Source organism: Medicago sativa, chromosome 5 (assembly GCF_051527215.1).
Source record: "Medicago sativa cultivar Bolivia chromosome 5, Bolivia_mono, whole genome shotgun sequence".
Lineage (NCBI taxonomy): Eukaryota > Viridiplantae > Streptophyta > Magnoliopsida > Fabales > Fabaceae > Medicago > Medicago sativa.
Genome location: NC_140753.1, coordinates 34,340,850 through 34,408,508, shown reverse-complemented (window position 1 = coordinate 34,408,508; position 67,659 = coordinate 34,340,850). Strand labels below are relative to the sequence as shown.

The window sequence follows — 67,659 nt, the reverse complement described above, 5'->3', positions numbered from 1 at the left end:
GATCTTGATTAAATCATTAATCACAAATCAACGAGAACACATTCTTAAACACTTTAAGGATTATGTGTTTACCTCTTGAAGAGCAGAACCTTTGTAGTAGAATTGTTTCTGATCACGAGCAAAGCAAAGTAGCGATGCCTCTAGTTAGTCCACACGAACAGTGCTCCTCCAAAACTCGGTGCTAGCCAAGGAATCAGAAGTGCAGAGAAAAGGGTTGCTCCAAAAACCTGTAACCAAAAACTTCAGCACTAGAGTTCTATATATAGAACTTCTAGTGTGCTCTGCAAGTCAGAAGTCACTATTGGGCTTCAGTAAGCCCAACAACGAGTTTAGTAATTTTGCTAACTAATTAGCGTTATTTACTAAACGCACCCCTTATATAAGTCATACTTATATATTTCTCTTTTGACTATTCTCTGTGTGTGACCCTATAGGTTCTAGTCACGTTGGCAATAATATTAAATCTAATATTTAATATTATAAACAATGAGCGGTATCTAGCAACACATCATTGCTACCCAAGTGACAAGAATGTCAAGTGATTTGACAAAACCTTTCCATGATAATACTCATGTGTACAATTACTCCTTTGTCTCGATATCTTTATTGATCCCAAGGCATAGATATTGTCGCCCTTGTATAGATCAATATTTATATTTCTTGATTCCGAAATACACTGAATAACGAATAAGTCTAATATCTTATATTGACTTAGTTCGGCATGGCCATGCAGTTTTACAGTCATATTTCATCAAGAGGCCTAAAGATATATCTCCCGTTTATGAGGAGGGACAAATCCCATCTAGGACACTCATGTCCCTCAGCATGCTTCATCAAGTACCCATCAACCAACGTTATGGTTATCCTTTTACAGACAACGTTAGAATGGCAACAAAGCACTTGAGTCCACATCTAGGGATCATAGTGGTTTCAGGTCTAAGAGCGATATACACTATTATCATTGTGAGAATATCTTATGACAATTGCATAACTTACTATGTAGTATTCTCACGGCGGGTCAATCCAATATAAATATTACTCCTAATATTTATATCTATGTGAAGACTTGATAACTCTTTATCCATGATCTGTGAGATGTGATCATCAGTCTACCCACATAATAGTCTCTATGCTTTAATGATATCCCACTTCTCAATAAAGCTTGACTACGGATACTTTTAGAACAGTTTCCTTATGTTTAACGGGGTCCCACAATTAAGTTATACTTAATGTTCCATTAAACGGACTAACTATTCTAGGGACTTTATTATTTTGAAACAAAACAAAATCAATAAAGAAATGCCTTATTATTATATATTCACAATATATACTTATATTAATATCATGATACAAAGTCAAACCCAATCAATATAGATTGGCTATTAGGGCTTACTCCAACAATCTCCCACTAGCACTAAAAGCCAATCAAATATTAACTCAATATGCATTGGTCAAGTGTTAGCATCAAGCACACTATGGGCAAGATACTCTACTAGCAGATAAGGAACTCTTTCCTATGTTGGTAGGTCATACTTCTTTCAATTTCCACTTTCGATTTTCTATCGAAAAGAAATTGAAGTGTCAAAGTATACATTTGGATCATTGGTGAGATCAAGTTTTCATTGCTCGCAAGATTTAAACCAATGTTACCTCAGACGAGATCAATGGAACCCGCAACGCAAGAAACACATGTTTTCACTCAATTATGAGCTAAACAATCCAAATCATATATATTTGACATCTGTAATAGAAACAACAACTATCTGAAGCTTGTACTTTTACAAATTTCATAGGTTATATCCTAGCATTTACTGTACATTGATATGAAAGTCAACATCATTGTAACTGATTTACAAAGTTTCTTTCATCCATTTTCAAGAAACAATTCATAGTCCTTTAAGACATCCAAGGATATTCTTGAAGGTACTCTAGTGTCGAACACTATAATCAATTTTGGTACATATTGAAAATAATTTTCTAACCATGTCTTACATGTGTAGATAAATTATTTTGGTGACTAATATGTCATCCACATACCACCAAACTAATATCAATGCTCCCACTAATTTCCTTATGTGCACAAGATTTATTTATTAATAAAAGTTTTCATAAAACTTCATTAATAAAATAAAATTCAACTTCGAGAAGTTTTCTCTAATTCATAAATGAATTTGATAATACATCTACCTTTCTAGTATCCTTTGGATTAAAGAAATCCTATATATCAAATACATATATAAGGTTATTCCAATTTAAGGAATACAACCTCGTTATCCATCTTCTAGAACATGTATTATACAACAATGACAATTGGGATCGTTAGATTTAAGCATTACGATGATGTAATAGTTTCGTCATGATTTGCATCACGAGTTGCAAGAAACCTTCTACAATCAATCACATCTTAAAGGTATTCATAATACCATATGTGTTAGTTTTCTAAAAGAAAACTCACATTCCAATATCCATATATGGTCTGTGTACATAGATTCTTTATAAGATCCCATGGCATATAGCCACTTCTCAAAGTTCAAGTCATTTAGATCTTGTGCTACTCAAACTGATGATTTAACAACAACCCTTTGTTGAATCAACTCGTGCTCCATTCTTAGAGAGATGTGTATTTTGTGTTACTTGACTTAATTCAAGTTCTACATCACTCCCACTGACTTTTGTAGGGACATACTCATTAAAAGGAATACTCCAGTTATAATGACAAACAAATTTTGTCAAAGAAGATGTAGAAATAATATCCTTTAGTTTCCTAAGGATAGTTACACAATTATACATTCATTAAATATGAAGTTTAGTTTATCTAATAAACCATATAACCTCAAATTATCATAAAGTCAAAACTAGGTACTCTTACCTCCATATCTAATATGGTGTCTTTATGATTACTTAATTGGAACTTCGTTGTGGGTGAAGAATAACTGTAATTTAATTAATTTCAAGAGTCATTGAGTTATAATCAAACTATTTTAGATCGAGTCATGTCAAACGATATAAATAATCATTATACTCTTTAATCAAGCATTTACCATCATGACTTACTCGTATAGTCTTTATACTTTTCAAACTTATTCCTTTTACTTCATTGTTAAAATCTTTGAACAATTTCAAAGTTTTCTTGAATCGTGTCAAATACACTTTGCTTATCTACTAAATGATTTAGTAATGTTAGATGAAGTAATAGAAACAATATCTAGCAAATATGTTTAGTTCTCCATATACATCTCATATGTATATAAACTCAAATAAATTACGTGCCCTTTCACCTTTGTTGGTGACTGGTATACTAATCTATTTTGAAAGGTGGGACTCACATCCTTCAAATGATATAAAATCAAATGAGTCCAATAGTCCATATCCATGGATTTTGGAAATGTGAATCACACTTGTTTGTACTAAACGTTGATGCCAATAATATACAAAAGGTTCAAATCTCATTTGTTCCTCTTTTCACATATGTTATAGATCAGCTTATCAAGATCATGGAACTCAAATCCATTACTTGATTAGCACACTTTTATAGAAAACATTATTGGAATAATAGGACTACATTTGTCTATTATTCAACTACACAATCATTCTCTTGACAATACAAGATTTAGGATTTCATGCTTCTATTTTACATGGAACTTAATAACAATTATTTGGTTCCATATCAAGTTAAGTTCAAGTCCAAGCATTAGCCCCTACGTCAATGAAACAATTTGTTTCATTCTAGACGTAAGTGAACTTCATTTATAGTTAATGTCCCACTTCTTTAAAACTCTCTATATTTCAACTATGAGATTAATCATCAAGTATCATATACTTATGATGCAGAAGTAGAAATTTAACTTTCTATAACTATATGGGTAAATAAGAAGTCATACTTCTTTCTTTTATTTTGACTCTTTCAAAACTACGAGCAATTTTGTTTTCAACTTTTGAAATAATTTCTTCCGTTTTTAACAACCGTGTTTAAACTTTCAAGGTAGAGAAACAAAGTTTGAATTTTATTCTTATCCGTGTCCATCTACTTGATAGGCTTAAACTTTTATCTTATCTTTTAGTTATAACATTGAGGTTAATGATCATATCATTATCTATCATTGTTACCACTATGAGATATCTTATATCTACTCATTCGACCTGATGCTTCTAACAAGCATTCTTTTCGAATTTAGATATAGAAATTTGCTAGGAAATGGTTGCTCGAAATTCTACAGTTTTTCTTATTCTTAAGAACAATTCTTAATTTTGTACCAATTCAGAAACTCCTTTCTGAAGATTTTGTTCTTCATAAGAACATTTAACAGTATAATAAAAATGTATATGCCGAAGAAATTCTAAATACAGAAAATAAATAAAATAAATGTATCATGATTGTAAAACATGTTTAATTAGGTCTTTAATTAAATATGCTCCCACTATTTTACTCAAAACAAATGACCTTCAACATTTGAATCGGAAAATCTCATTGGAAGATTTTCTAGTGGGTTGAAATTCATATTTCACCTTGCTTTAAGTCAACGGGGGCTGTACTCAAAACTCAGTTATTTAGGTAGGAACTCCTTCCAATTGTATCTCATACAACTTTCAAATCATTTGAGTGAATAACTCTTTACTCTAATCTATCATATAGATGTTCTCAAACATTGCTTCTAAATTTATTTTAATCTCATTAAAATTAATTTAGTTAAGTTAAACCCAAAAGAATAACACTTGGGTAAATTGGATTACCGCACCGCAACTTACTAGTATAAAATATGCGCTTCACGGAGGCAAAACCCACATATTCGATATTAGTCTTGAAGGGTGTTAAACTTTTGGAAAGCATTAAACTTAATATTTCATTTGAAGTAAATATATATATATATATATATATATATATATATATATATTAATCTTATTAAAATAATCTAGTTAAGTTAGATTCAAAAATAACAATCGGTAAACAGAATTACCGCACCACAACTTACTAGTATAGAAAGTGCACTTCGCGGAGGCGAAACCTACACATTTCGATATTAGTCTTGAAGTGTGTTATATTTTTGAAAACAATTTACTTCATATTCGAAGGATTTTTATTTAGTTTAATCTCATTGACATGTGTATCTCATACACGCATCTTTAAAGATGCATGACATTCATGCTCATAGAAAGCAAGTATATAAAACATTTAAAACATACATGCTAACATACATCTAAAACATGTTAAGCATACATCCCATACATGCGCTAACTAAACATACATTTCATGCATCGCATACATAAAATAATAAATTAGGTAGTATGGTTATGACCTCCTAACACGTAAGAATTAAATAAACTATTTTATTACAATTCTTTGACCCACCAGCAAACTTCAAAAATTTCTCCATCGGAATCATCTTTTGGCGTCGTCTTCTCTCCAACTTGAGCATTTACAATATTTAACACTTAAATAAAATAATTAAAGTAAATCACGACACACAGGTCGTATTTAAATAAAAATAAATCACGACACGCAGGCCGTATTTAAATAAAATAAATCACGACACGCAGGTCATATTTAACTAAAATAAATCACGACACACAGGTCGTATTTAAGCAAAATAAATCACGACACGCAAGTCGTATTTAACTAAAATAACTAAACGCCAAAATTCTAAGGTCATAACCATGTACCACACATTTAATGACAAATAATAATAAACCCTTTTATTATTATTATTATTATTATTATTATTATTATTATTATTATTATTATTATTATTATTATTATTTTTATTATTATTATTATTATTATTATTATTATTATTATTAATTGATAACTAAAACAATTTTAATCAGTAGATCCACGATGCATGCATATCTAGTACATGTTTTTCCGCAACCAGGAAACTAACTTTCAAAGTGCGGGATTTTCGAAAAAAAATTGTTTCTTAACAAAATAATATTTCAAAATTGCATTTGGATCTAATCACTTTGAAAATAATTTGGTACGGCTGATCCAAAATTAACCTGTGCACTTTCATTGGCAATTTAAAATCCATATTTGGTATTATAACAATTATAATACCAATTAATGGCAATTGAAAACCGTTTTCAAATCAATTACCAAAACTGCACACGATATCCATTATAAAACCATTTTTTTTTTTAATTGGAAACTGAATTTCCTAATTAAATTTAAAAGATTGTGTGCTAATATGAAGCAAAAGAAATTCAATTTTGACTTTAATTCGATCCTACTATAGAATCAATATTCTCATTAAAACAGTAGACTTTAAACCAAGAATTAAAACTCAAAATTCAGAAATTCTTTTCCGGCTTTCATATCGTGATTTTCGATTTGATCAAAATTGTGGGATTTAAAACAATTTTGATAGCACTATCACATAGTACCTTTTTGATGCAGGTTTGTTCATTGCAACTATCACATAGTACATAACAAAACAAAAATTGATTCACGAAAAACGCTTTGACAAAATTTAAAATAAAATAGAATGTTTCATAAAAGTTACAAACACGAATCAATTTTCCTTTTGAATAATATTAGCGTTTTTCACTTTGATTCAATTTTAAGACCAATCAAAATCAAAACACGTACACACCAAGAACAAAAACAATTTTTATGGCTTCTTGTGGATATGCTCTTTATTCGTGACAGATTTGAATCAAATTCAAAACGTGCATAAAATAAAATACAGATTATTCCAAGATCAACAATTTTTGCCGACGTATATCGCATATACAAAATTAAAACATCATGCCATGTCATATGAATCATATTCGAAATCGAGAAAGCATGTAACAGGCAAACACAATAGATTTGAATTCAATGACTTAATCACAACCGATGCTCTGCTGAAGGGATTTTAAGAGGGGTTTTTAAAATTTTAATCCTCTTTGCGGAAAGAAATCCCATTAACACTTTAAGGATTATGTGTTTACCTCTTTAAGAGCAGGCAAAGTAGCGATGCCTCTAGTTAGTCCACACGAACAGTGCTCCTCCAAAACTCGGTGCTAGCCAAGGAATCAGAAGTGCAGAGAAAAGGGTTGCTCCAAAAACCTGTAACCAAAAACTTCAGCACTAGAGTTGTATATATAGAAACTTCTAGTGTGCTCTGCAAGTCAGAAGTCACTATTGGGCTTCAGTAAGCCCAACAACGAGTTTAGTAATTTTGCTAACTAATTAGCGTTATTTACTAAACGCACCCCTTATATAAGTCATACTTATATATTTCTCTTTTGACTATTCTTTGTGTGTGACCCTATAGGTTCTAGTCACGTTGGCAATAATATTAAATCTAATATTTAATATTATAAACAATGAGCGGTATCTAGCAACACATCATTGCTACCTAAGTGACAAGAATGTCAAGTGATCTGACGAAACCTTTCCATGATAATACTCATGTGTACAATTACTCCTTTGTCTCGATATCTTTATTGATCCCAAGGCATAGATATTGTCACCCTTGTATAGATCAATATTTATATTTCTTGATTCCGAAATATACTGAATAACGAATAAGTCTAATATCTTATATTGACTTAGTTCGGCATGGCCATGCAGTTTTACAGTCATATTTCATCAAGAGGCCTAAAGATATATATCCCGTTTATGAGGAGGGACAAATCCCATCTAGTACACTCATGTCCCTCAGCATGCTTTGTAACAGCCCGATTTTCGCTAGATTTATTTTATTATTTATTTATGTGTGTTGGATGTGCTATTATGTGATTATTTGCCTCTGTGTGTATTCTTGGTTGGGATTCGTAGAATTCGGTGTTAGAAGGGTATTTTAGTCATTTTGGACTTAGGGGTATTTTGGTCATTTTGAGAGTAGGGGTAATTTTGTAATTTTGGACGAGGATTATTTTTAATGTTTAGTAGGAGTATTATTTTACCAAGTTACTAGAGAGGGTGTAGTAATTATTTTAATTACCATTAAGTGACCGTTAGTGTTATAATTTACCATTAAGTGAGTAGTGACATTTTGGGTGTTAGAATAGAAATGGGTTAGGCCCATTAAGGTTTAAGAGATAAGCCCAATTGAGTATAGCTACTAAATAAACTCTAGTTGTTGGTGAAACTAGGTTTTACAAACATTTTATCATTTCATTTCATTTGAGAGAAGAGATAGAGATAGAGAGAAGAAAGGGTTTGAAGAGATTGAAGAGGAAGGCTAGAGCTAGAAGGGGGATTCATCATCTAGGAGCTAAATTGAAGCTTGGGTTAGAAATTCTTGGTGTTAGAGGTAAGAGGGTTAGATTTCAACCATAATTCATATCTTTTTCTCTTTACCCATTTTGTTAAATTGATGAATTGAATCTAATTGTTGTAAAATTCGTGCATAATTAATGTTGTTATGTTTGAGGACTTGATTTGTTGATAATCAAGTTGTTGTTGATGAAATTACATGCTCAATATATGTTTATATGTATACTTTGTTGATTTTGCTCAAAATGGTATAAATTAGTATTGTTGTGGTTGAATAGTGATGGATTCATGTTTGAATGAGGTTGTTGATGAATTAGATATGTTGTTGTTGTTGATTTATACCATGGGTATTCCATTTTGTGAAGTTGTTGTTTGAATTGGTGAAGTTGTGCTAAGATGTTCATGTGAAGGACCAAAATGAACTTTTGAAATATGAAGTTGTTGACTGAGTTTTTGATGTTGTTGGATGAATTTGACTTGGTATAATTTCTGTTTTCATGTTGTGGTTGCGTTAGTAGAGTCGTTTGGGAGAAAACGGGTTTTTCGTGTGAGATGCCGGTGTTTAAGTGTTTTTGCAAATAAGTGATTATGTGAGGTTTGGGAGAAATGATTTTGGGATGGTTGAAACTTGAATTTTTCTGTAGATTATGATAGAGCTAAGTGTCAGGAGCATGTAGGCGAAAACGGCATCGAAATCCGATTAACGGTTTGAATTTTATGCGCGAAATGGTGAAAACGGAAAAACGAAGAAAAAGCTGTGCTGTCAATCGAGCACGGCCGTGATGTGCATGGCACGGGCCGTGCTAACTTTCTGTACCTTTTGGCACGGCCGTGCCCGTGCGTGGCACGGGCCGTGCGTGCTGACAGAACTTCAGTTTCTGCGTTTTTTGTACTTTTTCACCCTTTTTCGTTTTGAATTAGCTTTTGGTTTAAACATGAAAGTTGTAGATAATTTTGTTAGCTTTCCAATGGCTTTGGTTTGACTTGAAAATGATTTTTGGTTTTTAAGTTATGAGGAAAACACTCTAAGGATGTCTTAGAGAAATTTTACGAAAACTCCGTATAACTATTTCTAAGTCGACCCTAACCTTATGGATTGCTTCTAAACTTCGAAACTTGAGTTTTATGACTTCAATAAAGGTGTTTAATGGTATTTAATCTATGATGTGGTGAATTTAACTTGTTTTGATTTGAAAATGGAAACTTTTGTGAAAAGTGATAAAGGGAGACGAACTTTGTGATTTTTATGAATTCGTCGTATTTGGTCGGTGAAACGCCAAGGTATCCTCTATTGCACTCATATGTGGCCTAGAGGTATGTTTAGTTGAGGCATTGGAACTTGTTTACTTGGTTTTGAATTAATTGTTCAATTAATTTTAAGTTATGACTTGGAGAGACGAACTTGACTAAAGATGACTTACGAGAATCGATTGATTGTGAATCCTTTATGGAGAATTATTATATGTTATGTGAAGATGATTGGTGTTGTAATTATGTGACAACTACATGTTGTGTGATTTTTGGATGTGGTTAGTGATTGTATATATGATATGTGATGGTGAATTGTTAATGATTGCATATGTACAAGTATTGGTGATGGTGAGGTGATTATTGTTTGTGTGAACATATGCATTTGTAGTTGAGTCATATGTTCATGCATTCATGACTGATGGTGGTGGATTTTATATCCAAGACTGATGGTGGCGGATTTTATATCCAATTGAGGTGAGTACGATGTTTTTGTTGCATCGAAGGTGACGACCTTGAGGTGATTTGGTACCACATGCATCTAGAGAAGAGTCTAGAACATTGCATGCATTTGAATAATTGATGAGTGGTGTCGTAATTGAATATATGACTTGGCGAATTTGTGTATTGGTGAAATTTGGTGAATGTTGTGATTGTGTGGATTGATGTATAAGTACATTGGTGAATTTTGTGGATGGTTGTGAATAATTGATTTATGCTCTAATTGCATGTCTTAAATGTTTGTACTTATACACTTGATGAATCTATTTGATGATAATTAATTGGATAATAATGATGAGGTGAGAATTGTATATATACATACATATGATATGGTGATTTCTTTGATAATGATGATTGCTTGCTTATAATTTGGAAATGATGAATTGTACTTGTTGAGATAAGCATGCTAGATGAGTAATGAAGTGAGTAATGTTTTCATTGATTGATGTTGATAAATGATGAGCTTTTGTTGATGACTTGATTAGAGGTTGAATATGCATGCTATGCTATGATAATAATGTGATAGCTTGAAATGTAAGTGATGGGGGATAATAATAATCATGTGATGCTAGTGTTCTAAGAGGAAGGCTTATGTATATGTGATACGTGCATGGTACACTTGTTGACATGAACTTGGAATGATGATATGGAATGGTTTTGAATGGTATGAGAATCATGAATACTTGTGAATAAATGTATGATTTGTTATTCTGTATTCTTGAATATATCTTTCATTTCCAATGTTCTTGTTTAAATCTTTGATGGATTATGATGATGTAATGCTAACCCTCAGTGGTCTGTGGTGGACCGCCTACCTTTCTGTATGGACGGGTAGACGGCGTGCAGGATGCTTAGTTGTTTGCTTGTTGATGCCGAGGAGTGGAGTTCCTCTTTTTCATGCAAGTGTCTAGATTAGGGCTCTGATCTAGGATAGTTCTTGCAAGTTGGTTTTATTTTTGGACCATGTATTTTGGAGTTGAGATATTGTTGTATTTGAGATATGGAGGATATATTTTATTATACTGAGATTGGGAGTTGTTTATGGATTATATGTATATGTTCCGCTGCTATGTGATGTGACATGATCTTTACGCATGTATGTATTGTGGTTTATTTGAAGACGTAGCATCTATTTCTAGAATATGTTTGTATATTCGCGCGTTTTACCGCTTATTAGAAATAGGGTGTTACAAGTTGGTATCAGAGCCTGGTTGGTCTTGTCCAGATCAAAACCCGTTGAATTTCCTGTTGTATGCGACATGTACGGGAGTACTGTCGATACTTGTTGTGTTGTTCTATTCTTTTAGGTGGGTTTGAGCGTAGTGGGGGAGTAGCAGGTTGTTTCAGGTTTGTTGGGTCTGGCAAGGGAAGGTATCTTTGGTTGCAGAGGCTTGGTTGGTTGTTGTTGGTGTTAAGTTTCATGTTGATTTTGAGTTGGATCTTGTGTGTCTTCCGTTGAAGCATATGGACGTAATTTTTGGTATGGATTGGATGTTGACTTTTGGTGTTAACATTAATTGTTTGACCAAGAGTATAACGTTTTCTAAACCGGTAGCTGAAGAAGGCGGAAGGTTCTTAACCGCGGAGCAAGTGAAGAAGTCTTTGGATGGCGAAGCTTGTGTGTTCATGATGTTTGCTTCCTTGAAGGAGAGTAGTGAGAAAGGAGTTGGTGATTTGCCGGTAGTGCAAGAATTTCCAGAAGTTTTTCCGGACGACATTACCGAGTTACCACCGGAGAGAGAGGTTGAGTTTGCAATTGATTTGGTGCCTGGAACGAGTCCTATTTCGATTGCGCCTTATCGGATGTCTGCATCAAAATTGGGTGAGTTGAAGAAACAGTTGGAAGAGTTGCTCGAGAAACAGTTTATCAGGCCGAGTGTTTCTCCGTGGGGAGCTCCTGTGTTGTTGGTAAAGAAGAAAGATGGAAGCATGAGGTTGTGTGTGGATTATCGGCAGTTGAACAAGGTAACAATCAAGAATCGGTATCCGCTTCCGAGGATTGATGATTTGATGGATCAGTTGGTTGGGGCGGAAGTGTTTAGCAAGATTGATTTGAGATCAGGATATCATCAGATTAGAGTGAAGGCGGAAGATATATCCAAAACTGCGTTCAGAACGAGGTATGGACACAATGAGTATTCTGTGATGCCATTTGGAGTGTCTAATGCGCCAGGTGTCTTCATGGAATACATGAATAGGATATTTCATCCTTTTCTGGATCGTTTTGTGGTGGTGTTTATAGATGATATTTTGGTGTATTCGAAGTCTGAAGAAGAGCATGCCGAGCATTTGAGGATTGTGTTGGGAGTGTTGAAGGAGAAGAGGTTGTTTGCTAAGTTGTCGAAGTGTGAGTTTTGGTTGCGGGAAGTGAGTTTCCTTGGTCATGTGATTTCTAAAGGTGGTATTGTCGTGGATCCGTTGAAGGTTGATGCAGTGTTGCAGTGGGAATCACCTAAGTCCGTATTCGAGGTTAGAAGCTTTCTTGGATTGGCATGTTACTATCGGAGGTTCATTGAGGGATTCTCTAAGTTGACGTTGCCATTGACGCAGTTGACTCGGAAAAGACAAGCTTATGTTTGGGATGCTAAGTGTGAGAATAGTTTCCAAGAGTTGAAGAAGAGGTTGATTTCAGCTCCAGTGTTGATTTTGCCGAATCCGAAGGAATCTTTTGTTGTGTATTGTGATGCTTCTAAGATGGGTCTTGGTGGTGTGCTTATGCCGAATCGTCAGGTTGTGGCTTATGCTTCACGGCAGTTGAAAGTGCATGAGAAGAATTATCCGACTCATGACTTAGAATTAGCGGCTGTCGTGTATGTGTTGAAGATTTGGAGGCATTATCTGTATGGTTCTAAGTTTGAAGTGTTCAGTGACCATAAGAGTTTGAAGTATTTGTTTGACCAGAAGGAGTTGAATATGAGGCAGAGGAGATGGTTGGAGTATCTTAAGGATTTTGACTTCCAGTTGAGCTATCATCCTGGAAAGGCCAATGTTGTTGCTGATGCTTTGAGTAGGAAGTCGTTGCATATGTCTGCTTTGATGGTGAAAGAGTTGGAGTTGATTGAGCAATTTCGAGACTTGAGTTTGGTTAGTGAGTTAACGCCGGATGGTGTGAGGTTGGGAGTGTTGAAGTTGACAAGTAATATTCTGGAGGAGATCAAGAATGGTCAGAAGGAAGATTTGGAACTGGTTGATCGTGTGGTGTTGGTTAATCAAGGCAAAGGTGGAGACTTTAGATTGGATGAGAACGGTGTTTTGATGTTTCGTGATCGTGTTTGTGTACCAAGAGTTCTTGAGCTTAAGAGAAGGATTTTGGAAGAAGGTCACATAAGTAGTTTGAGTATTCATCCCAGAGCGACTAAGATGTATCAGGATTTGAAGAAGTTGTTTTGGTGGCCTGGAATGAAGAAGGATATCGCAGAGTTTGTGTATGCTTGTTTGGTTTGTCAGAAGTCTAAGATTGAACATCAAAAGCCGTCAGGTTTGATGCAACCGTTGTTTGTGCCAGAGTGGAAGTGGGATAGTATGTCAATGGACTTTGTTGGAGCTTTGCCGAAGACTGCTAAGGGTTTTGATTCTATTTAGGTGATTGTTGATCGGTTGACGAAGTCGGCACATTTTGTTCCTATTAAGACTGGTATGTCTGTGGCGAAGTTGGCTGAGATCTACATTGAGAAGATTGTTAGATTGCATGGTGTTCCTTCTAGTATTGTGTCAGATCAGGATCCGAGGTTTACTTCTAAGTTTTGGGAGAGTTTGCAAGATGTTTTGGGAACTAAGTTGAGGTTGAGTTCTGCTTATCATCCCCAGACTGATGGTCAGACGGAGAGGACTATTCAGAGTTTGGAAGATTTGTTGAGAGCTTGTGTGTTGGAGCAAGGTGTCAGTTGGGTCGAATGTTTACCGTTGATTGAGTTCACATACAACAACATTTTTCATTCTAGTATCAGGATGGCACCGTTTGAAGCTTTGTATGGTCGGAGGTGTAGAACTCATTTGTGTTGGTATGAGTCAGGAGAGAGTGCTTTGTTAGGACCGGAAGTTGTGAAAGAGACGACCGAGAAGGTTAAGATGATTCAAGAGAAGATGAAAACGTCTCAGAGTAGGCAGAAGAGTTATCATGATAAGAGGAGGAAGGACCTTGAGTTTCAGGTTGGTGATCATGTGTTTTTGAGAGTGAATCCTGTAACCGGTGTTGGACGTGCTTTGAAGTGTCGGAAGTTAACTCCTCATTTTGTTGGACCGATTGAGATTGTTGAGAAGGTTGGGGTTGTAGCGTATCGGATTGCGTTACCGCCATCTTTATCGAATCTTCTTGATGTGTTTCATGTGTCTCAGTTGTGGAAGTATGTGTATGATGCGTCCCATGTGATTCAAGTGGATGATTTGGAAGTAAGGGATAATTTGACTGTTGAGACTTGGCCAGTTAGGATTGAGGATCGTGAAGTGAAGCGTTTGCGTGGCAAGGAGATCGTTTTGGTTAAAGTGATTTGGGTTGGACCAACCGGTGAGAGTGCCACTTGGGAATCGGAGAGTAGGATGAAGGTTTCGTATCCGGAGTTGTTTCCTTCAGGTAATTTTCGAGGGCGAAAATTCTTTTTAGTGGGGGAGAGTTGTAACAGCCCGATTTTCGCTAGATTTATTTTATTATTTATTTATGTGTGTTGGATGTGCTATTATGTGATTATTTGCCTCTGTGTGTATTTTTGGTTGGGATTCGTAGAATTCGGTGTTAGAAGGGTATTTTAGTCATTTTGGACTTAGGGGTATTTTGGTCATTTTGAGAGTAGGGGTAATTTTGGACGAGGATTATTTTTAATGTTTAGTAGGAGTATTATTTTACCAAGTTACTAGAGAGGGTGTAGTAATTATTTTAATTACCATTAAGTGACCGTTAGTGTTATAATTTACCATTAAGTGAGTAGTGACATTTTGGGTGTTAGAATAGAAATGGGTTAGGCCCATTAAGGTTTAAGAGATAAGCCCAATTGAGTATAGCTAGTATATAAACTCTAGTTGTTGGTGAAACTAGGTTTTACAAACATTTTATCATTTCATTTCATTTGAGAGAAGAGATAGAGATAGAGAGAAGAAAGGGTTTGAAGAGATTGAAGAGGAAGGCTAGAGCTAGAAGGGGGATTCATCATCTAGGAGCTAAATTGAAGCTTGGGTTAGAAATTCTTAGTGTTAGAGGTAAGAGGGTTAGATTTCAACCATAATTCATATCTTTTTCTCTTTACCCATTTTGTTAAATGGATGAATTGAATCTAATTGTTGTAAAATTCGTGCATAATTATTGTTGTTATGTTTGAGGACATGATTTGTTGATAATCAAGTTGTTGTTGATGAAATTACATGCTCAATATATGTTTATATGTATACTTTGTTGATTTTGCTCAAAATGGTATAAATTAGTATTGTTGTGGTTGAATAGTGATGGATTCATGTTTGAATGAGGTTGTTGATGAATTAGATATGTTGTTGTTGTTGATTTATACCATGGGTATTCCATTTTGTGAAGTTGTTGTTTGAATTGGTGAAGTTGTGCTAAGATGTTCATGTGAAGGACCAAAATGAACTTTTGAAATATGAAGTTGTTGACTGAGTTTTTGATGTTGTTGGATGAATTTGACTTGGTATAATTTCTGTTTTCATGTTGTGGTTGCGTTAGTAGAGTCGTTTGGGAGAAAACGGGTTTGTCGTGTGAGATGCCGGTGTTTAAGTGTTTTTGCAAATAAGTGATTATGTGAGGTTTGGGAGAAATGATTTTGGGATGGTTGAAACTTGAATTTTTCTGTAGATTATGATAGAGCTAAGTGTCAGGAGCATGTAGGCGAAAACGGCATCGAAATCCGATTAACGGTTTGAATTTTATGCGCGAAATGGTGAAAACGGAAAAACGAAGAAAAAGCTGTGCTGTCAATCGAGCACGGCCGTGCCGTGCATGGCACGGGCCGTGCTAACTTTCTGTACCTTTTGGCACGGCCGTGCCCGTGCGTGGCACGGGCCGTGCGTGCTGACAGAACTTCAGTTTCTGCGTTTTTTGTACTTTTTCACCCTTTTTCGTTTTGAATTAGCTTTTGGTGTAAACATGAAAGTTGTAGATAATTTTGTTAGCTTTCCAATGGCTTTGGTTTGACTTGAAAATGATTTTTGGTTTTTAAGTTATGAGGAAAACACTCTAAGGATGTCTTAGAGAAATTTTACGAAAACTCCGCATAACTATTTCTAAGTCGACCCTAACCTTATGGATTGCTTCTAAACTTCGAAACTTGAGTTTTATGACTTCAATAAAGGTGTTTAATGGTATTTAATCTATGATGTGGTGAATTTAACTTGTTTTGATTTGAAAATGGAAACTTTTGTGAAAAGTGATAAAGGGAGACGAACTTTGTGATTTTTATGAATTCGTCGTATTTGGTCGGTGAAACGCCAAGGTATCCTCTATTGCACTCATATGTGGCCTAGAGGTATGTTTAGTTGAGGCATTGGAACTTGTTTACTTGGTTTTGAATTAATTGTTCAATTAATTTTAAGTTATGACTTGGAGAGACGAACTTGACTAAAGATGACTTACGAGAATCGATTGATTGTGAATCCTTTATGGAGAATTATTATATGTTATGTGAAGATGATTGGTGTTGTAATTATGTGACAACTACATGTTGTGTGATTTTTGGATGTGGTTAGTGATTGTTTATATGATATGTGATGGTGAATTGTTAATGATTGCATATGTACAAGTATTGGTGATGGTGAGGTGATTATTGTTTGTGTGAACATATGCATTTGTAGTTGAGTCACATGTTCATGCATTCATGACTGATGGTGGTGGATTTTATATCCAAGACTGATGGTGGCGGATTTTATATCCAATTGAGGTGAGTACGATGTTTTTGTTGCATCGAAGGTGACGACCTTGAGGTGATTTGGTACCACATGCATCTAGAGAAGAGTCTAGAACATTGCATGCATTTGAATAATTGATGAGTGGTGTCGTAATTGAATATATGACTTGGCGAATTTGTGTATTGGTGAAATTTGGTGAATGTTGTGATTGTGTGGATTGATGTATAAGTACATTGGTGAATTTTGTGGATGGTTGTGAATAATTGATTTATGCTCTAATTGCATGTCTTAAATGTTTGTACTTATACACTTGATGAATCTATTTGATGATAATTAATTGGATAATAATGATGAGGTGAGAATTGTATATATACATACATATGATATGGTGATTTCTTTGATAATGATGATTGCTTGCTTATAATTTGGAAATGATGAATTGTACTTGTTGAGATAAGCATGCTAGATGAGTAATGAAGTGAGTAATGTTTTCATTGATTGATGTTGATAAATGATGAGCTTTTGTTGATGACTTGATTAGAGGTTGAATATGCATGTTATGCTATGATAATAATGTGATAGCTTGAAATGTAAGTGATGGGGGATAATAATAATCATGTGATGCTAGTGTTCTAGGAGGAAGGCTTATGTATATGTGATACGTGCATGGTACACTTGTTGATATGAACTTGGAATGATGATATGGAATGGTATGAGAATCATGAATACTTGTGAATAAATGTATGATTTGTTATTCTGTATTCTTGAATATATCTTTCATTTCCAATGTTCTTGTTTAAATCTTTGATGGATTATGATGATGTAATGCTAACCCTCAGTGGTCTGTGGTGGACCGCCTACCTTTCTGTATGGACGGGTAGACGGCGTGCAGGATGCTTAGTTGTTTGCTTGTTGATGTCGAGGAGTGGAGTTCCTCTTTTTCATGCAAGTGTCTAGATTAGGGCTCTAATCTAGGATAGTTCTTGCAAGTTGGTTTTATTTTTTGACCATGTATTTTGGAGTTGAGATATTGTTGTATTTGAGATATGGAGGATATATTTTATTATACTGAGATTGGGAGTTGTTTATGGATTATATGTATATGTTCCGCTGCTATGTGATGTGACATGATCTTTATGCATGTATGTATTGTGGTTTATTTGAAGACGTAGCATCTATTTCTAGAATATGTTTGTATATTCGCGCGTTTTACCGCTTATTAGAAATAGGGTGTTACATGCTTCATCAAGTACCCATCAACCAACGTTATGGTTATCCTTTTACAGACAACGTTAGAATGGCAACAAAGCACTTGAGTCCACATCTAGGGATCATAGTGGTTTCAGGTCTAAGAGCGATATACACTATTATCATTGTGAGAATATCTTATGACAATTACATAACTTACTATGTAGTATTCTCACGGCGGGTCAATCCAATATAAATATTACTCCTAATATTTATATCTATGTGAAGACTTGATAACTCTTTATCCATGATCTGTGAGATGTGATCATCAGTCTACCCACATAATAGTCTCTATGCTTTAATGATATCCCACTTCTCAATAAAGCTTGACTACGGATACTTTTAGAATAGTTTCCTTATGTTTAATGGGGTCTCACAATTAAGTTATACTTAATGTTCCATTAAACGGACTAACTATTCTAGGGACTTTATTATTTTGAAACAAAACAAAATCAATAAAGAAATGCCTTATTATTATATATTCACAATATATACTTATATCAATATCATGATACAAAGCCAAACCCAATCAATATAGATTGGCTATTAGGGCTTACTCCAACACGCAGCACCTATAAGGTTCCTCTCCAACTCCTCGAGCCTGTACACCAATGCAGGACGGGCCAACACCGTCGTATCCTCGGTCTCATCTTCACCAGGCTGGGTTGCATCACGGAGGGCATCTTCCAGAGCTCTTTTATCTGCAGCAAACTTGGCACGAACCTCGTTCAGCTCACGACGGCAGCGGGACCCTATTTCAGCTTTCTCCTCTAGAAAAGCAATCATCTTGTCTGATGAGTCATAGATTAGTATATTTTAATGCTTTATTTAGTTTAGTTTTAAATAAGATTTGATTTGATTTTATTGCATTTTATTTCCTTTTAGAAAATTTTACTTTAAATTGCTTTTTATTTTATTTTAGGAACGAATATATGGTGGAAGGTGTCTTGGAGCAAAAGAAAGAGGACTGGAGCAAATACAGTGCGAAAATACGAAGATATGGAACAAAAATATGTTCCCACCAAGTCAGAAGCTTGGCACGGCCAGTGCCAACATGTGGCACGGCCGTGCCACCTCCAGAAGTCTCTTTTCCTGCTTTTTCTTCGGGCCCAAGTTACCCTGTTGCAGCTTTACTGTTTTACCCTTTTAGTTGCTTAGTTTCTAAGTCGATTGTAAAGCTATAAATAGAGTAGCTCTCCACCATAAACATTCACCTTTTACTTTGTTTATTTCAAGTATTATTTCAATAAAAAGTATTTATTTCCTTTTTACTTTCTTTGCAATTTATTTTACTGTTTATCTCTCTTCTTCCCCCATGTCTACGATGAACATGAGTGAGTAGACTTCTTCGTCTTGGGATTGATGGGGAGTCTAATGACTCAATCCTAAACAAAACAAGCCTAAACCCTAATTTCTATGTAACCCTAATTTCTAATCTAGATTCACCGTCTTAACGTGGATTAACAATTATCAAACTGTGGAAGCGAAAGCGGAGGGTTTGATAATCGTTAATCCATCATCCCAAACATCAATTCATAAAGCGAGAGCGGAGTCTTGATGTTGGAACAAGTGAATCTAGACAATAATTGCAAAACAGTGAAATAGTCTTTGCAATTATTGAGACAAAGAGTAGTTTCAATCCTCTATGCATCTTCTAGTAATCATGTCAGCGAAATAGGCTTGGTTGCTAGAAGTAAACTCTCACCGGACTTTCATCGGAAAGGTGAGGGGCTAAGGGAAACCGGTCTTTAGAAATTAGTGTGTAAACCATGAAATTAGATGTCTAGGTCTTGTCTAGTGAAGGATTTGTCATTATGATGAACCAATGATCCCGAGGCCCTTTATCATTATTGTTATTTACTTTCAGCAATTAAACCCCCTTCTTATAAACTTTTCTCTCTTCTAATCATTCTCTAAAAGTTAATTGAATTCACAACTCCCTAGCGGAACGATACTCTTCTTACTACTATTACTTCGATAGGCCGTGCACTTGCAGTTTGGCTCTATCAAGTTTTTGGCGCCGTTGCCGGGGAGTTGTTGTAATTTGATTAACTTTTTAATAGTGATTAGAGAAAAAATATTTTTCCTTATTTTATTTCTTTTTATATTTCTTAAAAAAAAAATCTTTTGTTTTATTATATTTTATTTTATATTTATATTTCTTTCCAAAAAAAAAAAAAAATCTTTTCCTCTATTTTATCTTGTTTTATTTCTTTCTTTTTCTATTTCTTCTTTTGCCTTTAACTTCTTGGGAAGATAATAACGATATGACTAAGGAATGCACTCTCATAGAGTATGCAATCCCATCTTCAAATGAGTCATACGATGCTAATGTGTACCCAACGGTTGACGACAATTTTGAAATAGAACCTGCACTTATCGAGTTAGTGCAGCAAAATCAATTTTTCGGATCACCCACTGAGGATCCGAATTTTCATATTTCAACTTTTTTAAGACTCAGTGGAACCGTGAATGCAAACCAAGAGGTCGTAAGGCTGCACTACTTTCCTTTTTCCCTGGGGGGTAGAGCTAGTACTTGGTTTAATTCATTGGAAAATGGTTCTATAACTTCATGGCATCAAATGAAGCAAACTTTTCTCGCTCGATTCTTCCCCTATTCTAAAACAATTCAATTAAGGAATTAAATCACACAATTCACTCAAAAAGATGGAGAATCTCTTTACGATGTGTGGGAGCGTTTCAAAGAAATGCTTAGACTTTGTCCCCATCATGGTTTAAAGAACTGGCTTATTATTCACACTTTTTATAAAGGTCTTTTGTATCCCACAAAAATTCATGTTGATGCAGCTGCAGGTGGAGCTCTGATGAACAAAACATACACAGAAGCATATGCTTTGATCGAGGACATGGCACAAAACCACTTTCAGTGGACCTACGGAAGGGACACCACTAATGTTGCTCCTTCACCCTCTCAGAGAGAGGTAGGTATGTATGAAAATTCTTCCCTTGATCATCTAGCTACTAAGGTTGACACACTCACACAAAAATTTGATAAAATAAATACTAGTGCTGTCACACCTGCCCCTGTATCACCTCTTTGTGAAGTTTGTGGTGTATTTGGCCATATTGGCATTGATTGCCAACTAGGTAGTGTTGTTAGAAGTCCTGAGCAAGTAAACTATGCTCAATATAATCAAGGGTTTAAAAACAATCAAATTTTTTTTCAAACCCCTCAAAATCTTTTTGGACAACAAACAACACCACCCGGTTATGCAAACAACCAAGGAGTTCCTCAAAAATCCAGCTTGGAAATTTTACTAGAAAAATGTGTTATTGATCAATCCAAGCAGCTCCAAGAGCTTAAAAATCAAACTAAATTTTTGAAGGACTCTCTTGCCAAACATACATCGAACGTAGACTCCATAGTTACTCACAGTAAGGTGATAGAGACTCTGACTTCTCAAGTACCCCAACAGGTGGCTACTCCCTCTCAAACCTCTGAAGTCCTTCTAGGCCAAACCAAAACCAACCCCAAAGACCATATAAGTGCTATTATTTTTAGGGATGGTAACCAATTAGAGGACCCCGTTGTGAAAATTCAGAACAATGAAGGAGACATAGGAAGTGATAAGCCTCAAAGTGAGAAAGCTATAAGAGAGAATGACAAGCCATTTGTTTCACCATCTCATGAGCCTAAAATTCCTTTAACACAAGAGTTTGCTAAATCCAAGTTAGATGAGCAGTTTAGAAATTTTATTGAAATACTTCCAAAAAAATTGCCACCTAAACTTAAGGATCCAGAGAGATTTTCCATACCTTGTGTCATAGGATATAAAACATTTGAGAAAGCCATGTGTGATTTGGGAGAGAATGTTAGTTTGTTGCCATTATCCCTTAGTGAGAGATTGGGTATAGGATAGTTAAAACCACTTTCTAACCGTCAAGCTAGTGACTCTAAACAAGCGCTTCGTGGGAGGCAACCCACGCATTTAATTGCTTTTGTTTTGTTTGTTTTTGGTTGTTTTAAGTGTTTTGTAGGTAATTGTCCAAGTATGATTCAAGAAAAGTGAAAAATTTTGAAGCCCCCAGGACCAGAAGGTTGGCACGGCCCGTGCTAAGGTTGGCACGACCCGTGCTAAGGCTGGCACGGCCGTGCCAGGTTTTTAAGGTAAATTTGGAGCATGAAGTCAGTAAGTTGGCACGGCCCGTGCCAAGGGTGGCACGGCCGTGCCCGACCTCTACACACCATATAACATAAATTTTTCTTCCTTCTTCCTCATTCACAAACCACAACCCTCTTTCATCTTTCAAACTTCTCTCTAAACCTCCATAACCTTCAAACCTTCAAACCTTCATATCTCCCTCAAAACTTCACCAATTCACTCATTTCTTTCACCAATCAATCACAAACTTCATTCCAAACACAAACCACCCATCAAAAACATCTTTCATCCACTCAAACCCATAATTCACCAAACCCTTATCACCATAAACCCTAACCCAAAAACCACAAAATCTTAACCAATCTCCACATCTAAACCCATAAACCTCACTAGAACATCAACCCCAACCCTCAACCACCCTTTTCTACAAAATTCTTCACAAACCCTAACCTTCACCAAAATTCCATAATCAACCCAAGGTCAAAGGTCTAATGGCTTCAAGAAGAAGTGGCAAGGAACCGACAACATCTTCCGGAGGACCTCCATCAAAGAAAAGGGCACCGGCAAAGAATCATGGCATCACCTTCAAGGATAACAACCAAAAAGAAAGGTATAAAGTCCTTATCACTAAACCTTTGCATCCTTGTAGGTACCCTCATTTTCATACTATGAATACCTTAGGGATTAGGGACAATGCTTTTGAATTGCTGAATAGATTAGGATGGGGTGAGATGCTTAGTCCTATGAGGGGGTATGAAAATTTTACTTATGAGTTTTTAAGTTCTATCCAATTCAAGAAAGATAAGTTGAATTTAGATGACCCCGATCATAGAGTCTCCTTCCGGCTTTTGAATATTGATTACGAGATGTCCCTTGAAAACTTTTGCACTGAAATGGGCTTCGTAAATGCGGGGTTCATCCATGACTCTTGGAATCAAGCTTTAAAGCCGGAAGACTATAACCCTGCTAGCTTTTGGACACTCATAACTGGTCTAGATCAATACGTTTCACGTTCAAACAAGGCTAGTAACATCCACAACCCAGTTCTTAGGTACCTTCAAAGGGTAATGGCTTGTACCATTTGGGGTAGGAAGGAAGTAGGAACATGTAGGACGGATGAAATCTTTATGCTTTGGGCTATGCTTCATAATTACCCCGTGAATACTTGTTTTTACATGCTTGACTACCTTGCCTCAATAGGAACTAAGCCTAATCTTGTAGCCGACATAGTAGTGGGGGGTGTTATCACATTCGTTGCTAGTAAGTTTGGAGTGAGCGAGGAGGAAGGGATACATGAAATTCAGGGCAACAATAGGCTTAACATAGAGACTCTAATCTCTATGAAATTCATTACACATCATCCACCCATGCAATATGCCCTTAAACTCAATGTGCCTATTCTGTTTTTGCTTCCTAACCCATCTCGGACTAACACCGAGGTGGAGGAAAATTGGTTGTATGTTGATAATGAACAGGTACATGAGCAACATGATGAAGGAGAAGGTGCTAACTTGCACCATGAGGAGGAGCACCATGACCATAATGCCGGAGAACTCAATAATGATGAAAGATGGGCATGGATGCAAACCGAGGTCGAAAGGATAAGCACTGAGCAACAAAGGCAAGGTGTCGAACTTTTGGGGCTGAGAAATGATGTCCAAAGGGGCAACCGCTTGTCGGAAGAAAACAATGCAATGCTCCGAAGGATGATGCACCAATTCAATCTCCAAGGTCCTCCTTATAGACCTCAATGAGAACATGTGAACTTTCCTCTTCCTCTCTTCCCTTCTTCTTCTTCTTCTCTCCCTAATTCTTCTTCTTCACTCCTTCTTCTTCTTCCTTTCTTTTAACTTCTTTTTCTTTTGAATCATTGAGGACAATGCTTCCCCTAAGTGTGGGTGGGGGGGGGGGGGGGGGGGGGGCTAATAAAGTGTCTAGAGTCGTAGTGTCCAAACTCCCTTGAACTTTATTCTTTTGTTTTGTTTTTATAGTGAAAGGCATGACTAGTAGCTTGTGTTTAATGTAAAAATGGCATGAAAATTTTTGTTTTGTCTCTTCTTTAGGTTGCTTCTTGTACATGAAAGTAGCTTCTTGTGTTTCTTATGTTTTTGCTATACCCATGTCTTGTTTTATTGTGAAAATCTCCAATGAGAAAAGCACCCGGTTGCAATCCTTGAGCAAATGTATGAATAGGTATTTTAAGGAACACGTTCTATCTTTAGTGTTAACTTAGACCCTTTAAAGTCTTAAGAGTAAAAGTAGTATAAGTTTGTGTGGGAAATTAACCAATGTTCTTAATTGTTATATTCTTAAATTGTTAAAGTTAAAAGGGGCGGGAGAATGGCACCAACATGTGGGGGAAAGGACAATCCCTAACTTCCTAATTGTGGTGGTGACTCCCTAATATGAACTTAAAGTGAAACAAATTCATCAATGCTAGGGGGAAAAGGACAATTACATCCAAAAAGACTTCCTACGCGGAGATGAAACAAATAATAATTTTGCAGCACTGCTTAGGGTGATTTTGAATCTAGGGGGAAAGGACAATTACATCCGAGAAGACTTTCTACGAGGATAGATAGCCCCTAAGCATCTGCAGCCCCTTGTGCTTAATTGTTAATCTAATCTAATTTTAACTTAAATTCCCATCACTCTTATATGAAATGAAGACAGGACTTTTCTCGGTTACTTTAGCACTAAGGATATAACCTATTCCTCATAATATCTGTCTTATACAGGAGCAAGAAAAGGGTTGGACTGCACACACACACTCACTTGAGACTTGATGTTGGGTAGAATAGGTTCATGAGAAGTATTTGAAATTGTAATTAGTGTACTTGAAGCAAAACCTTTCTTTTGAGACATGTGTTCTTAATATTGCCATGAATAAATCTTTTGTTGCCTGCTATGTCTATTGCCTTTTGCTTGAGGACAAGCAAAGATTCAAGTGTGGGGCAGTTTGATGAGTCATAGATTAGTATATTTTAATGCTTTATTTAGTTTAGTTTTAAATAAGATTTGATTTGATTTTATTGCATTTTATTTCCTTTTAGAATATTTTACTTTAAATTGCTTTTTATTTTATTTTAGGAACGAATATATGGTGGAAGGTGCTTGGAGCAAAAGAAAGAGGACTGGAGCAAATACAGTGCGAAAATACGAAGATATGGAACAAAAATATGTTCCCACCAAGTCAGAAGCTTGACACGGCCAGTGCCAACATGTGGCACGGCCGTGCCACCTCCAGAAGTCTCTTTTCCTGCTTTTTCTTCGGGCCCAAGTTACCCTGTTGCAGCTTTACTGTTTTACCCTTTTAGTTGCTTAGTTTCTAAGTCGATTGTAAAGCTATAAATAGAGTAGCTCTCCACCATAAACATTCACCTTTTACTTTGTTTATTTCAAGTATTATTTCAATAAAAAGTATTTATTTCCTTTTTACTTTCTTTGCAATTTATTTTACTGTTTATCTCTCTTCTTCCCCCATGTCTACGATGAACATGAGTGAGTAGACTTCTTCGTCTTGGGATTGATGGGGAGTCTAATGACTCAATCCTAAACAAAACAAGCCTAAACCCTAATTTCTATGTAACCCTAATTTCTAATCTAGATTCACCGTCTTAACGTGGATTAACAATTATCAAACTGTGGAAGCGAAAGCGGAGGGTTTGATAATCGTTAATCCATCATCCCAAACATCAATTCATAAAGCGAGAGCGGAGTCTTGATGTTGGAACAAGTGAATCTAGACAATAATTGCAAAACAGTGAAATAGTCTTTGCAATTATTGAGACAAAGAGTAGTTTCAATCCTCTATGCATCTTCTAGTAATCATGTCAGCGAAATAGGCTTGGTTGCTAGAAGTAAACTCTCACCGGACTTTCATCGGAAAGGTGAGGGGCTAAGGGAAACCGGTCTTTAGAAATTAGTGTGTAAACCATGAAATTAGATGTCTAGGTCTTGTCTAGTGAAGGATTTGTCATTATGATGAACCAATGATCCCGAGGCCCTTTATCATTATTGTTATTTACTTTCAGCAATTAAACCCCCTTCTTATAAACTTTTCTCTCTTCTAATCATTCTCTAAAAGTTAATTGAATTCACAACTCCCTAGCGGAACGATACTCTTCTTACTACTATTACTTCGATAGGTCGTGCACTTGCGGTTTGGCTCTATCATTGTCCTTCTCAGAAGCTCTCGCTTTTACAGCGGTCACCTCCGCCTCGAGTTCGGCTATCCTCTTGGTCGTTGCCTCCCGCTCGCGAGCAAGCCTCCTCCATAGACGAGTTGTTAAGAAAGACGGCGATCTCCAAGGCCCTCATGGCGCCAACGACCCCCTCAGTTACAGCACGAGCTCGACCAGCGGTCCCCAAGTCATGGATGGCCTTCAACTCGGAGTTGCCAAGATACAAAGAAGCCTGAGGACCAAAGCGATCCGAATGAGACCACACCTTCAGAAGCTAAAACAAGCCTTCATCAATGGGAGGAACACCTCGGGAAGGAGCTACCTCCTGAACCTGGACTTGCTTGCCTTTGTTTAGAGCAGTGATCCTCTTCCTCTTCAGAGGAACTTCCTCTTCCTCCCCCTGTTCATCAGTCAAAGGAGCGGGGAACCATGCTTCCGCCGTCCTTTCCCGCTGCTCGTCTCTCTTTCTACTGCCATTACCTTGTCCAGTAACATTCTGGTTGGCCTTATTCACCAGGGAATGGATGTGAGACATCTTTCCTGCACGTGAAAAAAAAAGGCGAATCATTAAATCAGAAAACTCAAGCGAACGGAAGGGTAGAGAAAAACACAACACCAGCATACCTAGAATAGCCAAAGAGTTCTTGGAAAACACCAAAGAACGAGTATCAATCAAGCGAAGTATAGTAACCGGATTCCCTTGTGAATCCAGCACCGGTCTACCACCATCATCAACAACTTCCGACTGATAAAAAGAGTTCACAAACCCAACAAGTTTGGCAAAACTATCTTTGTTCCGATCGGTCAAGCGGTCATAATTATACCCATACATGGCGGGCTCATGTTTCAGATGGTCGCGACTCCAGTTAAATTGGAATCGAGGAACACGCGCAAACGTGACACCATCCTCTCCGCGAGGTCGCTCAACAACTTTCAAGATGCTCTGAAGCGCCACTTCCGTCTGAGGTCTCACCAGAAAGAACCTCTCATGAAACCAGGCGACACCGCTACCGAAAGCCTCAAAGAGAGCTGTACGCTGGTGGAACGACACCCAGTTACAGCCGCCATCTTTATCCAAGTTTCGCCGGACAGTGAAGATAGCGAAGAAAAGATCTTTAAATACAGGAAGCCGAAGGAAACGACACACCGATTCAAAAGCCATCATATAGGCGAAGCAATCGGGCCTCAACTGGGAAGGACACACTTCCAACCACTCTAGAACGTTGATCTGGAAAGAGGAAAAGGGAAGCCTGAAACCCACTTCCTTAAAGGTTGCTTCATACATGGGAAAACGATCTCTTGGGAAATGCGAGCATACTCGGTCTGCAGCTTTGGGGAGGAGGATCTCCCAATCTTCTCTCCTCCCTATTGGACAGCACGGGGCTATTCCAGCACCGTCTTCTGCAAATTGGGACGCCTCTCCTAAAATTCCCTCGCTTATCCAAGAATTAGTGGACATTGCTCCTTTATTCTCTCCTAAGTTTCTCACCTCGGTCAAACCTGGAAGGAGGAAAACATGGAGAAAGTCACTATCGTCTCCTCCAAAACTAAGAGTTTTAACCACAAAGAAAAATCCTAGAAGGCCTGGGAGCACTCTAATCAGTGAGAAAGCCTACGCTACGGCTAACCGTAACCTTAGAAGCCTAAGCCTGTCGCCAATGTTCTTCTAGATACTGACAGAAAACAGACATCACATTCACAGAATCTTTTGATGCACGATGGAAACTGCTTTAACCAACGGCGGAAACCACCGAGTCAAAACTACTTTTGCCCTAGAAGCATGCTTTCCTACGGTTTCTAAAAAGAACAGAAACTAAAAATGCAAAAACAAAGAGATAAGTCATCAGATCATTACCTGTGAAGAAGAAGGGGTTGAAGTTGCGAGTGGAAAGCGAAAACTTAGAAGAACTTTGCTTTTGGAAACTGTGGAAAAAATCTCTAAGTCTCTGAAAAGTTTGAAACGCAGTGACGTTCCAAACAGCACTTGAACTATTTATACTCGTTTCACAAACCACCTAAAAGTCACGAAGTCTATCCAGTGCAGCCCTTCACTTGCGACTCTTCCTCCAAAATACCGCTTCTACGGTCCAGATTCAATCAAACAAATTCATCCAAAGGCTCTGATCTTTCGCTACGGTTCTCCAAACGTCAGGATTTAATCAAAGGTGATGATGACACCTCGGGGTTGCAAACCGAGAACACACTGGAAACTATAGGTACTCAAGTACCACAAATAGCTTTCACACGTGTCACTCAGAAACCAAAGGTCATGTCTCCTCAACCTCTCCCTCGAGACGTTGGCATTAATTACGGAATGACATCCGACCAAACTTCCTGGCGAGGGAATCTTTTGGTCTGATCTTGTACAACCAGACACGCACATGTCGAACTCAGCCCCACATTCAGGCGAACTTACCTCGTTAGAGGGAGAGCAAAGCTCTGAGATAGGAGAGCCTATTCGGCCCACTCTCTCAGCACTCTCAACCGACCTCGCAAACGATTTCCCAAATCAGGGTATGTTCAAGTCCGGCGAACAAGGTCCGTCTCATCCTCGAGCATGGGGACACATACCAGCTAACCTTCCCTTTGGGTCAGCTTCAAACGATCAATAACGCCCACACTTAAGTCATCACTCTTCATCAAGAGCAACGACTTGGGGGGATACTGTTCTGGACCGGCCAAAAGGATTCTTGGCCCATTAACTTAGGCCTAATATCTTTCAAAGCCCAAACTCCACGTTTGGCATTTTTGCTTGCAACATACCCCCACTCCGCTAGGGGGTGCAGAAAGCAAACGAGACCGGTTCAAACGAACCCCAACGTCTCTTTGCACGTTCTGCATGTTCCCGCAATAAACTCTCTGGCGATTACACTTCCCACGATTTCGTAACCGCCAGAGCCAGGTGTGCCTCCTCAACGGCTCTGCAGCCCCCCACCTCTATAAATAGGGGACTCAATGCAGTCCCCAAGGTAGAACTCTTTCTTCCTCTCAAACCCTCACTCTCTGAATCTCTACTGACTTGAGCGTCGGAGTGCCTGCAGGTACACACCCCCCATCCGCTCCAACAAGCATTCCAACACATTCTACCACCGTAACAACCACCGCATTCAAAGCACCAGCATTCGCCTCTGATCAGGTACGATTAGTCTTCTTTAATAAAAGTTCTTTCTTTTTTCGGTCAAAAAAAAGTTCTTTCTTTTATTTTCTTGTTATTTTATTTATGTTCTTCTTCTTCTCTATGTCTATGATGAACATGAGTGAGTAGACTCTTCTTGTCTTGGGATTGTTGGATAAGTCTAATGACGTAATCCTAATCAAACCAAGCCTCAAACCCTAATTTTATATAAATCTATTTTCTAATCTATTTCACCTTTCTTATAATCAATAACAAATATTAATCAATGGATCGAAAGATGAAGTTTAACAATTGTTATTGATTCATCACAAATATTAAGCGATGGATCGAAAGATGAAGTTTTAATATTGGAACAAGTGATTATAGACAAGGATTGCGAAACATGAAAATAGTCTAGCAAACCTTGAGACAATAAAGTTTCGAGCTTCAAGGATTTCAATAGCAGTCAACCATGAAAATAGGTGTGGTTGCTAGAGAAACACACTCACTGAGACCGAAAGGAGATGTGATAGGCTAAAGAGAAACTTGTCTTTAGAAAGTAGGTTCAATATAAAATTCTAGGTTTAAAGTTTGGTTTGTGAAGGGTTTGTCGTTACGACGGACCAATAATTCCAAAGCGTTTCTTATTATTATTTCTAAATCGTTAAAATTCCCAACTTTTCAACTGAACTATCTTCTAATCATTCTTAAAGGTTAATTGAATTAAACAACTCCCTGTCGGAACGATACTCTTATTAATACACCGGTAAATCGTGCACTTGCGGATTTACTACATCAAGTTTTTGGCGCCGTTGCTGGGGAGTTAACCAATTTAATTAACTTTTTAGTAGTGGTTAGAATTTATTCTTTTTTGTTTTTTTCTTCTTCTTTCTTCTTTCTTCTTTTTACCGTTAACTTCTTGGGTTCTTGGTCTTTTATGCGTAGAAGCAAAAGTCTTGGTGAATTCGTTCCCGAGATCGAAAGGTTCTTACATAAAAGAAAGAGAGAAGCACGCAATAATATCGCTATGACTGCGGAACGCTCTCTTAAGGTGTATGCAACCCCTTCCATGGAAGAGCCATAGGCTATTATTGTGTACCAAACGGTTGAGGGTAACAATTTCGAAATTAAACCTGCACTACTTTACTTGGTGCAGCAAAATCAGTTTTCTGGATCACCCACTCAGGATCCAAATATGCATATTTCACCTTTTTTAAGAATCAGTGGAACCTTGAAAGCGAACCAAGAGGCCGTAAGGCTGCACCTCTTTCCTTTTTCCTTAAGGGATAGAGCTAGTGCTTGGTTCCATTCATTGGAAGTTGGTTTTATCACTTCATGGGAACAAATGAGGCAAGCATTCCTTTCCCGATTCTTTCCCCTTTTAAAACTGCTAAATTGAGGGATCAAATCACACGATTCACTCAGAAAGATGGAGAATCTCTTTATGATGCGTGGGAGCATTTCAAAGAAATGCTTAGACTTTGTCCCCACCATGGTTTAGAGAAGTGGCTTATAGTCCACACTTTTTATAATGGCTTATCATATACCACAAAAATGACTGTTGATGTAGCTGCAGGTGGAGCTTTAATGAACAAAAACTATACAGCAGCATATGCCTTGATCGAAGACATGGCCCAAAACAACTATCAGTGGACTAATGAGAGAGTCATCACTGCTTCTTTACCCTCTAAAAAAGAGGCAGGTATGTACGAAGTCTCTACCCTTGATCATCTTGCCGCTAAGGTTGACGCACTCACCCAAAAATTTGAAAAAATGAATGTTAGTGCTGTCACACCTGCTCCTGTATCCCCTCCTTGTGAAATTTGTGGTGTGTTTGGCCATATTGGTGTTGATTGCCAGCTAGGTAGTGCTATTGAAGGTGTTGAACAAATGAATTACGCTCAATACAAACAAGGAATGAGGCAAAACCAAAACTTTTATAAAAACCCTCAAAATTGCTATGGACAAATAGCACCACCTGGATATGCAAACAACCAGAGAGTCCCTCAGAAATCTAGTTTAGAAATTTTAATGGAAGGTTATGTCATGAATCAATCTAAACAGCTCCAAGAGCTTAAAAACCAAACCGGATTTCTGAATGATTCTCTTTCCAAACTTAATTCTAAAGTAGACTCTATTGCCACTCATACTAAAATTCTTGAAACTCAAATCTCCCAAGTGGCCCAACAGGTGGCTACTTCTTCTCAAACATCGGGAGTCTTTCTTGGTCAAACCGAAGCCAACCCCAAAGCCCATGTTAATGCTATTTCATTAGTGGGGTAGTAAACAATTAGGGGATACCATTGCGAAGGATAAAAACATTGAAGGAGGGAGTGTTAAGCTTCTAGGTGAGAAATCCATAAAAGAGAGTGAGAAACCTCTTGATAATTCCAAAGTTCCTTTTCCACTAAGGCTTGCTAAGCCTAACTTGGAGGCATAATTTAATAAGTTTGTTGATATGCTTAAAAAGATTTGCATTAATATCCCCTTTGCGGAAGTTTTGTCTCAGATGCCTCTATATGCTAAGTTTTTAAAAGAAATCTTTTCAAAGAAAAGGAAGATAGAGCATAATGAAACAATAGCCTTGACTAGGGAATGTAGTGCTATCATAAAGAAGCTGCCTCCAAAGCTCAGAGATCCATGTAGTTTTTCCATCCCTTGTGTGATTGGAAGTGAGGCCATTGATAAAGCCATGTACGATCTAGGAGCTAGTGTTAGCTTGTTGCCTTTGTCCCTCTTTAAGAGGATGGGTATAGGTGAGTTGAAACCTTCCGAGATGACCTTGAAGTTAGCTGATCGTTCCACTATCCACCCGGTTGGATTTGTTGAGGACATCCCCTTTAAGATAGAAGGGATATACATCCCGATTGATTTTATAGTAGTTGACATTGAAGTGGACCTTGACGTCCCTATCCTTCTAGGGAGACCTTTCCTCGCTACTGCGGGAGCTATCATTGATGATAAGAACGGTAGGATTGTTTTTCAAGTGAGTAATGAGATGGTAGGATTTGAGTTGGAAAATGTTATGAAAGGCCCCGCTCTTTATTCTTGTTGCATGATTAAAGATCATGATGTGAAAGAACGCTTTCTAGCATCATCTACACAATATGATCTCTTTGATCCTTTTTAAGGACGTTTTCTAACCGTCAAGCTAGTGACTCTAAACGAGCGCTTCGTGGGAGGCAACCCACGGATTTAATCACTTTATTTTTGTTTGTTTTGTGTTATTTTTTTGTAGGTTTTTGTCCGAATATGATGCGAAAAAGGAGAAAATTTTTGACCCCCTTGACCAGAAAGACTGGCACGACCCGTGCCTGTGGTAGCATGGCCGTGCCAACCCAAAACCACAAAAAACCAACTTTTGGCAGAGAGAAAGGCATGGCCCGTGCTTGTAGATTAAACCCTTTAAAGTTGGTTCATGCCGGTAGGGGCCCAATTTTTTTTAAGGTGGGGTATATTTAAAAATATTTGGTTTTTGGAGGTATATATAGCAAAATTCACTGAAAAGACCCTAAACATTGACATGATGAAGAGTTAGGCTGAAATCTGTTAATGTTTTTGACCCGTTTGGCGCGATTTGCTATATATACCCAATGTAGCTGATGAGTCAATAATGAGTCGATAATTATTGTCTTTTATATAATATTTAAGTTTATTCTATTTAGATTTAATATGTTTTTATTTCCTTTTAGAACTATTTTACTTCAATTGCAAATTATTTTATTTCAGATATTCAAAAGATTTAGTCTTGGAGCAAAAGAAAGGAGAATTGGAGCTGATTCGCGCCAAAAATATGAAGATCTTATACAAAAATATCTTGTGCAAAGAAATTGAAGATCTTGTACCAGAATATAGTATAGGCGCGCCCCCTTTTGCCCTTTTGCTGCTTTTGCTTCTTCGACAAGCTGCTTATTTTAGTATTTCTGACCTAGAGCCCATGGTTTCTTGTGCAACACTTTAGTGATTTAATTCATGGGGCTCAAGTCAATCTTAAACTATAAATAGAGCAACCGTCTAGTTTGTAAAACCATCTTTTGTTCTTGGAATTCGATAGTGACAATTGTCTTCTTTAATAAAAGTTCTTTCTTTTATTTTATTGTTATTTTATTTATGTTCGTCTTCTTCTTCTCTATGTCTACGATGAACATGAGTGAGTAGACTCTTCTTGTCTTGGGATTGTTGGATAAGTCTAATGACGTATTCCTAATCAAACCAAGCCTCAAACCCTAATTTTATATAAATATATTTTATGATCTATTTCACCGTTCTTATAATCAATAACAAATATTAATCGATGGATCGAAAGATGAAGTTTAATAATTGTTAATGATTCATCACAAATATTAAGCGATGGATCGAAAGATGAAGTTTTAATATTGGAACAAGTGAATATAGACACGGATTGTGAAACATGAAAATAGTCTAGCAAACCTTGAGACAATAAAGTTTCGAGCTTCAAGGATTTCAATAGCAGTCAACCATGAAAATAGGCGTGGTTGCTAGAGAAACGCACTCACTGAGACCGAAAGGAGATGTGATAGGCTAAAGAGAAACTTGTCTTTAGAAAGTAGGTCCAATATAAAGTTCTAGGTTTATGGTTTGGTTTGTGAAGGGTTTGTCACTACGACGGACCAATAATCCCAAGGCGCTTTTTATTATTATTTCTAAATCGTTAAAAATCCCAACTTTTCAATTGAACTCTCTTCTAATCATTCTTAAAGGTTAATTGAATTAAACAACTCCCTGTCGGAACGATACTCTTATTACTACACCGGTAAACCGTGCACTTGCGGATTTACTGCATCAGTAGCACAAAAATTTCTATATATACCCTTCTATAATTTTTTTATTGTTCTTAATAATATGCTAAAAAATTTATTATCAAAGTAATTGGTGATATTTTTTTGGGCCCTATGTTCCTAATAATGTGCCTCACTAATATTAAAAATATCGATGGTATTTATTATCCAAGAAATTGAGATAATTTTCAAAACAAAACAAATTATATTTTAGTTGAAAATGGACCTACTAGAGACATTAATCTTAATTTTGTCTTTCAAAGATTCCCAAAAAATAAATTATATCAATATAGTAATGTCAACTTTCTTGAATTGATTGAAAGGATTGCATAATTGAGTTTGATAATGCAAGATCATTCGAAACACATTCATCATTATGAAACCGATGTGAGATGACTACGAAAAAAACCCGATGTGAGATGCACCAACTTTTTTGTTTTGTTGTTCTTTTAATCAATAACTGCATTTGACATACGATGTTTTGGGGTGCTAAAATTTCAGTCTACTTCGCATGTGATAATATTCTCTACTTCTACGATATTTTATTTTGTTTTGGTGTGTATAGAGTATTTGATTTATTTTCATATCTTTTCTAAAAAAATATTTATTTGGTATTGAAAAGCAAAGCAAAATAATAAAAAAAATGACGAGCTAATAAAAACACAACAATGGGCTAATTTTTTTTGTTGACGTATTATGTAAGAGGCCCTTTTATCATATTATGTTTAAGGCCCGTAAAACTCTAGGAACGGCCCTGGTTTAGGTGAGGAACCTTTTAGTCGATGGAAGGTTATGAGAAGGCTACGGAAGCTGATTAAGAAGTAGTTGATTTCTTCTCAAGTCTACTGACTAAGTACGTGAGTCTTAAAGATCTCAAATTATTCCTTTGGTATAAAAATCCTAATCTATTTTGTCTCTCAATATGAATGAAAGAAATTATGTTAATGAGATATTGAAGATATCATATAACTACACAGGTATACTCATTTTCTATGATCAAATTGTTTCACATAAAAATGTCTACATTACGTTTAAGTTGTGTATCATGTCTATTGTGCTTTATTTGTAGAGTTGACTTTACCATGTTCTAACTTTTTTTTTTTTTTTACAAAAATTGCCTTTTTTGTCATGAAAGGTTGAAAATTTAATTAAAAAACAATGAACTCTAATTAGCAAGAATTGTACATTACCCCTTTATTAATAATTATGCTGAAAGGGCAAATACATATTGATAGACTTAAGAGACAATCAATCAATAATGATTCTTATTTTAGGTAGTTTTTTACAACTCATTAAACGCTAAAAATAATCAAATTTCCATTTGTTACACTAAAGAAAGAGAAGTATGGTTCATCTCAAGTTTGTGTATGCTATGATTTTATTTCTTTTCCTATTTCTTATTACAAAGAACATTGCAGGTAATCTATTTTTTCAACCTTTTCATATTTTCTTCATTACGTTTTTTTTTGTGTGTGTTGATCCTCTGGTTCCCATGGGAAGGGGACTCTAATAATTTGAAGTTTGGTCATAAGGTAAGTGAAGTCTGACCAAAAATTATTCTTCCTAGACTCAGGTTCTCCTAAATAATTCGTCATTTGTTGAAGCACATAGATAATATACAATATTTTATCTCATTTTAATAAATTTATGTTATTTTTTTTTACATTACAGCATATAAATGTAACATTGATGTTGATTGTCCAACTACTCCCTCACCGAAGTTTAAGTGGAAGTGCATTAACAAGCGGTGTCTGTATATTAGATTTGATGAGATATGGACATCAGATCCGAGAGAATAGAATATTCTTTGAGCTACATTTTGTTATTGTTCTGCCACTCAATGATTGTATTTTTTATATTTTTCTTTTCTTAATTTCTAGACATTGAAATTATGGTTTTCTATTAAAAGATGATGGTAATGAAATGAAATAAGATATTAAAGAATATTATAATTAGATTATCTTATTCTTTTTAAATATTTGGATATATCACTATATATGGTCTTCAATTTAGGCATATATCATATTTTCTTGCGATAGAAAATATGATATGCCTAAATTGGATTGATGCTATCACACTGCAGGCCAGAAAAATTGGATTGATGCTTACTTTCAATAAAAGTTACCCGAGATTTCAAACTACAGGTCATGTTAATCTCTCTATTAACAATACATGCCATGGATTTTTAATCGAAGAGGAGAAATCCGATTAACTGTATATGGATTTCGCGGTTTTGAAGCAAACGGCTGTAAAATGATAGTATAAACTTTTCATATTGTTAAAAAAATATGAAATTGTTAGGCAATGAGAGACTACCTACATTGATTATAACAATTTTTCTCCAATGTGACTACCTACATCAGAGGCAAATCAAAACAACTTGAAATAAATTATAGACTTCTCTAATCCAACTACATGCCTTTGAGGAAATCAGTCTACCACTATTGGGAGGTTTTCAAAAAAAAAATTTGTGCTAGACTAACACAAAATTTTGTCAAATGACTACTCTCTACAAGAGAGAATAAAGACTTTAGCTTGGAAGAAATACATGATTCCTCACAATAGCATAATATTAAGATGAAATCATGTGCTCTTTCTATAGTGATGCCAATATTATTTCAATGTTTCTCTATTCGTCTATATTTCTCAACTTGAACGGTAAGGGAAAAGTTTATGAAGGTGCAAGTATACATAAGAAAAGGGGGTTTAAACTGTTTTTAAGTCACAATTGACCTTTTAAAACTTTTTCTAACCTTACTTTCTTTTACTCATGTATTTATACGAGTTCACAAACCAAATTGGGTGATACATCTAGTCCTCTTATTACAACGAGACTACTCGAAGAATTTAATCCACAATAAAAATAACATTGATTAGTTTTCAAACTCTCATCTCCAAGATCTTAGTATTTGGATGTATTTTTCTAAACTCTCCCCTCTCCCACTCCACACATCACACATGCATGCTCTCTCCTTGTTGTAAATATTAGACCGTAAATAGTAATTTGTATTATTATTTTCAATATTAGTCCATTCTTTTTACATATCTCTCTATTTAAACATGTCTATTTCAGCATTGAAAAAATCAATTCAATATGTCAGAAATCTCTTTTTCTACTCAGAAATTGAGGTAGCATACTCATAAAAAAGACATTTTTATCTCTTAGATGAAATATGAGATTGATCTTTTGCGGGAAACAAGTAAATTGGGATGCCAAACTACAAGTGTTGTCATTGAACAAAAATCGCAGAATGTGCTTTTATTTTAGGTGTAAAATGTCAAAGTTAACAAGGGTCGGCATCAAAGATTAGTGAGAAAGTTGCTTTATTTTGACCACACTAGGCTGGATTCGGTACATGCATGCAGTTAGTTAGGTGAGCCAATTTATGCATGATTTAAGGGTGAGACACTTGATTAAACAAACATGAAACAGAGCCTTCATGGAAGGCATTTGCTTCACTCTAATACACTCAATATGCATGTATTTTCTGCAATTTCACAAACCCAGGGCCAAGCCAGACAAACATAAACAACGAAGAGATAAGTTTCAAAAACATGGAATAATATAAAATAATTGAGAACAACACACAAAATCATCAAGTAAACATTGTATCATATCAAATCATATTTATTCTAAACTAGTAAGCTTAACTAATATTACTAAGAACAATAACTTATGGAACAAACCTTGCAATGAGAGAGAGCGACAGAGAGACCAAGAGAGGTCATTTTTCGCGGCACCGCCACAAACAATCACACCGGCGCTCCTTTTTGCCGGAGGAGAGGACAAATAGGGGGGGAAGGGGGCCAAGCAGAGGGTGCCAGAAAAAGGGGGGAATGGGGATGATTGGACTGTGGTGAGAGTGCAGAAGAGGAAAGCGCAAGGACAGGTGGTTCGAGGACAAGATGGACAGCGGGAATTCGAGCGGCAAGGAGGTTCAGAGGTTTGGCAGCATCACAACTGTTAAGGAGGTTCAGAGGTTTGGCAGCATCAAACGAGTCTTCCTATCTTGACAATGAATATCAGGCTCTATGAGCTCCAATTTTGTGTGTAGATAGACTCAATCAAATGAGTGTCGCAGTGTCGGAATGTAAAACTGCTACTGAGGCTATCCCTTGTAACCTGTTGTTGAATTGATGTGTTAGTATCTATCTACTTTTGTTTATCGTCTTATAATTTTCGTAATATAATTTTCAAAAGCCGATTGAAATTTGCAATTGTGGTGATTATCTATGGAAAGTTGAGAATCATTTGATTGAAGAAATATTATAGGTGAGCCACTACTGCGATTTATTATGCTAAAAGAAGATTTATAATGCAATCTGCAATGAGATGATTGAAATCCACATGCTTAGATTAATCCAAATGGAAAATTATTGATTAGTAACTTTGTTTCTCAATGAAAGGTATGAAGAAATGGTAGAATAAAACATTGTACCATTTTCTTCTGTTTTTATGTATTAGATCTTTATCTTAACATCAATCATATTTACTTTTCTTCTTCCACACCACTAGAAATTGCAGCCACAAGCACTGTTTAATGCACAAACTACTCGCTTAACAAGCAAAACTCTAATGAAACCTTCATTTAAAAAATATGGCTAAAAATTAGGCTTTTGCATGTCATCTCAAGGATGCAAACCCCAAGGAGACACTTGACAATCTACTGTTTTCTCTAATTTAATATGCTGTCAATTGGAAAAACAAGAAAAACTCCTCAAAGTCGGTATGTACTGTGCTTCTGCTTCCTTAAACACATTTAATTCAAATTTAAACATATATATTCCTTGGTTGCTCATACTTCGGTGTCCTTCACAAGGGGTATCTTAAGATATAGTTCGTGCTTATGTGATTTTGTGGCTCGAGTGTCGAGTGAGGTTTTCTGTTGGCTTAATATCACCATGGTACCCCTCCAAAAAAATTTGTTATGATCGATAGTCTTAGAGGGGCAGCTAGAAAAATGAGACTTCATAAGGGGTATTGGTTGATTTAGTATACGGGGAATGGGATTATTTTCGAGAAAGGGAATAGAGATACCAAAGAGGTGGTTGAATTTGTTATCAAGATAATGTCTAGGAAATAAGGTTTGAGTAGTACTGTTTTTAACAAGTCTGCTACATCAATTGCTGTTAGTGGTATGTTAGTACTTTTTTGTGATGACAGAAATATTCTTTCATCAGAATGCTTGTTTAGAATGTTGTATTATAGTAGGATATTTTGGTTTGTATTTGAGGGTAGAGGTGTTGTCTATGCTCCTCTCCCCTGCCTATTTTGATTGTTTCTTTCCTTTTGATTTTCCGAGTAAGGCATCTGAATACCCCGTGTGTTAGGAACTTACTGTTAATAAAGCGTTTGTTTACCAAAAGAAAAAATGTTTATGCATACGATTAATGAGTGACAAATTTATGTGAATGTATTCAACTGCTTGCAATCACATTTTGCATGATGAAATCACAAAGTAGGATTCATTTTATTTCTTCCATTTCATAGAATACTTTTCTTGCTAATAAAAGAATAATAATATCCAATGAAAGGTACAATGCAAAGTTATCAAATGCACCATAGAATTTGCTGGTAATTGACTTATATAGACTATATATAAAGGAGACAAAACCTATATTATTCAATCCATGGAATTCATTACTCATGGTAGCATACATCTAGAAACATTCATTTCAATAAAAGCTTACATGTGGGAGAGATCCTTGGAAAAGAGGATAAGTTTTCAACAAATTGTGACCTCTGCATTGTATTTGAGGAACTATGAACGTGTATCGTCATATCCTCTAAAAGTCTTGCATTCTTCAAGATATATATTGCAAATCGAAAATCAGCTTCTGTAGCTTGATAGTTTATAATGTTACATGTTGTAAGATGAGACCTAACACACTCAGGAACATGATCTGGGTATTTCCAATCATTGGTTGTTTTCGAATAAGCATATTCCATCCTCTCCTGTCAATCATAGTCAAAAACAGGTTTGTAAAAATACTTGATTGGAAGAGAATAACAAACGAAAACCAATAACTATATATTGACGTGACAAACAAACCTTTTTAATGTAAAGAGCTTCAAGTTTGGGACAACTGAAGAGCATTTTCACTATCTGACTCCCGTCATAAATGTCTCGATAAAACCAAAATATCCGAAGTTCGATTAAGTTTTCAAACAGACGAAAATCTTTGTAATAAGAATTGATTTGTTTGTTGGGAAGGCTACATTCCAACTGCACAACACAAAACCAAATCAAACAAGAGACACAATAATATTTATAATAATGGTATAAAAGTGGATGGATGCATCATATCATATCATATCATACGTACCTTAGACAGAGTGAGAAACTCCACATGAATACTTTCTTGAACCTCAAAAATCCGGGTATTGGCTTTGATCAAGCTGGATAAGGGTCCAAAGTATCTTGTAGACATGATAGCCAACGTTCCCCTGACACCATTAGTAGTCAAATCCTCCAATTTGGGACACCCATAAACAAGTTTCATTAAATCATCCAAATCATAGAAAAGAATGTCACGGAGAACAAGGGTTTTGAGCGAGGGAAGATCAATAGAAAAACCAACCATACTGAGTACAAAAATATCCCACAATTTGAGGACCACAAGTGTTTTGCTGCAGAAAATAGTTGGGGAGGAAACGCCACGATACCAGTATATATCCAATTCCTTGACGCCGCGGCGTTTTGCTGCTTCCACAAATCGGTTTAGTTTGAAGCAAGGCTTCCGGACACTATATTGCCAAAAAAGAGTAACGGCTTTGAGGGGATGGCACGGAGAAAGCAAAACTGCGTTCGTGAATTGAAAGAAACTTTGCGCGTTGTAATTGAACATATCCCTACTGTCGATGTTGAGGGAATTGAGCGATTCAAATAGTGGAACCCACGACTTGGAAACAAACTTTGTTCTGAAAGCATCTCTGGTTCGGAGTAGAGAGAGTATGTGTTTCAGTATATCATCTGGTAACACGTTCATCATGTCTGTTGACTATGGTGGCGTCGACATTATTGAGCTTTTATTTGGTTATATTTTCGTTTGACCTAAACGCTAATAGAATAAGGGAAAAGCTAATGGTTGTTTCTATTCATTTGCATTCAGATAGATATATATATACACACACATATACATGGCATACTTGTGTGCCAAGATACAAGTAAACACCCCTTAACCTATAACTATACTATATATCTATATTATATATACTACACCAATGACCCGTGCTATCGCACAAAGGTAATATTTGACAGTAACATGTAACAAAATAGTTTAGTTGAATGTCATAATTTTTCTAATTAAATTCATAATATTAATTATCATAGACATTGGTACTATACCATATCATATTATGTCCATGACATCGACCCGACACAGATTTTGATCTTTTAATTGGAATGAACAATAAATGCGATTATCATTGAAATTAGGAACATAATTTGACTAACATAATGGCGAGACGGGATAAACTTTAAGTAATGGCTAGACGGGTTAAGCTTTATTAAGAGGTAAAGTTAATATAGTAAAATTAAGCAGAGAAATTAGGGTAAATCTAGGGCAAAATACTGCTTACGAGTTAACTTTAAGTAATAAGAGATAACAGAAGAGATAGAGTTAATATAGTAAAATTAAGCAGAGAAATTAGAATAAATCTAGGGCAAAATACTGCTTACGGATTAACTTTAAGTAATAAGAGATAATAGAAGAGATAGGGTTAATATAGTAAAATTAAGCAGATAAATTAGGGTAAATTTAGGACAAAATATTGCTTACGGGTTAACTTTAAGTAATAAGAGATAAGAGATAATAGAAGAGATATGTTTAATATAATAAAATTAAGCAGAAAAATTAGGGTAAATCTATGGCAAAATATTGCTTACGGGTTAACTTTAAGTAATAAGAGATAAAGAAAACTACCCCTTTTCAACACTTTTGCTTTGATCCCTAAAAAAAAAACACTTTTGGTTTGAATTTTTCTTTCCAAAAATACCCTTAATTTTAAATACAAATAACACATGTAACAATAGGGCTGGAAATGAGTCGAGCCGAGTCGAAATCATCTGAGCTCGACTCGACTCGATAAGAATTGACTCGGCTCGAAACTCGACTCGAGTTCGATACGAACCATTTTTTTAACTCGAGTTCGGCTCATTTAAAGTTCACGAACAACTCGGTTCGGCTCGTTAAGTTCAACTCGTTTGCTCGAGTAACATAATTCAAAAGTTTTTTTTTTTTGTCAAAAGAAAAATGTATCTTGAACTTTTAAATTTTTTTTAAAAAAACAAAATAATATTAAACTGTTGGCTTCTCCACCTAGGGAAAGAGCATGCGCACAAGGAAAAGAGTATGCACGCCTTATTGAGTTATTGTTACTACTGTTGTGTTTAATACTAATGTGCTTCTATTTATAACTACCCGTCCTCACTAGTGTGTGCAAACTTACCGATGTGGGACAAAATATAGTATATATGTGTGGTTAAAAGCCTAAGTTTGCACTAGTTTATCATTAGCTTCTTTTTTTTCTTTCTCTCTTTTCTTATTTTTTTAAGGATCTCTTTTCTTATAATTAGTATACATATAATTTTAGTATAAGAGGAAGCTTGAAATAAATTAAATATATATATATATATATGTATATATATTATCGAGTTAGCTCATGAACCAATCGAGTCGAACTATATACAGTTCAAGTTCAGCTCATTTATTTAACGAACTTAAATTTCAGCTCAAGTTCAGCTCATTTGGTTCATGAACCAAGTTCAACGAGTTAATTGTCGAATCGAGTTCCGAACTATTATCGAGTTGGTTCGGTTCATTGCCAGCCCTATGTAACAAATAGATAAGAATAAATTTAAATATTAAAATAAAAGTGTAAGAAACACGATATGAATATATATATATATATACAGCCCAGGTGGGTCCCACACTCAGCCGTCCCACCCCGGTACTGTTACTCACAAGCTTAATCACTACCCCCCTTCTCTAGTAGTGTTTTTGCCTCCCGTGGGAATCGAACCTAGTACCTGGGGATAAGTACTACTTCAATGCATTCCCACTACCAATTGAGCTAGCTCAATTGGTAGTGGGAATGCATTGAAGTAGTACTTATCCCCAGGTACTAGGTTCGATTCCCACGGGAGGCAAAAACACTACTAGAGAAGGGGGGTAGTGATTAAGCTTGTGAGTAACAGTGCCGGGTGTTTTATCTTGGTTTTTCGGGTGTCAAACATTGATTACGTTTGAACCTTTTTAACCGGTGATATCTTATTTTTTTCTTGGGAAGGGAAAAAGTAAGCAAAACCCTTGAGAATCGAGGTCCGGGAGTTGTTTTCGCTACGGGAAGGTGTTAGGCACCCATAACGACTATAGTACCCTATAGGAACCGTCTTTATTTTCTACGCGCGCGCTTTATTTTTAAATGCTATTTTGAAAAGTGATATTAAGCCTAAGAGTTTTCTAAGTGAAGAATTGGAGGGAGAAGAAGATGTTTGAATTTTTATTTTATTTGAATTGAAGGAATTTTGTCCTTGCCTACGTACCCGTTTAAGGGATCAAATCCACCGTAGTTCTCTTCCAAAAAAGATTTTTGTTTTTGTTGGTTGATTTTAAGTTTGAAGATTGGGATTTTGAAGAATGGAGATTGAGAGGCCTTAAAGGCATGAGATTGGAAAAAAGTGAGGTGGAATTAGTTATTTTGCAAAATGAAAGTCAAAGTATGATTAAGATTCATTAAAATTTGATTAAGAAAATAAAAGAGAATACAATGGGATTTTGGATCCCAAGGTTTGTTATGAAAAAAGATTTGAGTGATGTTGTTCATATTTTTTTTGGAAAAGGGATTTTTCTAAGTGTAAAGCCTAAGCATACATCTAAGCATTCAATCCTAAACATACATCTAAACATGCATATCCTAGCCATACATCTAAAATATCTATGTGATGTGTGTGCATGTGTCGGTGCTTGTGTCGGTGTACATCATTAGAGTCCATTGTCCTTTACATTATTGGCCTAGATACATTCTATGGTCTTGCAAGAATTTAGACATAAAAGGAAATTGCAAAATTTCTAAGTCTTAGCATAGGAATTAAAGTGCAAGAGATGGAGCTAAGGTTGAATGATGGAATATGCTTATGGAATGTATGAGACATGAAACACAAGAAAATGGTTAGTAGCACATAATAATATAAAGGGAAGTAAGGCAAGGAATACTATGGCCAAAGTATGGAAACTAACACAAAATAAAGCCAAAAACAAATGCAAAATATGACTAAAATTCACCCACAAAATGTAAGAATCCTATTGCCTAAAATCCTCTCATTCTCATACATTTTCCAAAGGCTTAGAATCAAGTCTTAAAGTGAGAATTAGGGCAATATGATGGACTTGAGATTTTTTAAGGTGAATTTAGACATATATGCATTATTTATTCACAAATGTGACTTATAAACCAAGCAACTAACCAAGACCCACACACAAGCATCAAAATTATGTACAAACAGTGGCTAAAGATTCATAGAAACACATATCATGTATATCAAATAGTCATCAAGGGCATAGCATAGAATTAAACAAATTTTAAGAGGTTTTTCACATAAAAAGAACAAGAAATAATGCAAGAAAATGTGTTAACACCTCTTGGCAAAATTTTCAGTGAACTAAATGTATAGATGTATCACAAAATTAACAAGAAACATACAAAAGATTTTTATAGAATTTTTAAAGGATTTTTAAAGCTCAAGAACATATAAAACTCCACAAATTTCAATTAAAATAGGAACAATTAGCAAGAAAATACCACACATATTTTTTAATCAAGGTTTAACACATAACACATCACAAAAATATCAAGAAAAAAGATCAAGAACACATAGGAAATTTTTTAGGAATTTTTAAAGGATTTTTAATGAGACAGGGGTGCAATTTAGCAAGAAAACAAGTGCATATAGCAACAAAAACAAAAAAACGAAAAGAAAAGACCCAGGCCCAAAGGGAATATGGATCCTGGATCATCCAAACACATCAGGAGCGTTGGATTGATCCAGGAAGCCAAAACCCTAGATCCTACATCTCAGAACGCAGGGGAGCATGATAAGCAGGATAAGGTGCATGGAAACACAAAATTTGGGACGTACACGTGTCATGAACTGTTAAGATGACAGGAGGGAGGGTTGAACCGAAATGAACCGGCCGGTCCAAGCGTCTATAAAGGTGAAACCTAGCCGGTTCACCTCATTTTCTTCTCGTCACTCTCTCTCTAAGCTTTAACTTAGAGAGAGAGGCTCTCCCTTCTCTCTTCTTCGCCGTTCATCTCTCTTTGTCAATTCAAGCAAAACGAAACCCTAAATTAACCCAAATTCCACACAGTTCATGAATATGAACTCTACTTTTCGAAATAAACGATGAAACGTTATAGATCTACATGTTGATGTTTCGGTTTCAAGATTTTTTAAGCTTTTTCTGAAGGAAAAGAGTTCTAAACTCTTCGATCTAACCTGTTTCACCGTTTATTTCGTCATGTGAACCTTCGTTGAGCCTTGGCAATGAAAACGAAGAAGTTTCAAAGTGTTACCTGAGTTTAATTCGGAGATTGGTACGGAGATTCTTCAGAAATCTTCGTGATATTCTTTGAATCTTCTGGTAAGTGTTGGTGAATCTTCTTCGTCTCTCTTTGCTTCTTCCCTGTGATCGTACCGAACTGGTTCTTTCTACTTCGATCTCTCTTCTTCTCACTTTCCCTGTGATCGTTCAGATTCACTACTTCAGTGGTGATCTTGAGCTCGAATTGCAGGGAAGAAGGTTCGATGATGAGATTTTCGCAGAAAATCCTGAGAACCGATGCAAATCGAACAAACTTTTTTTTCCGAAATTTTACTGAACTGGAGTGATTTTGATTAGGTTTCTGTGAGATTCATGTTGAACTTGTATGATTGATGATGAATTCTGTGAGAATCAGTGGACAATTTTGTGGATTCGTGGTGAATTGAGTTCGGTTAGGGTTAGAATTGGGGATGAACATTCATGGTGTTCATGTGGTTTCTGGAATTTTCTGAGGTTTGATCCTTGATGATCAGAGAGAGAAGTTGAGAACTGTTTTTGGTGATTTGGCGCGTGATGAATGGTTATTCTGACACATTGCAGTAAATGCTCCTTTTATAGGGAGCCATGTGGCTCTTGACCCTATGAGTGGCTGACACGTGTGCTAGACTGAATTGTAAGCTTGGGGACCTTTCTGCAATTTGTTAGAAATAAGGACTGACCTGCAAATTTGAAAAAAAACTGGACTGCAAACTTTTGGACTAAAAGGACTTAATTGTAAAAAATAAAAAGATTTAAAGGACTGGAAAGAAACAAAAAAAATGGACCAAAATGCAATTTTAGGAATTTTAGGACTAAAATGAAAAAATTAAAAATAAAATTGAATTAAAATTTGGTAAATGGAAAACAACGTAAAGTGAAACCAATAAAAGACACAAAACGGACTAAAACGAACCAACTACTTAAATGAGGTACTTTAAAGTAACCTCTCTCTGTCAAAATTCTGTGTGAAATGACCAAAATGCCCCTAGGGACTAAAATGACTAAAAATGACTCAGATGCAATTTAAAAGTGGTTTTTAACAGAGAATCAAGGCAGGATTTTATTCAAACCAATTGAAAAGACTCAGAGACAATTTTTAGAAATTAAACACAGCTTTAACATATGAAAAGACTAAAATGCCCCTAGGGGCTAAACTGACTCAAAATGACTTCAAATGCAATTTTTAAAATGGCTTTTGACATGGAATTGAAATAAAAACTTATTCAAACAATTGAAAAGACTCAAGCAATTTTTAAAGGACTAAAAATGAGCTTCGACATAGGAAATGACTAAAATACCCCTTTACATGAATTTTGCAAGTAATATTGAAATAAAACGCAGAGAAAGATGTAATTGATCAGAGACAGTTCAAATGACCTGAAATGCAAGAAAAGAGGAATGGAGCTAGTATTTTTAGGTCCAAAATTAGGGTATAACAGCTGCCCCTATTTAAGTTTCTTTGTCCGGAGAGTCAAGAGACGAAGTCTTTGAGTTGACAGGACGAAGATACTTAAATATTCACATTTGCACTGTTTTTGGACATAAAAAATACGCTCTCGGATTTTCAGAATCATGAATGTCATGCAATATTTTGATTATGAATGCAAGACAAACAACTGGAGTCTATGGAGCATGTCATGTCACTGGGGATTCAGGTGGACATTGACAGGGTAGACAAACCAGGGGACAGAAAAAATAGGGTACAAGTTGTTCTTTGGATCGAACTAGCCACCTGACCAAGGAATACAAAACAAGAGATAGGTATAAGCTGTTCTTGGGATCGAACTTGGCACTTGACCGGAAACACAGACATATAGGCAGATACAAGTTGTTCTTTGGATCGAACTTGACACTTGATTGAAGATACAAACAGATAGACAGGTACAAACTGTTCTTTGGATCGAACTGGTTGTTTGGCTGGAGATATAGACAAGAGGGTAGATACAAACTGTTCTTCGGATCGAACTCGCCGTTGGATCATCACCACATCATGTGGGTAGGTGCAAACTGTTCTTTGAATCGAACTTGTCGTTTGACTGATGACAAAGCATAAGCTGCGTACAAACTGTTCTTTGGATCGAACTTGTCGTTTGTCTGGAAGTATAGGTATATAAGCAGGTACAAGCTGTTCTTTGGATCGAACTTGGCACTTGACCGGTAACAAGATACAAATTGGAAATTTGATTTGGACAGATACAAATTGAGAGTAAGTTGATATTGACTTGAGTTGAAGGTAGACATGACCATTTTGTTGGCCCAAAACAAATTGAGAATGGATTAACATTGACAAAGACATTGAATTGAAAGTTTGGGATTGAAAGAGAGATTGAAAATTGAGATTGATCAGAGACATAGACATAGACATTGAATTGAGGGTTGAAATTGAATTGAATTGGAGATTGAAATTGAATTGAGTTAAATTGACACTGAAATTGAATTGAAGGTTGAAATTGAATTGAATTGGAGATTGAAATTGAATTGAGTTAAATTGACATTGAAATTGGATTGAAGGTTGAAATTGAATTGAATTCGAGATTGAAATTGAATTGAGTTAAATTGACATTGAAATTGGATTGAAGGTTGAAATTGAATTGAATCTGACAGTTGAAATTGAAATTGTGATCGGATTGAAATTGGAGATTGAAATTGAGTTTGACAGTTGAAATTGGATTGAATTGAAATTGAGATTGGATTGAAATTGGAATTTGAGTTGAGTTGGAAATTGAAATTGAGTTGAATTGGAAATTGAATGTTGAGTTAAATTGAAAATGGAGATTGAACTGAGTTGAAAGTGGAAACTGAGTTGGATTGAAAGTTGAAATTGGAAATGCAATATGTATGTATGGTATAACATGATTATTGAATGTATGAGCACATAAAATGCATGATTATGCATGTATGAATGCTTGAAATGCATAATTGGTTTGTAGTTTGACAGAGAAGTTTCACAGAGGCAGACGAAACATTGGAAGATTGGGCACGTAGTGGCTCGTGCTGCAACATATTCACATAGAAATCCTCTTTGGAGAGATCGTCGTTTGAGAGACGTATCAAAACCATGGCTGAGGGCAATAAAGCTTGTAGAGGAGGGATCCTTGGAAGATTCTTGGATACAGGTCGCCGTTGCTAGGCGTGTCAGTGCTGGGAAAACATTGGATGTTTGCGTCTGTGGTCAATGCTTTTCATATCATTTCATTCTTTCATTCTTTTGTTCTTTCACTTTTTAATCCCACTTTTGCCCGAACCGCCCTTTTGGGTTTTCGATTCATCGGTGAATAACAATTTTTTTCATTGCCCCATTTTTGCCTGAATTGCCTTCATAGGTTGTCAATCAGCGGGGTGCTCATTTTTGCCTAAGCCGCCCTTTCGGGTTTTCAACTTAGCGAGCTTTTTATTTGCATTTTTTCAAATTTCATTCTGTTTTTTCATTCTTGCCATTGACCACAGATCATCCTGGGGAGTAACCTGTTTGTAACATGTATTGAAATAGACATTGACATTCATTTATTCATGCATGTTTCATTGAAATGTACCCTATTGCTCAGGTTTGTTTTCAAAATAGCCAGGGAAAGAGTTTTCAATTTTCAAAAATGTTTGTTTCAGACATTGACATTATCAAAATGGAAAGAAAATATTTTGTATATAACATTGAAAGTAGAAAGAAAAAAAAGATAGAGTTTCAAACAAAAGCACAGGCTCAAATCAATGTAGAAGAGTGAGGGTCAGCCAAAGGCATGACTTCACTGATTTACAAAGCTTGGAAAATGGTAATTTTATTGGTTGGTGATACATTGAACACGATGACCGCTACATTTCATAGAAATCTTGAATTCACAAGTACAGAAGCTTCCGATGAAGGTGATCATTGACAGTTGCAGATGCCCCAAGGAGTGATGGTGATTTGCCAGATATAGTTACTTGTCTTTTATTATCAACCTCATTTTTGCATGAACCGCCCTTTCGGGTTTTCGGCTCATCGAGGCGCTCATTCTTGCCTGAGTTGCGTACAATCTCAGCGAGCTCTTTCATATTCATTTTTTTGTCCCTAACTTTTGCCTGGATTGCCCTTTCGGGTTTTCAGTCCACCGGGAAGCGCATTTTTGCCTAGGCCGCCCTTTCGGGTTTTCAACCTACCACGCTGTTCTTTTCTTTTTAGACAAAGTATTTCTTGACTATATCAGCATTAACAGGATTCGGAAGTTCAACACCATCCATGTGTGTAAGGATCAAAGCACCACCAGAGAAAGCCTTCTTGACAACATAAGGACCTTCATAGTTAGGTGTCCACTTGCCCCTTGGGTCGGGGTGTTGACTTATCCTTCTTTTCAATACAAGTTCGCCTTCCTTGAATTCTCGAGGTCGGACTTTCTTGTCAAAAGCATTCTTCATTCGCACTTGATACAACTGTCCGTGGGCCATAGCATCCATACGTTTCTCTTCGATCAAATTCAACTGATCATACCGACTTTGACACCATTCAGCCTCAGTTAGTTTTGCTTCCATGATTACTCGAAGAGACGGAATCTCCACTTCCAGAGGGAGAACTGCTTCCATGCCATATACCAAAGAGAAAGTAGTTGCCCCGGTTGAACTGCGTACTGTAGTACGGTAACCATGCAAGGCAAAAGGTAGCATTTCATGCCAGTCTTTGTAAGTAGTGACCATCTTCTGAACAATCTTCTTGATGTTCTTGTTAGCGGCCTCAACTGCACCATTCATCTGAGGTCTATAAGGAGAAGAGTTGTGATGTTCAATTTTGAATTCTTCACATAAAGCTTGCATCATGCTATTGTTCAGATTGGAACCATTGTCAGTAATGATCTTGTTGGGAACACCATATTGACAGATGATGTTATTCTTGATAAACTTTACTACCATTTCCTTGGTCACATTTGCGTAGGAAGCAGCCTCAACCCACTTGGTGAAATAATCAATTGCCACTAGAATGAAACGATGTCCATTGGAAGCTTTTGGTTCAATTCTTCCGATCATGTCAATGCCCCACATAGAGAAAGGCCATGGGGAAGATATAACATTGAGAGCGTGTGGAGGCACATGGATTTTGTCAGCATAAATTTGACATGTGTGACATCTCTTGGCATGTCTGTTGCAGTCACGCTCCATGGTTATCCAGTAATAGCCGGCTCTTAGCAGTTTCCTTGACATGGTGTGACCCGAAGCATGGGTCCCAAAGGTACCGTCATGTACATCATGCATCAATTTCTCAGCTTCTTGTTTGTCAACACACCTCAATAGGACCATGTCATAGTTCCTCTTGTATAGGATTTCTCCGTCCAGAAGGAATTTGCTAGCCCATCGTCTCAATGTCTTTTTATCCCTGTTGGAAGCACCAGGTGGATATTCATGATTCTGCAAGAATTGTTTGATGTTGTAATACCAAGGCTTTTTATCATTCACATCTCCATCAGCCTGGTCTGGCATATTTTCAATAGTAAACACATGAGCGGGTCTATCAAGACGCTGCACCTTGATCACGGGCACATCATTCCAGTGATTTACACGAAACATGGAAGACAAAGTAGCGAGAGCATCAGCCATCTGATTTTCATCCTGAGGAATATGGTGCAGCTCAACCTTGGTAAAATATGTCAACAGACGTCTTGCATAGTCACGGTAAGGGATCAACTTCTCATGATGAGTCTCCCATTCACCTCTTATCTGATTAATGACAAGTGCAGAATCTCCATAAATATCAAGGTGCTTAATTCTCAGATCAATGGCTTCTTCAATGCCCAAGATGCATGCTTCATATTCAGCTATGTTGTTCGTGCATTCAAAAGTTATTCGTGCAGTGAAAGGAATATGGTGCCCCTATGGAGTTACAATGATGGCCCTAATTCCTTTACCATAAGTATTAACAACACCATCAAACACCAATCCCCATTTGCTATTAGGATCTGGCCCTTCATTAATCAGTGGTTCTTCACAGTCCTTCGCTTTTAAATACATAATCTCTTCATCAGGGAAATCAAACTTAATTGGCTGGTAATCATCAAGAGGTTGACAAGCAAGATGCTCAGCAAGGATGCTTCCTTTGATTGCTTTCTGAGCTTTGTACACAATATCATATTCAGACAACAACATTTGCCAACGTGCGATCTTTCCAGTAATAGCAGGCTTCTCAAAGATGTACTTGATTGGATTCATTCGGGATATCAACCAAGTTGTATGATTCACCATATAATGACGCAGGCGTTTGGCAGCCCAAGCTAAAGCACAACAAGTCTTTTCAAGCATTGTATAGCGAGTCTCACAGTCGGTGAACTTCTTGCTCAGATAGTAGATAGCATGTTCTTTCTTTCCAGTCTCGTCTTGTTGACCGAGAACACAACCCACTGAATCATCTAAAACTGACAGATACATAATCAAAGGCCTTCCTTCCACTGGCGGGACAAGGATAGGTGGTTCTAACAGGTATTCTTTAATGCTATCAAAAGCTTCCTGACATTAATCATTCCATACAACAGGCTGATTCTTTCTGAGCAATTTGAAAATTGGTCCACAGGTAGTATTCATGTGAGATATGAACCTTGAAATATAATTCAGACGTCCGAGGAAACCTCTGACTTGCTTTTCAGTTTGAGGGGCCGGCATTTCTCTGATGGCTCGGACTTTGTCGGGATCAACTTCAATGCCTCTTTGGCTGACAATGAAGCCTAGCAACTTTCCAGATCTTACACCGAATGTACACTTGTTAGGATTCAACCGCAGCTTGTACTTTCTCAATCTTTCAAACATCTTTTTCAAATACACGACATGCTGCTCTTCATCACTTGATTTCACAATCATGTCATCAACATATACTTCAATCTCTTTGTGAATCATATCATGAAACAGAGTAGTCATACCCCTTTGATAGGTAGCACCAGCATTTATCAAGCCAAACGGCATCACTTTATAACAGAACGTTCCCCACGGAGTAATGAAGGACGTCTTTTCTCTATCTTCATGTGACATTCGTATCTGGTTATAGCCAGAGAAACCATCCATAACGGAGAACACTTTCGATTGAGCAGTGCTGTCAACAAGCACATCAATATGGGGCAATGTGAAGTTGTCTTTTGGACTGGCTTTATTCAGATCTCTGTAATCAACACACATTCGAACTTTCCCATCTTTCTTTGGTACTGGTACAATGTTGGCAATCCACTCAGGATATTCAGCTGTCATGAGGAAACCCGCATCAATTTGCTTTTGCACTTCAGCCTTGATCTTAAGAGCCATGTCTGGACGAGACCTTCTCAATTTCTGTTTGACAGGAGGACATTCAGGTCTTGTCGGTATCCGACGTTCCACAATCCTGGGATCTAGACCCGGTATATCTTCATAGGACCATGCAAAGACATCTGGATAATCATGGAGAAGCTGAGTAATCTTCTTTTTCACTTCTGGCTCAAGTGCAGCACCGATCTTGATCTCTCGCTTGTTCTCTTCATTACCCAGGTTGATAAGCTCAATCTCTTCCTGGTGAGGCTGAATGGCTCTTCTTTCTTGCTCAAGCAGTCGAGTGATCTCATACGGTATCTCTTCATCACCCTCCTCATCTTCAGCTTCATATACAGGGAATTCAAAATTTGGAGGAACCATAGGGTCACTGTGTTCAACGGGTTTATTATGGTTCAATCTGCATAATATGATTGGGATGATTTTAGAAAAAATGTTTTTCATGCAGATTTTTGAAATTAATAAAAAAATACAGATGTTTTGGTTTTTTTTTGGCATTACCATTATTTCCAAGAAAAAGGCCTAAAAATTAAAAAACAAAGAGTCGCGAGAAAGACGACAACTTTTATTGATATCGGCAATGCCGAAATAAACATGCCCTTACAATGATCGCCTTGGGCAGAGCGAAAGGATTGTTATTTTGAAAACAAAGAAAACATGAGCAACAAGATACATTACATGGAAGCATGCATGACTAAAGGAACATCAATGGCCTCCCAATTTCTCACAGTGCCTCCTGGTACAACAAATGTAGGCACATAACTACTCTCAGCAGCATCTTCAGCAATAGCATTGATAAACTCAGCACTGTAGAAAGTTCCTGTTGAAACGCCTGAGGTCGGGGAGAATCCAAGGCCCTCTTTACGCTTGTTTTCCAAGATCTGAATCACTTTGCCCCAGCCAGCCGCCTGCCCTTCTTGAACAGCCTTCCGGGCGTCTTTCAGTGAAGCCATACTAGCACTAGCTCTCCGGGGTTCTGCCCCTTCAACAGTCAAGCCTTGGAATGACGTCCCTTCAGCGGACCCTGCTTCAACACAAGAGAAAGATGACATATGGCTAACCAGATATGCTTCTTCACCATGCACAGTGACAAGCTTACCATTCTTCACAAACTTGAGTTTCTGATGTAAAGTAGAAGTTACTGCCCCAGCATCGTGAATCCACGGTCTTCCGAGGAGACAACTGTAAGAAGCATTGATGGCCATGACCTGGAAGGTGATCTGGAATGTCTCAGGACCAATGGTAATTGGTAGATCTACCTCCCCAAGAACATCTTTGCGAGATCCGTCGAATGCCTTAACCAAATAGCTGCTTCCCCTTAGGGAGAGTCCATGATGACTCAACTGTCTCAGCGTAGACTCAGGCATTACGTTCAAGGATGATCCAGTGTCCACCAACACATTGGATATCATGTCAGACTTGCAGTGTACTGAGATATGCAGAGCCAAGTTGTGGTGTTTCCCTGCTTCGGGGAGCTCATCATCACCAAACCCCAAGTTATTGCAAGCAGTAATGTTACCCACTATTCCATCAAACTGATCCACAGAGACTTCATGATCAACATAGGCCTATTCTAGTACCCTCATTAACACTTTCCTGTGAGCTTCTGAGCTCAAGAGTAGAGACAAGATGGATATCTTTGATGGAGTTTGTAGCAGCTGGTCTACAATCTTATAATCGCTCTTTTTGATAAGCCTTAGAATTTCGTCCAGATTAGACTCTTCAATAGATTGACCTGATGGACCGGCGTTCTTGTCAATAGGAGGAGTAACTGGTGGAGTTATTGTAGCAACAAGTGTAACTACGTTCTTTTGGAACAAGGGTGGACGGACTTTTCCGCTTCTCAGAGCTGTAATTTCTCCCGCAACAGTATCAACCGTAGCTGGGGATACCAGAGGCACTTCCACCCCATTCTCAATCATGGTTGCATTGTACTTGTAAGGGATTGCCTTTGTAGAGGCATAAGATACCGGACCAGGTAACCTGATCACCAAAGGTTCAACATTCCTTGTCTGAGATGTACTTTCAGCAGGAGAGTCATGAAACACTAGCACAACCACGCAAACATCACTGGCAATCAAGTGCTTGTCATCCATCAGGCTCTGTATATCACCTTGTACCGCACAACAACCCATAGGATTTTGAAGACATTCTGAACAAGAAGCATGATTGTGATTGAACAAAGAAGCCTGGCAAAGTTTGACATGTAGCGGTACCAAAGGAGTATCAACATTACGGACATCCAACATGGGAACCCCTCTAGGAACAGGAACTCTTTCGAAAGCCTCGATCATGTTAACAGCAGCATGGTTTGGAAGTGGATTGTCAAGAACATGAGGAACACTATTTTCAAAAGTCAACCGTCTCTTTTCTATCAGGTCTTTTACAATATACTTCAAAGCATAGCAACCATCAACATCGTGGCCATGAGCGCCCTGATGGAATTCACATGTGAGATCCTGTCGGAACCTGGGAGGCAATGGTGTGGGCGGAGGCTTGCCTGGCCTCGTGACACAATGTCCCTTAGCAAGTAAAGTTGGGAGCAGCTCAGCATACCGCATAGGTATTGGTGGAAAATAAGTCTTGGGCCGAGGACCCTGTTGTTGCTGCTGTTGCTGTTGAGCAGGTGGCTGTTGTTGTATTTGTTGAGCAATGGCATTCACGGGCATTGGTGGTTGACCCGGTGACAGAGGATATTGCTGATAGAATGGTGGGAAGAAAGGATGTTGAGAGTACTGCATATACTGGTAGGGCAGAGGCAACTGAGCAGCATTAATAGGAGCGATAGTAGCTGAAGATTGGTTACCGGATACCATCCCTACTTCGGATTCTTTCCTCTTATGGTGGCCATTACCATACTTCTTTTGTGCACTGGCTGAAGATTCACCCTTTTCAAGAACAATGATACCCTCTCTGACAGCCTCTTCGAGACGAGTTCCCATGGTAACCATGTCAGAGAAGTTGTTTGGAGCAGAGACTATCATTCTTTCCTTATATTCCTTCTTCAGAGTCTTCAGGAATGTCTGTGTTAATTCTTCCTCATCGAGTCGAGGAGAAACACGGGCAGCTGCCCCTCTCCACCTCTGAGCATATTCACGGAAGGTTTCATCTGACTTCTGAGACAGGGACTTAAGAGAGTCCCTATTTGGCTTCAAGCGGGTATTGAACTCATAATGACTTTCAAAAGCAACCGCAAGTTCCTCAAAAGTATGGATATTGTCTTTGCTCAAACCAGTGTACCAATCTGCCGCATCTTCTGCTAGGCTGTCTTGGAAGCAGTGTATCATCAGTGCATCATTATCTGCATAATTGGCCATCTTCCGGACGTACCGAATGACATGGCTATGTGGACAGGAAGATCCATTGTATTTGTCAAAATCTGGCACCTTGAACTTCTTAGGAATCTCAAATCGGGATACTAAGCATAGATCACGAGCCTTAGCAGAAACACCGTTCCCACGGCTAGCTTTGACCTCACAGAGTTCTCCAGCCAATTCTCTTAACTGTTGTTTCATAGCCTCCATTACAGGGTCTCGTCCACGCGGAGTATCGACATCAATCACCTGTTGCACAGTGTGGACAATAGGATCGGTAACAACAGTAGTCACTTGAGGCATAGAGGTGGATACGGGAATCTGTCCTTGACCAGCAAAACCAGAGACACCAGCAGCAGTATTAGGAGAATAGAAAGCTGAGAGCCCATAAGGACGCCCGTTGGGCATAACAAACCGAGCATCAGACACCACAGTAGATAGTGGGATAGATGGAATCACTTCAATAGAAACTGGAACAAATGTGGCTGGTTGTTCTTGTGCAGCCATCATGGTGGACATAGCATCATGAGCCTTAGCCAAGTCTTCTTTCATAGCAGCCAACTCGGCGCGGAGCTGAGCATTTTCTTCTTCAAAGTTAGCCATGATTCTTCTCTTGTAAAATCTTGTTTGATGAACTCTATCTGGTTGGTAAACCTTACGAACACGAGCCACTTTTCAGACTGCGGCGGACAAAACCAGGAGGCAATGAGCACGAGAGAAGTCTTTTTGTGACCAATGAATGCATATGATGCGTGAAATGTGTAAATGCATATGCAAAAAGACTCTTTTTATGTTATCGAAGGGTTTTAGACAAATTGGAGCTCTTGTAAACATTTCTAAACAACAATTAACATAAACGGGAAACAAACAACCAACATATAGTTTTACAAGACGATTCCCTTGGAAATACCAAGCCAAGGGATAGACTTTGAAATGTAAAACAACATAGACAAATGGAAATAACAACAGGAAATAGAACTCCTCAAGCATAGGAAGTGGAAGCATCATCCTCGGACTCAGACCCAAACTCATAGCTGCAGTATCGTGCGTAGAAGTCACGGGCACCCCTAGCCCTCTTGGAGTCCCTCATAAGCAATCTATCCTTGTCTTCAATTTCCTTCCTAGCTTTAGCCAACTCTTTCTTCAATGTCAACACCTCATGAGTCTTCTGCTCATCATTTCCATCCAAAGTCATAATCAAGTTCTCAGCCTCATGGTATCTAGTCCTCCACTGATGCTTCTCTCGACTCTCCATAGCTAGATGCTCCTGATACATCTCCTTAGTAGGTGGGAGTAGAGGCAAAGGCATGGTAGGAATAGATGCAGACACATATCTCATAGAGGGGTAAGGCATACCAATCTCCACAACTTGGTTTATCACCCACTGTGTATAGGCCTCATGAGCAATACCAGACCTTACACCCATATGCTTCACCTCTTTCTTCCGAAGCTTGGACCAAGCTTCCATGAAATCTTCTCTTATTCCTGTGGGAGCATTGGAATAGTGAAAGAAGTAAGGAGCTGTAGCAAGATTGATGGGCTTTTCTTTCATCGGGAAACCAAATTGTCGCCAGGCGAGCTCCGGGTTATAGTTGATTCCACCCCAGATACCAAGAAGAGGTACATTAAGAAACTTCCCACCACCGAAGATGATTTCCTTGACTCTAGAAGCTGGAGTGAGCCAAACCACTTCATTGGGAGTGAGAGCCATAATTCTCTGTGAAATAGACCAATTCTCCGGATTGTCGTGGAAAGACTTCGGAAGGTGCGAAATAAACCACCTATAAAGGAGAGGCACACAACAAAGGATGTATCCACGGCCCTTGCCGGATCGATCGTGAATAGCATGGTATGCGTCAGCTAGCAAAGTAGGAACCAGATTCTTGGAGTGGAAGATCATAATAGCATTCATGTCTACGAAGTCATCAAGATTTGGAAAGAGAATAAGCCCAAAAATGAGAAGTGCAAGAATAGCCTCAAGAGTGTCCTGGAAAGTGGTCTTGAGGTTGGCTTTCTCAAGTAGATACTTTGAAGTGAACCCTCGGATACGGGCCTTAGTGACAAGATTCTTGGAGACATCGGTGGTCTTGAGATAGAGATCTTTAGCAATAACCAATGGAGTAGGAGGATTCTCAAGTCCCGCAAAGGGCACCCCCTTAGCAATAGATAACCCTGTCAAGGAAGAATAAGCCTCTAGAGTAGGCACCAACTGAAAGTCAGGAAAAGTAAAGCACCGATACTCCCGATCATAGAATTGCACTAGAGTGTGCACAAGCTTCTCATCCACATTAGTCTGGAGAATAGTAAGTAAAGCCCCGTAACGATGTCGGAAACCAGTCGGATCCTCGACCTTGAGTGCCAAATCTCTCAAACTAGCCAAATCCACTTCCTTGAACTTGTAGGACTTAGTCTTCCCCATTCCTACAATGTTTACAAATTCAATTTGTCTAAGCCCTTCGATAAATGCATGGAAAAAAGTTTATGCATGTATGCATGTATGCATGATTATGTTCAAGTGCGGAGAAAACATGGTGGGTTGAAGTTCAAAGTCGAGGAGTCATGGGTGGACACGGTGTCCGGTAAATCTAGGGCTTTAGAATAATAGTAACCGGGTTCTAAAAAAGGTTCCCAAGTTGCAACCTCTCTGACGTATATCACGGTGTCACGAGACAACACTCGCTCCATGATTATACGTAAGAAGGTCTAACTTGAGTGTAGTATCGCGTGACGACTAAAATTCGAGACAACACTCGGTTTTGCCTCCGCACTACATCCTAGAAAATGGCCATGGATGGGTTCGGTTATCTACGGTTCATAGCGTCATAGAACAATTAGAAGTAAAGAGCCTAAACGCGACAACACGCGCCGACAACATCACCCCCAAAATGCCTCAGCTATGTCGGATTGATCGCATAATCCAAAACACTAGGCAACCCCCGGAATGAATTGTCGATTATATCCCTCCTAAATCCTAAGTTCACTCAGTCCAGGTGTAGGACTTTTGATATTCTCACCCCACACGTTTGCAAGAATTGAAACATTTATTCACATAGGAAAAGCAAATGAAAGAAGCAAGTAAAAAACGAAAGCGCAAGCGTAGAAATAAAGACTAGGCGTAACTCTTGAATCTCCCCAGTGAAGTCGCCAGTTGTTTTATCTTTGTTTTTCGGGTGTCAAACATTGATTACGTTTGAACCTTTTTAACCGGTGATATCTTATTTTTTTCTTGGGAAGGGAAAAAGTAAGCAAAACCCTTGAGAATCGAGGTCCGGGAGTTGTTTTCGCTACGGGAAGGTGTTAGGCACCCATAACGACTATAGTACCCTATAGGAACCGTCTTTATTTTCTACGCGCGCGCTTTATTTTTAAATGCTATTTTGAAAAGTGATATTAAGCCTAAGAGTTTTCTAAGTGAAGAATTAGAGGGAGAAGAAGATGTTTGAATTTTTATTTTATTTGAATTGAAGGAATTTTGTCCTTGCCTACGTACCCGTTTAAGGGATCAAATCCACCGTAGTTCTCTTCCAAAAAAGATTTTTGTTTTTGTTGGTTGATTTTAAGTTTGAAGATTGGGATTTTGAAGAATGGAGATTGAGAGGCCTTAAAGGCATGAGATTGGAAAAAAGTGAGGTGGAATTAGTTATTTTGCAAAATGAAAGTCAAAGTATGATTAAGATTCATTAAAATTTGATTAAGAAAATAAAAGAGAATACAATGGGATTTTGGATCCCAAGGTTTGTTATGAAAAAAGATTTGAGTGATGTTGTTCATATTTTTTTTGGAAAAGGGATTTTTCTAAGTGTAAAGCCTAAGCATACATCTAAGCATTCAATCCTAAACATACATCTAAACATGCATATCCTAGCCATACATCTAAAATATCTATGTGATGTGTGTGCATGTGTCGGTGCTTGTGTCGGTGTACATCATTAGAGTCCATTGTCCTTTACATTATTGGCCTAGATACATTCTATGGTCTTGCAAGAATTTAGACATAAAAGGAAATTGCAAAATTTCTAAGTCTTAGCATAGGAATTAAAGTGCAAGAGATGGAGCTAAGGTTGAATGATGGAATATGCTTATGGAATGTATGAGACATGAAACACAAGAAAATGGTTAGTAGCACATGATAATATAAAGGGAAGTAAGGCAAGGAATACTATGGCCAAAGTATGGAAACTAACACAAAATAAAGCCAAAAACAAATGCAAAATATGACTAAAATTCACCCACAAAATGTAAGAATCCTATTGCCTAAAATCCTCTCATTCTCATACATTTTCCAAAGGCTTAGAATCAAGTCTTAAAGTGAGAATTAGGGCAATATGATGGACTTGACATTTTTTAAGGTGAATTTAGACATATATGCATTATTTATTCACAAATGTGACTTATAAACCAAGCAACTAACCAAGACCCACACACAAGCATCAAAATTATGTACAAATAGTGGCTAAAGATTCATAGAAACACATATCATGTATATCAAATAGTCATCAAGGGCATAGCATAGAATTAAACAAATTTTAAGAGGTTTTTCACATAAAAAGAACAAGAAATAATGCAAGAAAATGTGTTAACACCTCTTGGCAAAATTTTCAGTGAACTAAATGTATAGATGTATCACAAAATTAACAAGAAACATACAAAAGATTTTTATAGAATTTTTAAAGGATTTTTAAAGCTCAAGAACATATAAAACTCCACAAATTTCAATTAAAATAGTAACAATTAGCAAGAAAATACCACACATATTTTTTAATCAAGGTTTAACACATAACACATCACAAAAATATCAAGAAAAAAGATCAAGAACACATAGGAAATTTTTTAGGAATTTTTAAAGGATTTTTAATGAGACAGGGGTGCAATTTAGCAAGAAAACAAGTGCATATAGCAACAAAAACAAAAAAACGAAAAGAAAAGACCCAGGCCCAAAGGGAATATGGATCCTGGATCATCCAAACACATCAGGAGCGTTGGATTGATCCAGGAAGCCAAAACCCTAGATCCTACGTCTCAGAACGCAGGGGAGCATGATAAGCAGGATAAGGTGCATGGAAACACAAAATTTGGGACGTACACGTGTCATGAACGGTTAAGATGACAGGAGGGAGGGTTGAACCGAAATGAACCGGCCGGTCCAAGCGTCTATAAAGGTGAAACCTAGCCGGTTCACCTCATTTTCTTCTCTTCACTCTCTCTCTAAGTTTTAACTTAGAGAGATAGGCTCTCCCTTCTCTCTTCTTCTCCGTTCATCTCTCTTTGTCAATTCAAGCAAAATGAAACCCTAAATTAACCCAAATTCCACACAGTTCATGAATATGAACTCTAATTTTCGAAATAAACGATGAAACGTTATAGATCTACATGTTGATGTTTCGGTTTCAAGATTTTTTAAGCTTTTTCTGAAGGAAAAGAGTTCTAAACTCTTCGATCTAACCTGTTTCACCGTTTATTTCGTCATGTGAACCTTCGTTGAGCCTTGGCAATGAAAACGAAGAAGTTTCAAAGTGTTAACTGAGTTTAATTCGGAGATTGGTATGGAGATTCTTCAGAAATCTTCGTGATATTCTTTGAATCTTCTGGTAAGTGTTGGTGAATCTTCTTCTCCTCTCTTTGCTTCTTCCCTGTGATCGTACCGAACTGGTTCTTTCTACTTCGATCTCTCTTCTTCTCGCTTTCCCTGTGATCGTTCAGATTCACTACTTCAGTGGTGATCTTGAGCTCGAATTGCAGGGAAGAAGGTTCGATGATGAGATTTTCGCAGAAAATCCTAAGAACCGATGCAAATCGAACAAACTCTTTTTTCCGAAATTTTACTGAACTGGAGTGATTTTGATTAGGTTTCTGTGAGATTCATGTTGAACTTGTATGATTGATGATGAATTCTGTGAGAATCAGTGGACAATTTTGTGGATTCGTGGTGAATTGAGTTCGGTTAGGGTTAGAATTGGGGATGAACATTCATGGTGTTCATGTGGTTTCTGGAATTTTCTGGTGTTTGATCCTTGATGATCAGAGAGAGAAGTTGAGAACTGTTTTTGGTGATTTGGCGCGTGATGAATGGTTATTCTGACACATTGCAGTAAATGCTCCTTTTATAGGGAGCCATGTGGCTCTTGACCCTATGAGTGGCTGACACGTGTGCTAGACTGAATTGTAAGCTTGGGGACCTTTCTGCAATTTGTTAGAAATAAGGACTGACCTGCAAATTTGAAAAAAAACTGGACTGCAAACTTTTGGACTAAAAGGACTTAATTGTAAAAAATAAAAAGATTTAAAGGACTGGAAAGAAAGAAAAAAAAATGGACCAAAATGCAATTTTAGGAATTTTAGGACTAAAATGAAAAAATTAAAAATAAAATTGAATTAAAATTTGGTAAATGGAAAACAACGTAAAGTGAAACCAATAAAAGACACAAAACGGACTAAAACGAACCAACTACTTAAATGAGGTACTTTAAAGTAACCTCTCTCTGTCAAAATTCCGTGTGAAATGACCAAAATGCCCCTAGGGACTAAAATGACTAAAAATGACTCAGATGCAATTTAAAAGTGGTTTTTAACAGAGAATCAAGGCAGGATTTTATTCAAACCAATTGAAAAGACTCAGAGACAATTTTTAGAAATTAAACAGAGCTTTAACATATGAAAAGACTAAAATGCCCCTAGGGGCTAAACTGACTCAAAATGACTTCAAATGCAATTTTTAAAATGGCTTTTGACATGGAATTGAAATAAAAACTTATTCAAACAATTGAAAAGAGTCAAGCAATTTTTAAAGGACTAAAAATGAGCTTCGACACAGGAAATGACTAAAATACCCCTTTACATGAATTTTGCAAGTAATATTGAAATAAAACGCAGAGAAAGATGTAATTGATCAGAGACAGTTCAAATGACCTGAAATGCAAGAAAAGCGGAATGGAGCTAGTATTTTTAGGTCCAAAATTAGGGTATAACAGCTGCCCCTATTTAAGTTTCTTTGTCCGGAGAGTCAAGAGACGAAGTCTTTGAGTTGACAGGACGAAGATACTTAAATATTCACATTTGCACTGTTTTTGGACATAAAAAATACGCTCTCGGATTTTCAGAATCATGAATGTCATGCAATATTTTGATTATGAATGCAAGACAAACAACTGGAGTCTATGGAGCATGTCATGTCACTGGGGATTCAGGTGGACATTGACAGGGTAGACAAACCAGGGGACAGAAAAAATAGGGTACAAGTTGTTCTTTGGATCGAACTAGCCACCTGACCAAGGAATACAAAACAAGAGATAGGTATAAGCTGTTCTTGGGATCGAACTTGGCACTTGACTGGAAACACAGACATATAGGCAGATACAAGCTATTCTTTGGATCGAACTTGACACTTGATTGAAGATACAAACAGATAGACAGGTACAAACTGTTCTTTGGATCGAACTGGCTGTTTGGCTGGAGATATAGACAAGAGGGTAGATACAAACTGTTCTTCGGATCGAACTCGCTGTTGGATCATCACCACATCATGTGGGTAGGTGCAAACTGTTCTTTGAATCGAACTTGTCGTTTGACTGATGACAAAGCATAAGCTGGGTACAAACTGTTCTTTGGATCGAACTTGTCGTTTGTCCGGAAGTATAGGTATATAAGCAGGTACAAGCTGTTCTTTGGATCGAACTTGGCACTTGACCGGTAACAAGATACAAATTGGAAATTTGATTTGGACAAATACAAATTGAGAGTAAGTTGATATTGACTTGAGTTGAAGGTAGACATGACCATTTTGTTGGCCCAAAACAAATTGAGAATGGATTAACATTGACAAAGACATTGAATTGAAAGTTTGGGATTGAAAGAGAGATTGAAAATTGAGATTGATCAGAGACATAGACATAGACATTGAATTGAGGGTTGAAATTGAATTGAATTGGAGATTGAAATTGAATTGAGTTAAATTGACATTGAAATTGGATTGAAGGTTGAAATTGAATTGAATTGGAGATTGAAATTGAATTGAGTTAAATTGACATTGAAATTGGATTGAAGGTTGAAATTGAATTGAATTGGAGATTGAAATTGAATTGAGTTAAATTGACATTGAAATTGGATTGAAGGTTGAAATTGAATTGAATCTGACAGTTGAAATTGAAATTGTGATCGGATTGAAATTGGAGATTGAAATTGAGTTTGACAGTTGAAATTGGATTGAATTGAAATTGAGATTGGATTGAAATTGGAATTTGAGTTGAGTTGGAAATTGAAATTGAGTTGAATTGGAAATTGAATGTTGAGTTAAATTGAAAGTGGAGATTGAACTGAGTTGAAAGTGGAAACTGAGTTGGATTGAAAGTTGAAATTGGAAATGCAATATGTATGTATGGTATAACATGATTATTGAATGTATGAGCACATAAAATGCATGATTATGCATGTATGAATGCTTGAAATGCATAATTGGTTTGTAGTTTGACAGAGAAGTTTCACGGAGGCAGACGAAACATTGGAAGATTGGGCACGTAGTGGCTCGTGCTGCAACATATTCACATAGAAATCCTCTTTGGAGAGATCGTCGTTTGAGAGACGTATCAAAACCATGGCTGAGGGCAATAAAGCTTGTAGAGGAGGGATCCTTGGAAGATTCTTGGATACAGGTCGCCGTTGCTAGGCGTGTCAGTGCTGGGAAAACATTGGATGTTTGCGTCTGTGGTCAATGCTTTTCATATCATTTCATTCTTTCATTCTTTTGTTCTTTCACTTTTTAATCCCACTTTTGCCTGAACCGCCCTTTTGGGTTTTCGATTCACCGGGGAATAACAATTCTTTTCATTGCCCCATTTTTGCCTGAATTGCCTTCATAGGTTGTCAATCAGCGGGGTGCTCATTTTTGCCTAAGCCGCCCTTTCGGGTTTTCAACTTAGCGAGCTTTTTATTTGCATTTTTTCAAATTTCATTCTGTTTTTTCATTCTTGCCATTGACCACAGATCATCCTGGGGAGTAACCTGTTTGTAACATGTATTGAAATAGACATTGACATTCATTTATTCATGCATGTTTCATTGAAATGTACCCTATTGCTCAGGTTTGTTTTCAAAATAGCCAGGGAAAGAGTTTTCAATTTTCAAAAATGTTTGTTTCAGACATTGACATTATCAAAATGGAAAGAAAATATTTTGTATATAGCATTGAAAGTAGAAAGAAAAAAAAGATAGAGTTTCAAACAAAAGCACAGGCTCAAATCAATGTAGAAGAGTGAGGGTCAGCCAAAGGCATGACTTCACTGATTTACAAAGCTTGGAAAATGGTAATTTTATTGGTTGGTGATACATTGAACACGATGACCGCTACATTTCATAGAAATCTTGAATTCACAAGTACAGAAGCTTCCGATGAAGGTGATCATTGACATTTGCAGATGCCCCAAGGAGTGATGGTGATTTGCCAGATATAGTTACTTGTCTTTTATTATCAACCTCATTTTTGCATGAACCGCCCTTTCGGGTTTTCGGCTCATCGAGGCGCTCATTCTTGCCTGAGTTGCGTACAATCTCAGCGAGCTCTTTCATATTCATTTTTTTGTCTCTAACTTTTGCCTGGATTGCCCTTTCGGGTTTTCAGTCCACCGGGAAGCGCATTTTTGCCTAGGCCGCCCTTTCGGGTTTTCAACCTACCACGCTGTTCTTTTCTTTTTAGACAAAGTATTTCTTGACTATATCAGCATTAACAGGATTCGGAAGTTCAACACCATCCATGTGTGTAAGGATCAAAGCACCACCAGAGAAAGCCTTCTTGACAACATAAGGACCTTCATAGTTAGGTGTCCACTTGCCCCTTGGGTCGGGGTGTTGACTTATCCTTCTTTTCAATACAAGTTCGCCTTCCTTGAATTCTCGAGGTCGGACTTTCTTGTCAAAAGCATTCTTCATTCGCACTTGATACAACTGTCCGTGGGCCATAGCATCCATACGTTTCTCTTCGATCAAATTCAACTGATCATACCGACTTTGACACCATTCAGCCTCAGTTAGTTTTGCTTCCATGATTACTCGAAGAGACGGAATCTCCACTTCCAGAGGGAGAACTGCTTCCATGCCATATACCAAAGAGAAAGGAGTTGCCCCGGTTGAACTGCGTATTGTAGTACGGTAACCATGCAAGGCAAAAGGTAGCATTTCATGCCAGTCTTTGTAAGTAGTGACCATCTTCTGAACAATCTTCTTGATGTTCTTGTTAGCGGCCTCAACTGCACCATTCATCTGAGGTCTATAAGGAGAAGAGTTGTGATGTTCAATTTTGAATTCTTCACATAAAGCTTGCATCATGCTATTGTTCAGATTGGAACCATTGTCAGTAATGATCTTGTTGGGAACACCATATCGACAGATGATGTTATTCTTGATAAATTTTACTACCACTTGCTTGGTCACATTTGCGTAGGAAGCAGCCTCAACCCACTTGGTGAAATAATCAATTGCCACTAGAATGAAATGATGTCCATTGGAAGCTTTTGGTTCAATTCTTCCGATCATGTCAATGCCCCACATAGAGAAAGGCCATGGGGAAGATATAACATTGAGAGCGTGTGGAGGCACATGGATTTTGTCAGCATAAATTTGACATTTGTGACATCTCTTGGCATGTCTGTTGCAGTCACGCTCCATGGTTATCCAGTAATAGCCGGCTCTTAGCAGTTTCCTTGACATGGTGTGACCCGAAGCATGGGTCCCAAAGGTACCGTCATGTACATCATGCATCAATTTCTCAACTTCTTGTTTGTCAACACACCTCAATAGGACCATGTCATAGTTCCTCTTGTATAGGATTTCTCCGTCCAGAAGGAATTTGCTAGCCCATCGTCTCAATGTCTTTTTATCCCTGTTGGAAGCACCAGGTGGATATTCATGATTCTGCAAGAATTGTTTGATGTTGTAATACCAAGGCTTTTTATCCTTCACATCTCCATCAGCCTGGTCTGGCATATTTTCAATAGTAAACACATGAGCGGGTCTATCAAGACGCTGCACCTTGATCACGGGCACATCATTCCAGTGATTTACACGAAACATGGAAGACAAAGTAGCGAGAGCATCAGCCATCTGATTTTCATCCCGAGGAATATGGTGCAGCTCAACCTTGGTAAAATATGTCAACAGACGTCTTGCATAGTCACGGTAAGGGATCAGCTTCTCATGATGAGTCTCCCATTCACCTCTTATCTGATTAATGACAAGTGCAGAATCTCCATAAATATTAAGGT

The 67,659-nt window shown here is 37.3% G+C and overlaps 1 protein-coding gene, 1 long non-coding RNA gene, 2 other non-coding genes and 1 pseudogene across 4 annotated transcripts; 2 read left to right on the top strand and 3 right to left on the bottom strand.

Moving 5' to 3' along the window:
- Positions 1-20,673: 20,673 nt before the first annotated feature.
- On the bottom strand, positions 20,674-20,780 carry LOC146921968 (small nucleolar RNA R71). The gene has a single exon (XR_015012973.1). It is a non-coding gene; the product is annotated as a small nucleolar RNA R71 (small nucleolar RNA).
- Positions 20,781-30,493: 9,713 nt separating this feature from the next.
- LOC146921966 (uncharacterized) lies at positions 30,494-32,722 on the top strand (annotated as a pseudogene).
- Positions 30,859-30,965, bottom strand: LOC146921967 (small nucleolar RNA R71). Its single transcript, XR_015012962.1, has one exon. It is a non-coding gene; the product is annotated as a small nucleolar RNA R71 (small nucleolar RNA).
- A 2,526-nt stretch (positions 32,723-35,248) lies between the features above and the next one.
- On the top strand, positions 35,249-36,220 carry LOC146921965 (uncharacterized). Its single transcript, XR_015012284.1, has 2 exons — positions 35,249-35,683; positions 35,937-36,220. It is a non-coding gene; the product is annotated as an uncharacterized LOC146921965 (long non-coding RNA).
- A 3,546-nt stretch (positions 36,221-39,766) lies between these two features.
- On the bottom strand, positions 39,767-41,403 carry LOC146921964 (putative F-box/FBD/LRR-repeat protein At5g56810). Its single transcript, XM_085710807.1, has 3 exons — positions 40,593-41,403; positions 40,319-40,492; positions 39,767-40,221 (listed from the first exon to the last, which is right to left on the bottom strand). The coding sequence occupies exons 1-3, from the start codon at positions 41,256-41,258 to the stop codon at positions 39,937-39,939; spliced, it is 1,125 nt and encodes a 374-aa protein (XP_085566933.1). The 5' UTR covers positions 41,259-41,403; the 3' UTR covers positions 39,767-39,936.
- Positions 41,404-67,659: the final 26,256 nt, after the last annotated feature.

Bases quoted from the DNA above. Each gene is read 5' to 3' on its own strand.
- LOC146921964 (XM_085710807.1), bottom strand. From the start codon at position 41,258: ATGATGAACGTGTTACCAGATGATATACTGAAACACATACTCTCTCTA. The intron at 40,493-40,592 runs GTACGTATGATA...TGTGTTGTGCAG, and splicing joins AGTTTCTCACTCTGTCTAAG to TTGGAATGTAGCCTTCCCAA. The intron at 40,222-40,318 runs GTTTGTTTGTCA...TATGATTGACAG, and splicing joins AAGCTCTTTACATTAAAAAG to GAGAGGATGGAATATGCTTA.